General features: G+C 34.1%; 5 protein-coding genes and 1 pseudogene across 5 annotated transcripts; 3 read left to right on the forward strand and 3 right to left on the reverse strand.

Annotated features, from left to right (window-relative positions):
* The first annotated feature begins 4,547 nt into the window (after positions 1 to 4,547).
* LOC110723924 (65-kDa microtubule-associated protein 1-like) lies at positions 4,548 to 9,431 on the forward strand. Its single transcript, XM_021903338.1, has 10 exons — positions 4,548 to 4,701; positions 5,830 to 5,924; positions 6,003 to 6,206; positions 6,340 to 6,588; positions 6,673 to 6,888; positions 7,247 to 7,402; positions 7,499 to 7,810; positions 8,097 to 8,184; positions 8,305 to 8,453; positions 8,821 to 9,431. The coding sequence occupies exons 2-10, from the start codon at positions 5,853 to 5,855 to the stop codon at positions 9,106 to 9,108; spliced, it is 1,734 nt and encodes a 577-aa protein (XP_021759030.1). The 5' UTR covers positions 4,548 to 4,701; positions 5,830 to 5,852; the 3' UTR covers positions 9,109 to 9,431.
* Positions 9,432 to 10,362: 931 nt separating this feature from the next.
* Positions 10,363 to 15,519, forward strand: LOC110723925 (annotated as a pseudogene).
* A 144-nt stretch (positions 15,520 to 15,663) lies between these two features.
* Positions 15,664 to 23,249, forward strand: LOC110723926 (protein HOMOLOG OF MAMMALIAN LYST-INTERACTING PROTEIN 5-like). Its single transcript, XM_021903339.1, has 6 exons — positions 15,664 to 15,864; positions 16,001 to 16,101; positions 17,025 to 17,134; positions 21,012 to 21,087; positions 21,185 to 21,325; positions 22,220 to 23,249. Exons 1-6 carry the CDS (start codon positions 15,771 to 15,773, stop codon positions 23,021 to 23,023), a joined length of 1,326 nt encoding a protein of 441 aa, XP_021759031.1. The 5' UTR covers positions 15,664 to 15,770; the 3' UTR covers positions 23,024 to 23,249.
* Positions 23,250 to 23,897: 648 nt separating this feature from the next.
* LOC110723927 (indole-3-acetate O-methyltransferase 1-like) lies at positions 23,898 to 34,176 on the reverse strand. Its single transcript, XM_021903340.1, has 4 exons — positions 33,721 to 34,176; positions 32,516 to 32,944; positions 31,578 to 31,853; positions 23,898 to 25,140 (listed from the first exon to the last, which is right to left on the reverse strand). Exons 1-4 carry the CDS (start codon positions 33,829 to 33,831, stop codon positions 24,751 to 24,753), a joined length of 1,206 nt encoding a protein of 401 aa, XP_021759032.1. The 5' UTR covers positions 33,832 to 34,176; the 3' UTR covers positions 23,898 to 24,750.
* Positions 34,177 to 44,335: 10,159 nt separating this feature from the next.
* Positions 44,336 to 53,002, reverse strand: LOC110723929. Its single transcript, XM_021903341.1, has 8 exons — positions 52,782 to 53,002; positions 52,137 to 52,605; positions 50,351 to 50,723; positions 47,038 to 48,533; positions 46,759 to 46,872; positions 46,393 to 46,544; positions 45,642 to 45,760; positions 44,336 to 44,541 (listed from the first exon to the last, which is right to left on the reverse strand). Exons 2-7 carry the CDS (start codon positions 52,566 to 52,568, stop codon positions 45,712 to 45,714), a joined length of 2,616 nt encoding a protein of 871 aa, XP_021759033.1. The 5' UTR covers positions 52,569 to 52,605; positions 52,782 to 53,002; the 3' UTR covers positions 44,336 to 44,541; positions 45,642 to 45,711.
* Positions 53,003 to 54,127: 1,125 nt separating this feature from the next.
* Positions 54,128 to 60,046, reverse strand: LOC110723930 (putative BPI/LBP family protein At1g04970). Its single transcript, XM_021903342.1, has 6 exons — positions 59,422 to 60,046; positions 57,240 to 57,379; positions 56,685 to 57,036; positions 55,911 to 56,159; positions 55,552 to 55,677; positions 54,128 to 54,517 (listed from the first exon to the last, which is right to left on the reverse strand). Exons 1-6 carry the CDS (start codon positions 59,833 to 59,835, stop codon positions 54,293 to 54,295), a joined length of 1,506 nt encoding a protein of 501 aa, XP_021759034.1. The 5' UTR covers positions 59,836 to 60,046; the 3' UTR covers positions 54,128 to 54,292.
* Positions 60,047 to 72,089: the final 12,043 nt, after the last annotated feature.

Consider the following 72,089-nt stretch of genomic DNA (forward strand, 5'->3'; position numbering starts at 1 on the left):
AGCATAATACACATCGATAAGTCTTTGCATTCATAGTTTGACCCAATCCTGAAATAGGAACGGCCCGAAGCCAAGCAAACGTGTGATCTCCCTGCTGAGATTTCCACAATGCTGATAGACGAGGGGATAATGAAAAGGTGGATTCTGCAAAATCGGTAACCTTCGTGGAATATATATCTGCCAGTTTCTTCATAAGTTTTGGGGCAGCGACCTCACTAGGATTACTTAAAAAATCAGACTCCACCACGCCATTAAACAAACCCAAAGCGTCTTCAAAAGCTCGAACATGACCAACAATGTCAGCATGCCGTAGAAGCTTTGTTTGCAACCCAGTAGACTGCAACCGAGAAGCAAGAAAAGCATAATGCCGAATATCACCTGCAGAATATATCTTTAATTCTTTTTTACTAAATATTCTTTTTATTGGGCATGGTCTTGCTATTTTATTATTTTATGATAATCATGTTAATTTTTAATAGATTAAATATTCATTTTTTTTAACTTGGTATTTACTTTTTACTACTAAATGTTCACTTTTTTACTTGTTCATTTTTTGCTGTAATTTATTTATTTATTTATTTTTTTTGAAGGATCATTTTTTGCTGTTATTAAATGTTCATTTAAGACTCATTGCTGCATTTGCAATTTTTTTTTTAAAAAAAAAATAATCCAACTGGCAAATAGAGAATTATTGGGCTTAAAACATTACTTCTTGAAATAAATAAGCAAAGGGCCCATCTGACCCCTTAGAAGGGTGCATGTCATGTGGCCCATGCTTAAGAATTTTATCCATTATAATAATGAACTTCTTTTTTTTTTTGGGGGGGGGGGGGTGATTTTATAGATATAATAATGAACTTCTATTATTATAATTCTATCCATTTTAATATTGATTTTCTATAATTATAACAATAATAATACATATAAATAAGCCTAGTTGTTGAAGCAGTAGAGAAGGACAAATTGCATGTGAAATATTTTGGATGGTTCAAATGGGTCATCAACGTTATGACCCCATACTCTATTACCCACATCACTTCCTAGGGACTCAAATTAGAAAAGGACCTACTAATAAAAGTCTATTATATACTCCGTATGTTGGTTTCTGCTTCCTATTTGAGCTACTCACATATCCAACACTTTAATAATAATAAGTGATTAGTGGATATGATCTCGTTTAATTGGTGAAGTTTAAGGCGCTATTCAAGATTAGAAGTCGAATAAGTTAATTTTATTATCAATCATTTATCTATATATTATAAAAAATAGAAGATTTGATAAAGAAAACTAGTAGTTACTAAATACAAAGTACTTAGGGTAAATACATGTGTGATGTGTGACATGTGTCATGTCATAGGTTTTTTTAAAAAATATTTGGGTTTTTTTAAAAAAAAAAAATATTTTATTTATTTTTTAGGGTAAAAAGAACTCCGATACTATGAGGAGGGATTATAGGAAATTCCCTCATAAAATGAAGTTGGTGAGCTGAGATTAGATCCATGACCTCACACGAAGAATTAACTTATTCCAATCTCATATCTTGAATACATAGTAAGGGTCTGTTCTCATTGACTAAACTCAGCTTTACTGAATTGAACTGAGCTGAGCTGAACTGAATTGAATATTTTATAAGAGAAGGAAATTAGGAGCTGAACTGAATTGAACTGAACTGAACAGAACTAAAAATAAACGTATTAGAACAGGTCCTAAGTTAGTAGCAATAAGCAACACTCTTGCATGTATTATATGCACATATAATAAAAACATTGGCCTTGTTTGGGAGAAAGCTGAAAGCTGAAGCTGATTAAGTTAGCTGATTTTGACTAGCTGATTTTATTAACTGATTTGACTAACTTATTGTGTTAGCTGATTGTATAAAAGTGTTTGGTAAATAGCTGATTACTTAAAGCTGTTTGAGTTTGCAAAATGGCCAATAAGGACATTAGCATATTTAACTTTGAAGAAGTAGTTATTTCATAAATGATATATGTATTTATTGTTAACAAATTTACATGGTAGATATAATTGGGCATATAATTTTATCAATGATATTATGAGATAATTTTTGTACATAATTCATTTTATGAAGTTGTGAGATCATTTTTTATATTTTTTTTTTTGAAAGAAGATCATTTTTTATATTAACATTGCAAGAATAATTTTATATTAACAATAGTGAATGCACAACATCAATGAAATCGAAAAAAAATATTACAAGCTGAACTTTGTAATGTTACAATGCAAACAACCTTTTGATATTGGAAAATGAGAATGTCTATTAAATTAAAAAAAATCTATGTCTAAGAAATACGCCGTCGTCTTCTGGATTGCCTATTTGCCATCAAACTAGCAGTAATTTCATTTCGAATTTTTATCATCTCGTTGGTACTCAAATCAGCTAAAGTTGGTCAAATAAGCTAATATAGGCCCAATAAGCTAATATAGCCCCAATAAGCTAACTACCAGTGTTTGATAATTAGCTTATTGAATAAGCTTATTTACCTCAATAAGCTGTTTTCCAAAACGTTGGGGCTATATTAGCTTATTTGACCAACTTTAGCTTATTTATATAATAATCCTTATATGAACCGCGGCCGAGTCAATGCATTGGTCATGTTTTCATGGGAGTCTCGAGACAATGCTCCATTGCTCCACGCATTACCATGAAAAAGGCTAAAGTAACACTTACTTATACTGTATTATTAAGTAATATCAATCAATCACAGTGATTAATCATGGAATTTTAAGCACTTTACCAAAATCACTAATGCAAGAAAGGAACAAAAAGTTCGTACAATATAGAACTCGGTAAATGTATATTTTATGATATAGACTACCAGCATTATTAAATTACTATTTTAATAGTAAAAACAAAAAAAAAAATTAATTGTTTGTATGTGTTAATGTGGCCTATTAATTAACTTTTTAAGGTTGTCTACTCGTGAAGATTGGTTAAGAAGTATGGGCATGCCATCCCTGTGTCTATTTTTATTTTTATTTTTATTTTTAATTTATTTATTTATTTATCTTAGCTGTATAAAATAAAATAAAATAATTGAAGTATTTTTAATTTTTAAATATATTTGAAGTATTTTTAATTTTTAAATATATTTTCTTTTTTGCAGTTGCGCCAAAAGTGAATAGATTGCCAGTCAAAGAAGCAGCTATTAGCTCAAGCTGGTCAAAAACAGCAAAACTAGTCAAATGTCTTCGTCTCTAACTACCAACTACATCCTTGTTCGCCAAATTACTCCGTAATTATGTACGGAGTAGGAATTAAGTGTTGCTTGGACAGCTTGGAACTGGACTTAATTGATGGAGTTAATTGAGGTGACTTACATAGTTACATTCTATGGCGATATTAAGAACCACGGAGTACAATAATTTGTTTCTAGATAGAGGTGATTAACATTTATCCGGTCCGAAAATAGAGCAGGTTTGGGTAAGCCTAAAAACACATTTTTAGTTAAAGCCTGAACCGATCCGAAAAAGCTCGAAAAATCAGCTTTGGCCTGACAAGCTCGCTTCTTTTTAGCGGGTTTGAACACGACATATCATGTTAAGACCTGACCCAGCTCGAATATTTTACCAACTCTAGTTCTAGTATGTATACTAATGCTGTTCTACTCGCATTTTCTAATAACGTCCGTTTCTGTAAGTTATTTATGTGAAGGAAAATCTACGTTAGTTTATTGCCACGTTGAGTGTTTCATATAATATACTCGTAGAGATTAACATGAAACCGATAAATTTCACAAAAATTCAAATAGATCGAGTATTATGTATGTGCAAGATGATCATTTGGATCATACTATTTTTGTGCAATCAATGAACAAGATTTTAAGAAGGGAAAATCCTTAGATATGGTTTGGACATAAGATTGATTGTATGGAATCATCAATGTCTAACACATGCATGACACAATAACTCAAACCCAAAAAAGATTTTAAAAAGTGTTGCACATGGTAGCCAAACACAACATGATATGCCAATGGTCATGTCGAAGGTATGAGATGAGCATGAATACCATTTTTGTTGGAAAAACATGAAAAGGTAAAATCCAACACAACTTACTAGTACTCAACTTTGTATAAGTTAATACATTAACGAATAGAAACGTGATTTAATTATACCTAGTCATAAACTCATAATATAGCCACCATCAAACAAGTATGACAGAACACTACACGAGGTCGCGACCTAGCTACATTGTGGCTCAAGCCTAAACAACCACCCATGACTCCACGAGACCACTAGTTCATGACCCAATGCTCTCAAGTAAGATCTTAAAGGGCAAAAACTGTCATTTGAGAAGGGAACAATGTCACAACTCACAAATCACAATCAGTAAACACCACAAGAAATCATAGGTGCCAGATTTGTCAAACAAGAAAAAGAAATTATTTTTAATTACAAGAAATCAAAATTATAAACCTACCCAAAAAAAAAAAAAATACTTTTCAGACAATCATATGGAAAGGAGAGAGAAAGAAGAGGGTCGCTCACAAAGTAGGCCCCACCTCAATTAACAATCACAAATCGCAATTTTCTCTCTCTTATTCTTCTTACAATCTTCTTCTTCCTTCACTCAAGAGTCCTCACTTCACTCTCTCTTTCTCACTCTTCTCACTTTCTCTCTCCTCGAGACGACCAAAATACTTCAGATCTAACTACCCAGAAAACCCCAAGCATTTCATAATTGTAAGCTTTTTCTTCCTTTACTTCTCACTTCATTTACTTCTACATTGCCTTTTTCTTGCTATTTTTGGTAATGGGTATGGCTTAATTTTTGTTATTACTGCTTAATTTGTCTTATTATTATCTAATTTGGAGTGGGTTTTTGTTTTATTGCTTTGAGGATCTGAATGATTTACTGATTTCTTGATTTAATAACTGATTTCTTGAGTTAATTCATTTGGTGGGTTTTGATTTGATTTTTACTGGGAATTTTTCTTTTCTTGATTTTTCTGGGGTTTTTTTGTTGGTTAATGAGGTGGTTTTAGTTAAAGATCTTGTTTTAGGATTCTTTTTAATTTAATGATGTAAATGGGATTTGATCTTGGGTTATTGGTTCAAGCAATCCCAAGAGGTTTCTAAATGGGTGTTGGATAATATATCAAAATGACTTGGGGTTTAAGATCGTCAATCTTCTATTTGTTGCTTGTTTGTCTGGTGAAATGGATGAGTTGGTCGATTGCTGATTCTTGAGGGGTTTTTTTTTTTGGTTTAATTTATTTTATATTAATTTATTTTTTAATTATGTGGATTTAGCATGTTATGTTTTTGTTACTTTTTTTAAAGAATCATTATCAGTATAATATAAATAAGAGTTGGATGTTGTTATCATTATGTGGGTTATTGGTGAGTGATGCCAAAGATGTTAATTTTGTGGATAATGTTGCTATTTGCTAAGTTGCAACTTTATAGTACTAGATTGACCTATTAATTTTATGGTAGTACCAATTGTAAATGACAGTTGATCTGTCACATATTATTGCCTTGTCATCTATATTCTTATCACAGTTGGTAGGTGATTGAAACAATTGCTTTCTATTCTGTATATATGATGGAGTGAATGGGAGCCTTAGTGTGATTATCACTTGTATTCTTTCTCGGAATATTCAAGTCGTTTGTTGTTTCGTGGTTTTGTGTGATTATTTGTTGGTTTACTGCTGAGAGAGAGATTGATGGAGGAATGAGGGTTTATTTGTGTGTTTTGATCATTATTAGCTAAAAGATAGTTTCTGCGTTTTTTGTTTTGTTTTTATCATTTTGGAAGTCGGGTTTTTTCTTTTAAATGAAGAAGCTGAAATTTTGGATTCAATGCAGGTCTGTAATAGGCTTTTTCTTCAATGGCAGTGGCAGATGCAGAAAATCCTCTTACAGGAGAAACCACTTGTGGGTCTCTACTACAGCAGTTACAGGTAATTAAAGAGGAATGAGATAATTGTGATTTGAACATCTTAGCATTGTGCTGATTATCATTGTTTGATTGGATGTAGCGAATATGGGATGAAGTTGGTGAAAGTGATGAGGATAGGGACAAGATGCTTCTTCAGATAGAACAGGAATGCCTGGATGTTTACAAAAGAAAAGTTGATTTGGCTGTTAAATCAAGAGCTCAGCTTCTCCAGACCTTGGCCGATGCTAATGTTGAACTTTCTACCCTCTTTTCTGCTCTTGGAGACAAAACTGCTGTCGGAATGGTTTGATTCTGCTATAATTCAATTTATTTATTTAATTTTTTAAGGAGATACAAGCCAATATCTTGTTTGTATCTGATCTACATGTGAATTTGAAGTGTTGATTATAATCAGTCTACACATTACTTTTGGGCAGCCTGAAAAAACATCTGGAACAATTAAGGAACAACTTGCAGCAGTTGCACCAACATTGGAGAAGCTGTGTAAACAAAAAGAGTATAGGTTGAGAGAGTTCTCTGATGTACTGAGACAGATTCAGGAAATTAGTGGAGAAATTGCTGGGAAGTTGAATGTGAATGATGCACCAGTAGTTGATGAATCGGATTTATCCCTACCGAAGTTAGAGGAATATTATGCTCAACTTCAAGATCTTCAAAAAGAAAAGGTATAATTTAACCTTTAATATTACATGGTGATACTATGTCCTATTTGATAGGAGTTACACTCATAAATTTTGTTGACGTGACAGAGTGAAAGGCTGCACAAGGTCTTGGAATTTGTGAGCACTGTACATGATCTTTGTTCTGTCCTTGGTATGGACTTCTACAGCACCGTGACTGAAGTGCACCCAAGCTTGAATGACTCTAATGGTGTGCAGTCAAAAAGCATTAGTGATGAAACACTGTCTAAGCTTGCTGAGACAGTTGTTGCTCTAGAAGAGGACAAAAAACAGAGGCTTCATAAGGTAAACCATTGATCAAACTACTCAACATCATTTAGACTTGCTTAAAGTTGGTGTGATCTCTTAAAGTTCCGACCCCACTCAATATGTAAAAAATTTTGAGCTCAAGTTCCAATGGTTACCCTGAAAGGCTGAAACAACCCGGAAAAAGAAGGAAAAATAGAGTTTATCCGAAGTGACTTGACCTGAACCAAACCAAACTGACTAAAGAGTGCCACACCTGTGATTCTCAAGTTGTCCTTGTAAATTTTGTGTTCATGTTTCATTATAAGCTGCTGCTATGAGGGGATGTGAGGTTAGAATTTGATGTTGCCATACATGTAAAACTAACATGAGGCTAACAGAGTGTCTCTAAGTGCAGCTTCAAGAGTTAGCTAATCAATTAACTGATCTTTGGAATCTAATGGACACTCCTGAAGAAGAGCGACAATTGTTTGACCATGTTACATGTAACATATCAGCCTCAGTGGATGAAGTGACCATTCCAGGTGCTCTTGCTCTGGACCTGATTGAGCAGGTACTGTAGTTGTAATTTATGTATGCTGCTCTTACAAAAAATGATGCTTGGTACTGACAATAGTTTTTTCATTATGCTTGGACTTTTGGTGGTTAGGCTGAGGTTGAGGTAGAGAGGCTTGATCATCTAAAGTTTAGTCGGATGAAGGAAATTGCCTTCAAGAAGCAGGGTGAACTTGAGGAGATATATGCCCGTGCACATATAGAAATTGACACAGAAGCTGCTCGGGAAAAGATTTTGGCAATTATTGATGCTGGGAATGTTGAGCCCTCAGATTTGATTGCTGACATGGATAGTCAGATCTTGAAGGCCAAAGAAGAGGCTCTTAGTAGAAAAGAGATACTGGACAGGGTTGAAAAATGGATGTCAGCTTGTGAAGAAGAGAGTTGGCTTGAAGACTACAACCGGGTATGGCTCTATTCTATTTTGTTTTGTATTTCAGGGATTTAATTTCTTTTTCTGTGTCTTGTTGTTTCTTTCTTTTCTATTCTCTTCCAGAGGTTAGAAATGTTTGGTATTGATTTTGCTTTACAATGGGCATTGCTAGTTTATGCGATACAACCATTAGTAACCTTAATGAAGGTTTTATATTTCTTCTTTTGTCATCATTTTCACCCGTCTTTCTAGCGAAGTGATGTGTTGAGCGCAAGCACATGCGTTGGCCTCTGACTTAGAACTTCTTTCATTTTTACAGGATGACAACAGATATAATGCTAGCAGGGGTGCTCACTTAAATCTTAAGCGGGCAGAGAAAGCCAGAATTTTGGTGAACAAAATCCCAGGTTTGTATGATATTTGATGAAATATGAAGCTGCATTTAGTTGCTGCCAACTGATTCTTCACACAATGCAGGCTGCTTATAACTTTAATATGTGAATTAAACTACTTTTGTGACCTTGCAGTGATGGTTGAGACTCTTGTTGCCAAAACTCGCACGTGGGAAGATGACAGGGGTCTGACATTCACTTATGATGGGGTTCCCCTGCTTGCTATGCTGGATGAATATGCCATGCTCAGGCACGAAAGAGAGGAGGAGAAACGGAGGTTGAGGGTAAGTAACTTACTGTAACAGCTCAAAGCAAAACTCCTGGCTGCATAGCCTGGTCACGTATTATTCCATTTCACCCCTTGTTTACATAGGCTGGATTTTAAGCATAGTGGTGGGAAATTCTACTTTCTTAAATCAAACAACTTAAAGAGAGAGTACTACATGCCTGGATTCTCGGATACAACATACAAACATTATAAAAAGTCTGAGGCTTTGAGCCAATACCATCCCCTTCTCTTCCATTTTTGTTCTCCCTAGATTATGTATGGAGTTGGTTTGAAATGGCTAGGCTAGTACCTGTCCTCGATGGTAAATGGACTGTATATTGCATTGTTTAGTTGTGATGGTAACTTCTGTGTTGACCCTGCAGGATCAAAAGAAATATGTTGAGCAGGTAAGCACAGATCAGGAAACTGCTTTCAGTTCAAGACCTAGCCCTGCTAGACCTGGTAGTGCCAATAAGAAAGGACCACGTGCAAATGGAGGCCCCAACGGGACTCCTAATCGTCGACTCTCTCTAAACAGCCACCAAAATGGAACTCGATCATCGAAAGAGGGTAAGATCAGGCCAGCAGCTCCAGTGAATTATGTTTCCGTATCGAAAGATGATGCTTCCTCCCACATCTCTGCCTCAGACTCTATTCCTGTTACGCCTTAATAGTTGAAATTAGAAGAGATAATCTGTAGGTTTGTTGTCATAGCGTAGTTTTAGTTCACTGTCGTAGGATGATAAATGTGAACAGTAAGGTGTAATGAGAGTATTTAGTATATACTGGGAACTATGTGTGTTATATTGACATTAAGAAGCTTACTAATTCATGCTGTACTATTTCCCATTTTCCCATGTTAGTTGGTTGCGAAACCTCTGGGATAACCAAGTCCCATGCCTTCGAAGATTTTTGTTCACAGAGCATCAGTAACAGAGAAATTCTTCTCACATGTTGTATAACTGTATAAGCTATAACTTTTTACTTCTACTCAGAATTTACGCTTGCAAACAATGGTCATTAGCAAGGCAAGTTAAGTGCCAAAATTTTGCCTGTTGCCTGTTTTCGCCTAAGTTTGTGTCAACTTAAACGAACAAATTCATGTTCAAGATCCTCTCAGCTTGATAACTTGCGATCTTCAAATGAAATCAATTGTTTGTGGGCGAATTGCTCATCTCGACTATTTTCTATGTTGAGTCTTGATCGTATGAATATGAATAGCTCGTGAGTTGTCTCGTCTCATGAGCATCTTGAGCACCAATGAACCTGCAAAGTTCTTGCTAGTCGTTGCTACCGTATCATTTCTTCTCGTCGCATAGAACTGTAATTCATTTCTTCTCTCTCTTCCTTTAGAAGTTTAGATGAACCTAATTTAATCACAAATCATCAATTATTTTTTATTTATATTTTGTTCCTGGTAAATCTGGTTGTAGGTCGATTTCATGCAATGGAACAAAGGTTAAAAATTCTTCATTTCTTTCTTGAAGCAGCTTGTAAAGGTTCTGATTTATCTCAATCTCAGTTATAAATTAAATTTTTTATGAGCATTTATTTGCATTTTGAGTGTTTTTGTAAAATAATTTCCAAAAAAATAAAAAATTATATTGAGAATTTTACATTTCAATATGTTAGCTCTTGTTGCTGGAGTTTACCAGAGTTAGGTCGACTGTATGAATGCCAGTGAGAACATAAGATTTATGAAACCGAATCGATTAGAAAAAAATGTCATAATTTCAATTTTGGTTAGTTATAAGTCCTTTTCACACTATAATCTAACTTTAGTAATTCTATGGATATTATTGAATTACACCACAATTGACTTGATCAATTCATTCAATTGATAGAGACAGATGCAAATTCGTAGGAACTTGACATTTGCTGTTCAATACATACATTATTTACTTGAGGTCAATATCTTACGAGACTAATCGATTCGAGCCGAGCTTGTTGTTAGCCTTTTGTTCAGCCAATCTAACCCAACCTAAAACTAGATCAATCACTTCTGTACTTAGCGTTAGATTTAAGAGATTCAGGTAATTTTTTGACATAGAAATGGACATTGGAACAGTGCTATCTGTTGCTCAGACTGTAATTGCGGCACTGCAATGTCCAGAGCTCAAAAAGATGTGCTCAATTCTTGGCTACAAAACCCAACTTGGTGACCTTCAAGTCACTGTATCAGCCATCAACACTGTGCTCCGCAAGGCAGAAGCCAAGCGCGAGCTTAATGATGAAGAACAGCTTTATGTTGAGGACCTCAAGGATGCAATCTATGAAGCAGATGATCTGTTGGATGAGTTTGTTACACTGGTTGAGCAGAAGAAACTCACAGAGAGTGACAAGCTGGCGCGTTTCTTTTATCTTTTTAACGAGTTAGGTGTTGCTTACAAGATGTCTAGAGGGGTTGAGAAGATTAAGAGGAAGTTGGATGCTATTGCTTACAACAATCAGTTTAGATTTAAGCTTGATCCTGAGCCTAACAGGAAGAGGAGGCCCGAGAGCGATTCTTGTGTGAATGCAGTGGATATTATTGGAAGAGAGGATGACTTGGAGAAAATCATTGGTATGCTGCTTGATTCTAATGTTCAGCAAGATGTGTCTTTTATTACTATTGTGGGTATTGGAGGGTTAGGCAAAACTGCCCTTGCTCAACTTGTGTACAACGATCCAAGGGTCAAGAGCACATTTTCGTTGAGGTTGTGGACTTGTGTCTGTGATCAAGATAGAAAAGAATTGGACTTAGAAGATATTCTTGGTAAGATTCTGGCTTCAGTTACTGGCCGGAAGCATGAGGGGGTCAACCATGGATTGGGTGCAAGGACAGCTTCGAAAAATACTAGCAGATCATAAATATTTGCTTGTTTTAGATGATGTATGGACTGAGAATCGCAATCAATGGTGTGCTTTGGTTAAATACTTCATTGGAGGTCAAACGGGAAGTCAAATAGTGGTGACCACACGTTCGCAAAAAACTGCAACAATTATAGGAGATAGTTCAATGTATGAGCTACAAGGTTTGTCAAAGGAGGATTCATGGTGTTTGTTTGAAAGGACAGCATTTGGATCAAGACAATCAAACCTCCCAGATCATGACTTAGTCGAGATGGGCCGAGAAATTGTTGATTTATGTGCTCGTGTCCCTCTTTCTATAAGAGTGATAGGTAGTCTGTTGTATGGTCAAGACAAGAGTACTTGGAGGTCATATCAGAAGACGGGGTTAGCCAACATCAGGGAGGGTGAAAACGATATTATGCCCATATTGAAGTTGAGTTACCATAATCTTGAATCTCCACTAAAGAGTTGCTTCAGTTATTGCTCATTGTTTCCCAAGGATTTTGAGATAGAGAAGGATATGTTGATAAGCCTTTGGATGGCACAAGGCTACATTGTTCCATTAGATAAAAATCAGAGCATTGAAGATGCTGGCGAGGAATATTTTTCGACCTTGCTGAGAAGATGTTTCTTCCAAGACATCAGAATAGACGCATTTAATGACATAATTACATGTAAGATACACGATCTCATGCATGACATGGCTCAAAGTGTCACTGAAAAGGAGATATATGCAACAAATACCATTAGTGGCAACCTGGATAAAAAAATTCGCCATCTATCAGTTGCCAGTAGGAGGGAATATGGCAGATATTTCTTCAGTAAGAACCATATTCGTTCCTACCTTCATGTTGACCGAGGTGGCTTATTATTGAGCACGGTGGACCTGTTTTTCCTAGAGCCATTAGTAGCAAATTGTATGTGCCTAAGGGTATTAGACCTAAGTTGGTTAAAGATCAAGAAATTGCCAGGCTCCATCGGTAAATTGTTGCATTTAAGGTATTTTGATCTCTCATATAATGTTGATTTGGAAATGCTTCCTAAGTCAATTACAAAACTATATAATCTCCAAACTTTTTTATTAACCGGGTGTGAGAAATTGGAAGAGTTACCAAAAGATTTGTGTAAATTGGTTAAGCTCAGGGTTTTGGATATAGATGATTGCTACCATCTGACTTATATGCCTCGGGGCTTGGGTAAGTTGGGTTGCCTTCATAGGCTAAGTAACTTTATAGTGGGAGAAAAAGGGAGCAATTCAAGTTGGAATCAATGGTTTAGCGCGCTGGAAGATCTAAAGGCTCTAGAGAAGCTGAAGGGTGATCTTGAAATCCAAATCAGATGGCCAAAGGATGCTAATAATGCTGTTAAGGAAGATTATACGAGGGATAGATTATACCTGAGGAATAAGGAACATCTCAAGGCCATTTGTTTTAAGTTCACTCATGAGGAGGGTGGTGGAAGAGTTAATGATGAGATGGCAGGAAGTTTGATGGAAGAGCTGCAGCCGCATTCTAATCTGAAACGGTTAGAGGTGCAGGAGTACCATGGTGCGAGAATGCCTGATTGGGCAACCCTTCTTCCAAATCTTGTTCAACTTTGTCTTTTTCATTGTGGGGAGTTGGAATACCTGCCATTCCTGGGAAGCTTGTGTCATTTGAAAGTCCTCAAACTTTTAGGGTTGGATAAGTTGGAGTACACAGAAGTAAATACTTCATTGGATAATTCCAGTTTCATGCCTGCATCCCAATTGGTGTGTACAGAGGAACTATCATTCTTTCCCTCTCTTAAGTTACTTTGGTTAAACAATCTGCCGGAGTTCAAAGGTTGGAGGAGAACGGTAGTAGGTCTGGGAAATCATCATCTTACTCAAGTTACTCTTGATAGCAGCAACAGCAACAAGGCACAGTGGCAGTTAGTACCGTGCCTTTCTCAAGTGAGGTCATTGGAGATTAGAAGGTGCCCAAATCTGACATGTATGCCACTGTGTCCTAAGGTGGATAACCTATATATATACAAGTCCAATGATATACTAAATGAGAAATATATACGGAATGGGATGATAAATTAGAAGATGCTGCTCCATAAATTTTGAGTTTCGGTAGTGTTCCTGTGCGCAATTGAGTATGATTAGCTTAAACAATGATTAGCTTAAACAGTGTGGCATGGCTAAAATTGTTGCTCATGGAGGTGCTTTTCATGGCTGCTCATTTGGATGTTTGCAGCACATATTCTATGCAACTTTTGTAAGTCTTCACAGTTATCTGTTGGGAAGTAACTCTGAGCTAGTCCAGAACAAATGTTTGTACATTGTTTGTCATAACATTAGATTTATAGAATTACAGGTCTGTAGATATTAGCTACATTAAAAATTAGTAACTGGATAGATTGTAGATGAACTTTATTGATTATATGTAAGACAATTACAAACTGTTAACTTATTTAGTTTTTCATTTTTTTTGGGGTGGGGGGGATTCTATCTTTTGCTAATATTTTCGCTTTCATTGATTAATGTGATTTTAATGCACACTTTTTGTTTCTGAATTATAATTATGAATTATCTTCGTATTTTCTTGTTGACTATTTCTCTAGTGGTAGTATATTGTAAAATTGCAACCTAAATTTAATAATCAGGGCCAGGCCAAAGGGGGTGAAAGCCATGCAATTGAAACTACATCTTATACATTATTAGGATCTGCTGTATCCTGTATGTGCTTCTCCGTATCTGCCTCTCTTATATGTCCCCTATACAGAGCTAGGTGTACCCAAAAACACCTAAGACTATGTATAGTATCTATGTTTCGTTGTATATTGGTTACTATATATAATCTATAGATTACTCTATGCAGTGCTTGTGTTTTGCATTTTCTCGTCTTTCTGGTTCTTTGCAGCAACAATTTCTCTTCATTTCTTCTTTTTAGCTGTTTCTGCCCGTATTTTTTATTTATTTATTTTTTTTATAAAATAGTTAAGCCTTCATTTAGTGATGTCTCCATTACTATCTGAATTCAGATGAGGCACTTAAACTTACATTTTGTGTACTTCTTATTATTATGCAGCGTTGCATAGTTTGGTGTAATATGTTGGACTTGTATCTTGATATGATGGCATTGCTTCTACGCTTCTACCTTTTCAATTGCATGTCATGCAATGTGTCTGTTTGAGATCAATGGGCTTTGGAAAGCTGGTAAGGGGTGGATATTATATATTTACCAAACTAAATACTTATCTTTTGCTTTTATACGATGGCACATTGGCATTGCTGATATGATTTGGCTAAATTTTGGTAATCTTTCTTGGCATTGCTTATCTTTGTGTGTGTGTGTGTGAAGGTTTCGGAGATTAACTGGGGCTCCCTCTTAAAATAGCTACAATGCTGTACACAATTTTTTCCCAAGACTAACTGAATGGTTTATTTTGGTCAGGAAATGAGAGACCAACAAACTGAAACTCATTCCAAGCTTATGAATTGAAGATGCACGACGAGTACATGAAGTCTATTTAAACTTCAGATTCCTGAATGGGACACTTACAATCAACAATGAGCTCAATTACCCTTTACAAAGCAAATATGCGTTGTGATCACAACGCTTTGTGAGGGATCGAGCTCAAGAATTGAAGATGCATGACAGAGTATTTCATGGAGTGATGGGGTAAATCAACACTATGGACAGGTCACTGAATTGTGAGCAGAATTGGTATTGGGAGCTTTAATTCATCAATGAGCTCAATTACCTTTCACAGAGAAAATACGTGTCTAACACATGTTTTAATGAAAAGCTATGTACTTTTGTTGGCTGGTTAATGGTCACATTCTATACATACAATTGATATCTTATACCATTGTCCATTGCAGAACCTTAAAACATGTACTCCTAGAAGCCAGTGGTAGGTTATACCATTATATATGCATATTCCGATCTTCCGGTCAAACACATATTTCACATATGTTTGACGTATTTGCTAACACATGATTTTTCACAAATTATACTTTACCTCTAATCACTACCTACACAGCTACACTACTATGCTCTTCAACATTTATCTCTTTCTAATTAGTTTTTTTTTACGAAGTCAAAACTTTAACAACTTTTTAAAAGCTAATGCTAAGCAAGACTTATACCTCAAATACATACAAAATACAAAAAAAATAAAATAATAATAATAAATATCTAAAGCCTACTTTGCAACTAGTAAACGTAAACCACTCAATCAAACCCGATCAACCCATAGCCCTAGCCAACCCGTAAGCTAATCGAGCCAATCTCGTGTCAATATTCTCTGATCCCAGCCTTTAACGGGCTAACGGCCCCGGTGACCCCTTCTATATGCTATCACAGTCGTTACAACTTACAAGTTACAACTAACAATTCCAAAATTGGTTCTCCTTTGCCAAGAGGAAACTTCCTAGATTGGAAAAATAAAAAAAAGCTCGACGTTTTCAAATTTACAAATTTATTCTCTCTCCTTTCGTCTTCTTCCCTGAAACTAATCAAGCTCAGCAATGGCGAGCGACAATGAACCCGCGAAGCTGCTACTACCCTATCTTCAACGCGCCGATGAACTCCAAAAGCACGAACCTCTCGTCGCTTATTACTGTAATTTTCAATTTCCTTTCTTTCCTTTTTAATCACTTTAATTAATTTCATTGTTACTTGAAAACCCTACTTTTTTCGCTAAATTGTATGAAATTTCATCATTTTTGGTGTTGATTTTGGGGAATTTGATTGATAGGTCGATTGTATGCGATGGAACGAGGGTTGAAGATTCCTCAAAGCGAGCGTACTAAGACTACTAGTTCCCTCCTTATTTCTCTCATGAAACAGCTTGAAAAGGTGCTGAATTTTCTCGATCTTGATGTTTTTGTTTATCTTTTTGATCAATTTTGCGATTTTTGAGCGTTAGTGTTGAGTAATTATTGTTGATCATGTTGCTGGAATTGATGAGAACTAGGTTATGAATGTAAGAATTCTAGGGGGATAAATATATTTCTGTTAGATGATTTTCACTTATTTTTGTAATATTTATGGCTGGATTGTTGCCTTGTTGGCCTTTTACCAAGTTGAAAGTATAGTTGAGAGATATGAGACGGCTTATTTGAAATTTTGGGGCTTTGCTGCAAGCGAGAGCTTAAATTGAGGCATTTAATTAGCAGTGTTGTTTGACAGTATATTGTATGATTGTGAATTTGGATGTGATTATAGATTATAAGCAATAGCACGAGGCCCTTACAATAATACTGTTCAGCTATGTAGCAAGGAACTGGCTTGGGTTTCAGAAATGGGCAATCTTTAGGCTTATCTATTTCCGGCTTCGTTAGCATGTGGTTTTAGAAACAATTATGGGTTTTGGAAGTGGAGAAAGCTCATGTTCAGGGAGTTTCTGTGGTTTCTTGCTGCTCGGTTTGGGTTGCGTTATAGTTGTATCATGTTAGTGGTGTGCCCACAACCTCTAAAACATGCCTAGATTTGTCAATATATAGTTGCATTTTAGAATAAACTTCATTCTAATATAAGTCAAAATATGCCTAGATACGTTCTTTTATCATTTTGATTTTTTTTTAAAATCAAAATATAACTAAATGAAATTACAAATAAGCTTAGATGTTTGATTAGGAAAGAAAAAATGTTTCCATAGTCATTGATTGTGTTTTTTTTTTTTTTTTTTTTTTTTTTTTTTTTTGCAAGAATCTCATCTTACCATTACTCAGTTTGGTGCTGGCTTGTGCTGATATGCATGATAATTGCATATTTTACAGGATAAAAAGTCGTTGAAGTTGGCACCTGATGACCACTTGCACTTAGAAGGTTTTGCTCTAAACGTATTCTCGAAGGCTGACAAGCAAGATAGAGCTGGGCGAGCTGACATGTATGATTATATGTATTATAATTTTAATTTGATGGTTTTGTGATGTCTTCTTGTTAACCATTTAAAGAGTTTGTTTTCATTTTTTTATAATTATTTATTTATATTCACGAGCTTGAGGTTTCACCCTGGAAAGTCTTATCTGCTCCCATGCTTTAGGTCCTTGCTGTTGTGGTTTCTGTATTCTTGTGCATTTTTGTTATTCTATAACTTAGTGTCAAATTACGCTTATCCCAACTTTTAAAACTATTAACTATAATCTAAGCTACTTACACTTAAATTATAGTGCAAGTAATATCGATTTATGATGCATGCTTACAGTTTGGTCTAACTGAGCAATATTTATATGTGCTTATTGGTATTATAAACATTTAATCTATTGAAATATGAGTCAGTTTATGATGCCAGTTGATGCCTTGTAATATGCTCAAAGATGCTCATGTTGCATCAATTGAATTTAGGGTTTTAAATCTTGGTTATGATCATGACCCCAATAATGCAGTAATGGTCATAGATCATGGAAAGATACTTTTATGCAGTGTCATTTAAAGGGTTTGTGGTTGACATAGCATAGCTTTCATTGCTAGTTGATTGGTTGTTTATCAACCTGTATGTGTCAGCCATATTGGTTCTGTGTAAGCTGCATCTGCATCTGCATCTGCTGATGTTTTGTTTCTTGGGCTATATTAGTCAGTTAATTGAGAAATAATTTGTATTGCCAAGATATTGCATATCAGTTTAGATTCAAAAGCATGAGCTATACATGATAGCTTATGAGTTATGACTATTCACTTAAAAACTTTTGGAAAAGAGAGCAGAGGAGAGCGCATCAATACTGAAGGAGACTTCATCTATTTTGAGTAGCTTGGAAGAATGAAAGACGCTAATTTGTAATAGAAAAGTTGGAAGTGTGGAACATGGATGATTTAGGCGGTGTTAGAATAAGAAGAGTGATCTCTTTGGAAAAGACAAGGCATAACGTTATGGCTGGTTGACAAAGTAGAGTACCATGGGACAGCTTGTTTGGAGTGAAATTGGAGGAATCGATCCTTAGGAAAGAAGAGCATAGCCGAATTTTGAAATCGATTTGGGCTAGATAGGGATAGGGGTAGAAATCATAGTAGTTCTCTAAGTATGAATGCGAAAAGGAGGATCCTTCAGAGTTTCGTTAAAGAAATTAAATTGAGTATGGTGCACTGTTTAGAGCTCAAGAGGCTTCTAGAGCAGATCCGTTATACGGAAGGGAATGGATATTTGATATTGTGGACTTAAAAGAGTTGGAGCACTGTTTATGGTCTGTTAGTGCTTGGCTCGAAAGACATGTACAGACTACAAGACGATGTGTTGTATTTAGAATACAAGGCTCTTAGTTTGCAAAGGCATTATTGTTGATGGTTGTACATCGATTCATGCCCCTTCGATCTGCATCCTTTGCCTCTAAAATCTCCTTTTACTGTCTTCCGCACATTCCACACTCAGCTTATAACTAGGAGGCTTAACAGAACTCAGAGATCTTCAAGGAGGTTTCGCATTTTTGCCGTTATCTGCATGCCTAACATATGTATAGAAGATCCATGGCTGCTTGGGTTAATGCATTACAAGGTTCAGATTGTCTTTTGACTTTGTGCTGTGGATGTTTGTTACTGGTCTTTTAAGTTGCATCAGGTCCTCAGGATGCATGACTTGATCCCTACACCTGTGCATTTACTGTCTCCTCTTGAAGGCTTGAATTCATCCTGGGACAAACTTTCTTGAGACGTGATGTAAAATGTTGATGATGAGCTTTCAAAATTGTAGTTTACATTCAACCCAAGTCAGAGGCCTAAGTCATAACTAAAATACCAAGTCTGAAGGCTGGTGAAAACCTGTAAAATAAAATCATAAAGAATTTGTATAGCTTCAAGTAACTCCCAAGGTTTCTTGTGTTCCATCTTGACCTGTTGGCCATCATCAGAATCATCCCCATCCATGAAGTGGATGGGGTTTTTTGTTTTAATAGGGGATACATGGGAGGTAAATTTTTGTTGACATCCTACTTTTTGCTTTTGGTGCTGGTGAACTGCCATCTTTGGTGGTGGCATGAGATTTGAGGAGTATAATTCATTATGGTGCTTTTGGTGAGAATTTTGTGGCATGGGAAACCTCTCAGGGCATCTGTTTTGATTGTTTTTTAGAAGTGACAAACTGACTGATTTTACTAATGATTAGCCCCATGATGAATAAATAAGTTCAAGACCCCTTTTAAGTTGTAAAACAAGGAAGAAAACACACTATTATAGAAAGGAATGTTAAATGCAGATGCCATATGATGAACAAGAGAGTATAATTTAAATTCAACTGTAGATTAAATGAATTGGATGATTTCAGAAGGAGAAAAGACTGGTATTGCTTGTGGTTTTTGGGTGGGAACAGAATTAATTGATGTGGCACTTTGGTTTCATGGATGATACTATTCTATATCAGTTATGTTTTGGAAAATTTGATGAGCGCTTAACTTTCTTGGATTTGTTTTGGGACCTAAATGTGGTTTAAATGAATGTCTTTGGGAGATAAAGTAAGGATGGATTTCTTTGGGGAATAAAGTAATCTAAAGAACAGGGCTCAGTTTTTGTTGGGAGGTCATTTCATGGATTTTTGAAGTCTTGAGCTTCTGTCGGTTGTGGTTGAGAGGTATGAAGAATTGCGAAGGTTTCATTATGTTTGGAGTGTAAGGAGAAAAGAGCTTACCTAGTGGACTTGGACCTTGTCTCGAAATCCTATGAGGCCCAAAGAAGAGGGAAGATAAATTTGGCTTTTTGGAATAATCTTGTGTTGGTAGTAGCAATTCCTTATACATGTACACATGTCTTTCGCTTTTATTTTTCTTTCTTCTTTTTAAGAATTTTCTTGTTTCTTCATGCACTTCTACATGTATGGTGGAAAAGTTGTAGCAGTATTTCGATTTTTCATTCTGGAAAAACGCTTATGATAAAGAACTGGTTGAGCTTTCTAGTCTTTCTTGTCTATTCTTGAGTTCACTTCTTATAAATCTTCATAGAGATGACATATTTCCTTTTCTGCTTTATTTCTTCTACGAGAACTAACTAAAGCCATTGTTTGCCTCTCTTATTTGCTTGTCTGTGGTGTCAAATTCATTTGATTGTCTAAGGTCCCAAAGTGATTGAGACCTTTTCTTTGCTCTGTTTCCTTGTAGACAGTCAATAGCAATATAGCATTTTTAAGATGCAGGTTTCTAGAACCAATAATGTACTGCCTTTTCATGTATGCAACATGCATCCTGCTTGCAATGAGACATTAAGCCGTTTGTTTTCATACTCCAAGCTGGCTATCTTCTTATTGCAGCTGACCTGTACAATTACTTGGGAAATGTGGGGGTCGTCCTGCTGTTGTCTAAAAGCACTTGCATGTTTCTTATCTGAATTTCAGAAAGTAAAGGGTGGACAATCTTGTGATGGTCTGTTTTCTGGCTATCTTATGGATATATGATTGGTGAAGAATGATAGAATCTTCAGTAACTGGATACCTATTCAAACTGTGTGGGAAAGTCTAGTTAACTTATGCAATCCTTGTTCACTTTACTGAGCTTGCCCTGGAATGTCTGCTTTTAGTCGGGAATTTCTCAAATCCTAATCTGAATTCTGAAATAATTTTGGTGTTTAAAATGGTAAAATGACTACATCAAAGGAAGTTATAGAGTCGTTGAAGCTAAGTAAAACTGTTGTGGTCAAGATTGTAGTCAAATTAGTGCTTTAAATGTATGACTTATCCAATAACAATACTCTTCCTGTCCAATTAGAACTGGAAAATAAGTCTTAACAAATCATTGATAAAGGTCTTGTTGGAAAGTATGTCAAATGCTAATATACTGAATCTGATGCAGAAATACTGCAAAAACTTTTTATGCTGCGAGCATCTTCTTTGAGATTTTGAATCAGTTTGGCACAATTCAACCTGATGTAAGTTTCTTACTTTGTGGCAACTTCTGTTCCTTCATTTTAATAATCCTTTCTTTTGTTTTAATATTTAATTTAAATTTCCTTTCATGCTAAACAGCTTGAGCAAAAGCAGAAGTATGCAGTGTGGAAAGCCGCTGATATAAGGAAGGCACTAAAAGAAGGAAGAAAGCCTGTTCCAGGTCCTCCTGGCGGTGAACAGGATTTATCTGCTCCATCTAGTGCTTCAAGCGGTGAATTTGTAAGATCCCAACTTGTCACACATTGTTATTTCAGTCCACCCGCGTTTTTTGGTTAGATATGTATTCTTAGTAAGGTTCTTGACAGCAAGTTGTGTTGTTAAAACTTGTTTTATTTAAAGCATTCGAGTCCTTGCTGATGTAGTGTATGGTGATAAGCCGAGTATTGTCATGAAGGTCATCCTTCCATACAACTAATGTTCACTTTCCTTTTCTTTAGTTTTACTTTTATTACTGTAATAATATATTATCTTAATCCAAGCATGCCCGAGGGGTTAATAATCTCTAATAAGATAGTTATAGGAAAAATAAGCTTATATAGTTAATAAGGGTTATCCAAGTTCAGTTTACAACTACAATGAGTATTAAATTTGTTCAATTAAGTTCAGACAAGTGAAAAGAAAATAAGATGAATAGAATGCACCCAATATGGCGATAAGTCAAGTATTATGGTGAAATAGGGTTTTTTTGCTTTCCTTGTCTTGGGATAAAAGTATTGTTGATTTTGTCTTTTCCTTGGAATATAAATAGATTTACAAACCTTATTGGAGGTTTAACCCAAACCAATAACACTCAACTTTTGCTGGACCAATTTCTGATGGGAATTATTGCTTATTGATAGCTGAATTGTAGTTAGGTAATCTGTAAAGTGGACATTTTGTGTGGCAAATATGCTTTATAATGTATGGAGCATATCAGTGCTCAATGAAGAATATTATATCTGATGCTTTTTGATAAAAAGTTAAGCATTCATCAAACATGATATTTGCTGTTTAATTATACTAGGGATAAATCTAATGAGGCATCAAATTTATGTATTAAGTGACAAAGAATTTCTATTGATATTATTTTTACTTAGATTCTGAGGTTATAAACTTGTAATTTGTCTTTCACAGGATGTTGACCCAAGGCAAACTGGACATGATATCAGTCCGGGTCCAGAACTGGACCGAATGCCCTCTGCTCATTTTCCAGATGGTATGAGGAGGCAGCCTTCCACTGATGGCTTGCCATCACCTCCATCTTTTCCGAGTGGTGATTATCCTTCCCAAAGAGCTGATTATCCTTCTCATGATTTCCAATCTGGTCCTGGTTTTGGAAGGCCAGAGAACCCTACTTCCCACAGTGCTGATTATCCTTCCCATACAGCTGATTATCCTTCTCATGATTACCAATCCGGTCCTGGTTTTGGAAGGCCAGAGAACCCCACTTACCCTCAGCCATATCAGAGTCAATCTTATCCGCAAGAACCTCCACATCTACCACAGGTTCCACAAAATTATCATACTCAGGACGTTCCAGCACCCTTAAACTATCCTAACTTTCAGTCATACCCAAGTTTTTCAGAAAGCACTCTCCCAGCTGCCCCATCACATCAGCCATCTTTTTATCAAGGTTCTGATGCTTCATATTCACATCAGTCTAGCCCATCAGTGACGAACTATGCATCAGCTCCTCAGTACAGTTCAAGCGGAAGAAATGGAGTTGTACAAGATGTCCCAACCAGTGCTCAGACTCCAACCAGTGCTCAGACATACCATTATGATAGTAACTACCAGCCCTCAGCTGACAAAATTGCTGAAGCACATAAAGCAGCAAGATTTGCTGTAGGGGCATTGGCATTTGATGAGGTGCCTGTTGCAGTTGAACATCTCAGAAAAGCACTCGAGTATCTAACAAATCCTTCTGCAGGTCAGTAGGTTTGCCGTTTGACTACCAAGATGATTTGGCTGTGATGATGTTTCTTGTTGCATCCTTGTTTTTTCCCTAATGGATTGAGTTGTAAATGTTACTGGATATGTGAATGAGCAATTGCCTTTACCCCAGATACATGATATGAATGAAAATCATGTTTGCTTTCGAAGTGTGTACTCTTGTCTTAAAATTTAATGGCTGGGTTGAGATTGAAGGGGTACAATCATGAAATCTGAAAATGCTCTACTTATTGGGTTGCATACTTGCATGATTCTCTGATCTGTTTCCTGTCTAATAAGACAGAGAGACGCATAATTAAATTGTGTCCTTGCTGCTGCTTCTTTACCCTTTAAAGCCATTTCTGAATGTCGAATCAGACAGTGTGCTAATTATTTGCCAAAAGTACATTAGAAGGGACAGTCCAATTTTAAATATTACATGATTACATGCAATTCTATTACTATTCACTTTTTTTCCTTCAATGATTTACCATTTTGTTTTATCCATGCATGACACAACTTTCCAGCACTTGCACAACCTTTTTGCTTCAGGAAACCCATTTATTTAGCCCTAGTTTTATTCACAAACACAAGCACTTATGCTGCGCCCTTTTGTGTTTCAGAATAATTTGTATAAACATGATACATAGTAGTGATTTCACCCTAGAAATGGAAACCTTGTTCTGTTTCATTCGCCAGATAAAGTAATTCATTGCTATGTGTAGAAGGATAATATCGTCTTTACCTAAACTGAATGACGCTGGAAACCTCATTTTCAGAGATTTTATATTATGATGCAGAAACATTATTAATGCTAAAATGCATTGCTTATGATAAATTTTTTTTTCCCAAACCCTATTCTGTTCCTGATACTTTGGAATTTAGTTGTTTCTTGCTGTGTGAAAAACCCACTTTGAGCAAGTACCAGAAATTATGGACATCTTGGTCCTTTTTTTTTCCTTTTTTTTTATTTTTATTTATTTATTTATTATTTTTATTTTTTTTTTATGGATGAAGGCCAAATTAATCAATTGAAGGAGTATAGAGGAGAGTAGGTACTAGGTACTACACAGACAGTTGTGGTGATTGGTTAGAGTGACCCAACCGCGCTTAGACCCACCTGCCAACCGGGCTGGAATTGTTTTGCAAATTCAGCTCAATTGTTGTGGTGATTGGTTGCATTGCCCCAACTGAAGTTAAACCCGCCTGCCAAATTCAGCTCAGTCGACTCAATTATGTTAAACCTGATTGCTTGAAACAATATAATTTTCGTGACGTTAGCCAAACCCTTTTCGTACTAAACATACCATAAAGTTTAGACCGTTAAACATATATACATCCAAGTGCACTTAGCTATCTCTACTTAAGGTAGTTTTGCTGCTCATATGAGATTAAATTAGCTCCAAATGACTAGGATAACAATCTTGTAAGTGCACTGAAATGCATAATACGAAGTAGATTTTGCACATAAAGTTAATATGAACATGGTTTCCAAAAAAAAAGTTACATGAACATATGTAATTTATTTTTTTTTCTTACTTGGTTAATAATCTTAAAATACTCTACGTAGATTGAAAAGGCTAAAAATAAAGGCAAAAGAAATGAAAAAGTAAACAAACAAAGAATACACAAGATTAGATCAACTCAACTAAAACCTACAGTTTTTGACTTGGATCATCAGTCAGCAAAGACCCACCTAAAACCTCACTTTTCTACTGCCTTTTTTGAACTAATTAGATATTCTTCAAAGTAGTCATTGATGTTTGGTTTGAGCATAAAGAAAGGGAGGCAACAATGTGGAAAAACTGAAGTTGTTCTAGCAGCTCATTTGCATGGTTTGTAGCTCGGTTTTCCACCCTTAGAAAGAGCTCATCGCCTAGCTTGTCGCCTATGTGAGCGTCGACAAGGACCCCACAAACACTCCGGCAGCTGTTGGCAAAGGCTTGACCTACCTCGGTTGGGTCATCGGGGTGGCTCACCACCAAGGGGCTTCCACCCCTAAACACTTCTAGCTTGTTTATGGCAAATGAGCCATTGGCTTCTACTACTTCCCTGAAGTCTTGTAAGCTTGGTGCATAGACTGGAATATTGAAGCTGTCACGTTTTTCACTTGTTATGAGACCCTATAAAATTAAAAGAAATGTGTTTAGGAAATTAAAATACAAATAATATATCTGAAGATTTTAAATTATTCTCTCTTCCTTAAAATATTTGAGAACTATTGCACATAGATTAACTAATTTCACTATGCTTATTTTTAAAACAAATTTTTTAGTGCACTTGAAAGTTGCATCCTCGTAGTATATATGACAATAATACAAAGATTGTAAGTTTGAAGTTTAAAATATCTAATCTATACATATTTTTAGTTGAATTGTTATCACATAAATTGAGTAACAAATCTTCGATTGAGTTGCCAAAAAGTTTGTACAAAACAATGCCATCATGTAATCATGGGTAACAATTAACATTCGACAATATGATTAAAAGATAAACTAACGGATGAATTAATGCATATATTAGGTAAAAGTACAATAAAGTTATCTGAGAACATTTAACAGCTGTTGATGCGTTAAAATTAGCACTGTCAAAAACCGAACCGAACCGGTGAAACCGAACCGATTCAAACCGATCCGAATGAGAACCGAACCGATTAAAAACCGATTTTTTGAAACCGAAAACCGACCCGAACCGCATTTTAGTAAACCCGAAACCGAACCGATCCGAGTAATGTTAAACCGTTTTAGAACCGAACCAAATCTAAACCGAACTGGAAAGGAAACCGAACCGAAAATAAACCGAACCGTTTCTAACCCGAAACCGTTTAAACTGGCATAAAAACCGTTATAAACCGAACCGTTATAAACCGAACCGTTTACAAACCGAACCGTTTACAAACCGAACCGTTTACAAACCGAACCGTTTATAAACCGGACCGTTTATAAACCGAACTGTTTATGAACCGAATCCTTATAAATCGAACCGTTTACAAACTACTTACTACTAGGAGTGGTTATTGGGTGGGTCAGTGTGGGTCGATGCAGATCATTTACGAAGTGAGTCGGTTGCAAGTCAAGATGAATATTTAGCGGGACATAAATAATAACCAATAACTCGAGATAAAAAAAGGAACAACATATCAATATGTAATGTGACTAAAACTATTAATACTTGTTCTATGAGATTAAAACATTTTAGCAATGAAGCAACACAATATATATTAAGCATCACTAGTTCACTACAATACAACATCCATGTCTTCTTAATTAGATGCAAAACTTTCATCTATCACTTCTTTACCAATTTCAAGGACGTTTTCTTCAATATCACAATCATAACCACGTAACCAATTTTGTGTGGTCACCAACGCCTCAACATTCTTAGGCAAAAGCGCACTCCTATACTTGTTTAAAATACGACCACCCATGCTAAAAGAAGACTCTGAGGCTACCGATGTAATAGGAATGGCCAAAACATCCCTAGCCATAACAGCTAATATGGGGTACACACTACTTTGAGATTCCCAATACTTAAGAACATCGTACTTCTGCCCTTCATAAATTGGTTGTCGAGGAGTACACAAATAAGAATCAATCTCCATCGATGGCCGATTTGATGTGTCATCCTCCTCATCATCATCATTATCAACATACTAGAAAAGTTCAAACAAAATGCTTTTATTAAATAATAAAATTAAAACATAAAATTATTAATTTTGTAAACCACAATAATCAGAAATTGATTACCTTGAATATATCATCATCCAAGTGACTATTTGAATTTTCGATAACAGCTGGGATGGAGGGTGGAGCATTTGTACTTGATGTAAAACCGGAAGACAAAGAAGAATAAAAGTTATACAACTCCAAAAGAGCATCTTTAATCACCTTCGCCTTTTCAACACATGCCTCATCAACATAAAGCACTTTTAACATCTTCATCACTCGAACAAGCTTATAACGAGGATCAAGAACAATAGCAATTGATAGGATCAAACTATATTCATCCCAATAGCCCTCAAACTTTTCAAGCATAACTTTTGCCATGGGTGCAAGTTTAGGATCTATATGGGCTTTACTTATTGTGTGCTCAATTTTTAAAACACTAGAAAAATACAAATTTGCAGTAGGATATTCTGAACCAGAAAATAACACAGTGATTTCATGAAATGGCTTTAGGAAATTACATATTTTAGTAAGGGTATCCCATTCATCATTCGAAAGTTTGAATTCATAACCTATAAACCTATCAATAACCAATTTCAAGGCTTCCTTTGCTTCCAAAGCTTTTCGAATCATCGTATATGTGGCATTCCAACGAGTCACAACATCAAGACGTAACTTTCCATTAAACACACAGTTAACCTCATGAAGAGCATGCTCAAATTGAGTGAGTCTAGAATCTGAAGAATCAATATATTTACAAACCTCACGCAATTTTTGAACACTACTATCAACTTCTTTTAAACCTCTTTGAACAATAATGTTCAAGACATGAGCTGAACATCGAATATGAAAAAATTTACCATTACAAGGAAGAGGAGAAGTCAACATTAAATCTTTCTTCAAAAGGTTAACCATAACATCCATGGATCGAGCATTATCAACAGTCATTGCAAAAGCTTTACCCTGAAGGTTCCACTCCCCAATAAGTTTTAACACAAATTTTTCTACCTCAACACCAGTATGAGGAGGACCACAATATCTAAAATTCAGAATTTTAGACCTAAGACACCAATTTTTATCAACATAATGTGCCGTTAAAGTAAGATAACCTCGATTAGTACATGCTGTCCACAAGTCACAAGTGAAGCTAACTCTACCTTCAATTCCCGAAAAAGATTGCAACAACAAAGACTTAAACTTATCATGATCATCAATACAATGTTTCAAAATAGTGTTTCTACACACATGATTCACGTTGGGGTTCAAATTCGTAAAAACTTCCCTAAGGCCATGATGCTCCACAATACTTAAAGGATAGGAATGCAAAATTATAGCTCTAGCAAGCAATTGTAAATGACGTGTTTGATTAAACAGGAGCTCAACACCACTTTCATGATTTCCAGGATGGTGTGGATTTTTATTCATGCATGTCTTAGTATGAGCTTTACAAGTTGAAGTACCAGCATTACCTGGAGTTTTATATTCATTACCGCAAACATTGCATCGAGCATATTTTATCGGAGCAAGACCAACCATCTTATCAAAAAAGGTGTAATACCTCCAAACATCTGATGTTCGTCCACGCTTACTACCACTAGTGGTACGTTGAGTAGAATCTTGATTCTGAACAGTAGAATCTTGATTCTTTACAGTAGAATCCTCATCAAAACCAATAAACTCTTGCTCCATTGCTGAAAAAACAAAAACACAACAGTATAAATCAAGTGAAAAAAAAGGCAAATTAAGGGCAAATAAAAAAAATAGGCAAATTAACACAGCAGCTCCGGACCTGCTTGCTTCAAGCAAAGCACACCAGCAACCTAGCCCAGCAACAGACAGACAAATTAAAAAATCAGAAATTAAATGAACAACAAGAACAATAAAATTAAAAATTACATGAACAACATCAAAAAATCAGAAATTATATGAACAAATCAGAAATTATATGAAATTATATGAACAAATCAGAAGTAAAAATCAAAAAATAAAGACATGCAAATCCTGCAAACAACGAATCAGCAACATAAAACCGAAATGAAAACAAAAAAATTAACATAAAATTACCTTTGAGCAGTGACGGCTTGAAGGAGAGGAAGATTTGAAGATGGAGAACTGGAGAATGAAAAAAAAAACGAGAATGGAGAGATCGAAAAAAAAATCGAAAAAAACGAAACGAAAACAAAAACAATTAACTAAAATTTACCTTTGAGCTATTGAAGGCTAAGAGTTCAGAGCTTGAGAGTTGAGAACTTGAGAGTGAGTGAGGATTCAACGCTTCGATTTGAGGATGAAGAAGAAGAACGGTGAATGCTGTGGAATGAAGAGGATGAATGAAGAGGATGAATGAAGAACCTAATTGCCTTTCAGTCTTTCACAGTTTCACGTTTCACTTTTTTTTTTTTTTTTTTTTTTTCTCTCTTTTGCATAATATATGAACCACATGTTTATTTAATCATTAAAGAATCAAAATATCTAAATTCTAAATCTAAAATGTGTTTTTCCTTTTGGTTTTTGGAGGGAAATTTCCCACCATATTTTGTTGAAATTGTCAACCAAAAAAATGAAATTAATTTTCCACTTTGTAAAAATCAAAATTTTTAATTTTATTTTAATAACATTAAACAAACTTTTATACAATTAATTAATTACATGACTTAAAAAAAAACTAATTACATTTCTCGGATCCCGATAAAACGATATTCACCTTCATAATATCAGCTTTTATAATTTTTTTTAACACACACATTAAAATATTAAGTTCTTTAAATTATAAAATGTGAATCGGTTAGCGTGTAATTTCTAGGCGTTGCGATTAATAAAAAATCGAAAATTGTTCAATAAATAATGATGTCATATCTTAGAGAGTTAGAAGTACTACGGATTTGTTATATGGTTATATTTATATCAGTTTAGCTGTACCTATAAGCAATACACTTGTAATCGTGTAAACTTATAAATGATATAGTTGACTAGTAGATTAGTACATAAATACAAATTACTTAATTAGATATGAGTTATGTCTACATGAGTGATTGACTAATATGACTATATGAGCAATTGTCAATTTAGCATAGCTGCATAACAGATTAGCAGCGTACTAGACTATCATACTCGGTAATATACTAATACCATTTCAGTATTTGATCTACTAGACTCAAGTTAAAAGTTACTCTTTCTGATTAACTTGTTAGTCTAATTAAGTAATTACTAATTACTAATTAGTGACTTAAGCCTTAAGGGTAAACCAGTAAAGGATATACAAAAATATAATAATCTTATGTTTCTCATCCCTTTATACTAATAATATCTAACTATGAGAATATGAGATGGTTATATGTTATGTATCTGTATAATCGATTGAAGGAATCAACATTACCTTCTTCTTCATTAATGTTTTCTTTCATTATACAAATCAAACTACTCTGTAATATCTTCATGTATAACTTTATGCAAATATATAATGATAAACGAGTCTTAATTATCAGTCTTGTTGACTAATTAAGTATCGAATACCAAATTGCAAATTTCGATGTCACAACAACTCATCAAATCATGATTATGACACTATTAACTAAATGATCAAATCAGAAGCAGATAATAATCTGATAGTAAAACAATAATACATTAATGCACTAAACTTTTATAATCTACTTCATAATAAACTAGTAAGATCAGTATAGCTAAACTTAAATCATAACATGATATGTATTTATAAAATTAATGAGAATTTGCATATAATATGATGCCTCAATATGAAGTGATGAAGTCTCGGCTTGATATAAAACTTGTTAACTAGCAAAAAGTTAGAAAGTAGTACAAAATTTTTTGAAATCAAAAACAGACTCGAACCGTAATTTAGTAAATCTGAAATAAAACCGATCTAAATAATGTTAAATCGTAGAAGAACCAAACCCGTGAACGAACCGAACCAGTTATAACCGAACTAAAATAAAACTAAACCAAAAAACAACCGAACCGTTTCCAACCTGAAACTGTTTGAACCGGGATAATAACCATTTACACCGAACCGTTAACAAACCGCAACCCGTCTGCACCGAACCGTTTACTACCTGGAATTTTTACAACCCGCACCGTTTACAAACCGAACCGAATTTAAACCGGGTTAAAAACCATTTACACCAAACCGTTAACAAACCGCAACCCGTCTGCACCGAACCGTTTACAACCCGAACCAAATTTAAACCGGGTTAAAAACCGTTTACACCGAACCGTTAACAAACCGCAACCCGTTTGCACCGAACCGTTTACTACCCGGACCGTTTACAACCCGGACCGTTTACAACCCGAACCGAATTTAAACCGGGTTAAAAACCGTTTACACCGAACCGTTAACAAACCGCAACCCGTTTGCACCGAATCGTTTACTAACCGAACCGTTTATAACCCGAACCGAATTTAAACCGTTCAAGAATAAACCGAAACCGAACCGAACCGATAATTATTTAAACCGAACCGAAACCGACCCGTAAGACATTTGAACCGATTTCAAACCGACCCGATTTCAAACCGAACCGATTTCAAACCGAACCGAAACCGAACTGTCAAACCGTTTTGACAGTGCTAGTTAAAATAGAACATATTTATGATTGTCAAATGCTTGATGCTTCTAACAACCTTAGTTATCATTCTTATCCAACATACAATGAACCTTTCAATTTCCCAAACAAAAGCTAGAAATTTGCCATTTTGATCAAATAGTACTTTTAAGGGATGTTAGGGTAGGCATGATTCCAAAGAAAAAGAGATAATATGCATGGTTCTTTGATAATAATAAGGAAAAATAAATGCATATAATAATCATGATTTTTTGTATAGCATGCAAATAATGGTTATGAAAATCTAGTAACTAGTTTAGTTAAAACTTTGTAATTTACCTCTTGGACAAGTTCATTCCATGCATCTTGAAAGTGGGTCCCAAAGAGAAGGCCAGCCCCACCTTGGTCAGTGGGGTCCATTGAGGTCCTTCCTAAGCAAACAAGGAACATGGACCCACCTCTCTTCATTTCAACTGCTCTTGCCCTTAAGAATCCAGCCAAATCTGTTTGGAATTGCTTTTTATAAGCATTTGATATTATCTCATTTGATCCATGAATAAATATTCTTCCTTTGTTGTATCCCTTTGACCTCTTGTCTAATATACTCTCTGGAATCTGCAATATTTCATGCAAAAACTAATTAGTAACTCCGGTACAATAAAACACTAATAACTTGACAATTAAATCCGAACATATATGTTAAATTTTAAATCCACACTGAAACAATAAATATACTTTTACAATAGCAAATGTAATTTTGACTAATCTCTTGTTTCTAATGATGATTGGATAAAAGCAAAAAAAAAAAAAAAAGTTATTATTACCTTTTTTAACCTAAATTATATTCGATAAATGGTTAAAGTCTCCCTTTTATTTTATTGCTGTTGATTTCAACTATGCTAATTACTGTATTACAGTATCTTAACTAGATTTGTAAGATTGTCATTAGCTTATACCAAAGTTATGGCTCACTTTAGCTTAGTGTATAAGCTACAGTTACATTAACATAAAGTAATTATTTCTGGTGGCATCTATCTCATTTTCCCCTCTTCTATAGATTAAACTAAGCACATAATTAATCTTTATGATCAAATTCATTTCACACTTATAACTTAAACCCTTTGTGTATTACCTACTCCCCACACCTGCGGATGTTATTCTACTTTGACTTTTTTTGTGAGACAAACACCGTTAAAATAACACAAACATTATAAGAACATAATAAAATTAAAAATAACATGAAACTTTCTCTAGGAAACTTTAAGTTATATATATACCTGAGATAGCCAGTGCAAGGAAAATGCCGAGTGAAAAACATCAATAGATCTCGCCGGGAAAAGGCGACGGTAGAAGCTACCGGGAACACCGGCAGCGAAGTAGGATCGATGCTTATCAGCAGCCAAGCACTCCTCCATGCTACCACCTCCCTCCCCATCATAGGGGTAGTAGTTAGGAAGTAGTTGAAAGAGGGTGTTAAAGTCATTGGATGGAAGGTCAGAAAAGAAGGCCGAGAACTCGGGTGGCTCGTAACCCGAGGCCTCGTATCGCTTTGCCATGTGGTTAACCATCACATCGACGATGTAGATGGTGTTGGAACCACATGAACATCCTAGGTCAACCACCACAAAGGGCGTGCTTGGTGGTCCTAGTTCCACCCTGTCTAGGGCCTCTCTTAGGAGGTGTAACATTGATTTTGCATGTTGTGCCTAAAAAAATAAAATCATGTGTTAGCATAATGTTTGTGACTAATTAATCAAGATGACTAAAATTAAAATTTATCTCCGCTGTTTTTTATTATTTACAGCAAATAGATTTTTTTATGTTACACAAATAATACTGAATCTTTTTAATGCAAATGATAAGGAATGAAGGTAATACGGATGTTTTTATTGCAAATTATTTAAAGAAGCGCAAATTTAAGTACAACAGATATAATGTAACGTATAAAAGAAAGATTTGATACGTGAATATACGGCAAGTTCAAAACTTGAAAAGGTAAAGAGGGACAAAGGAATGCTCCTTAAATCTCTCTAACTATATATAAAAGAATATCAATTTCGTTACTATTGGATGTATTTTAGGAGAAATATACGGCAAGTTCAAAACTTGAAAAGGTAAAGAGGGACAAAGGAATGCTCCTTAAATCTCTCTAACTATATATAAAAGAATATCAATTTCGTTACTATTGGATGTATATTAGGAGAACATGAATGAATCAGTTATGGTATAACAAAATCTAAGAATACAACGTAAAAATAACGTTATAATTTTTCATCTTCTTTTAAATCTTTTCAAATAACTCAAAAATTACTGATAATTAAACAGAATAAGCATCATTATAATTAGAAATATGAATTGATATCTAAATGATCTAATAATCATGCATAATCTACTAATGATATAGCAATCAATAACAAACGTTATTTATTTACTTAAATATGTGTGATTTAATTAATTATATGAAAACTGAAATAATATAAACCTGGGCTTGAGAATTATTGGCATAGCTAGTTTGATCCTTGCCACCTTTCATGCACAACATCTTCTCAAGCTTCATATTAGAAACCATGACATTCTCTCCTTTATGAGACATAGCTAATCGATCGATCGAGTTTACAACCAAATATATTGTTAAATTTCTCAAAAGTATACAATTGAAGATCAATGAATGAAAGAAGGTGAAATATATATGAAAGAAGGTGAAAGAAGGTGGAATAGGAGTGTGGGAATGATAGAAGGTAAGAATGAGAACTTGTGCTGTAGTTTGGGCCTATTTATAGGAGTCAAAAAGTTGATATGTGGGAGAAAATTTAAAAGTAAAGATAAGCTTGCCATTTGGGTTACTACTTTTAGGGTATTTATGTTGCGCATGGGGTACTAATGTGTGTGCATATTAGAATAGTATGGGGGTTTGTAGTTTGTTTGTTGAGCAATTATCGTCTGATGCTGGTGAAACTGTCTCGCACTAACTTATTCATTTGGTGTAAAGAGAGTCACATGGTACATGTATACGGATAAAACTGTAAGAATTTGATTTAGGTTATGTGTATTATCCTCAGCAATATAATCATTAAAACAAGTTGACATTTGCATGCCATTTTTGTTACATTATAATAAAAACAAAAGATAATTTATTTCAACCTCCAAATCTTAACTATAAATTAAATATTACACTAAAATATTACTTAATAGATAGGGTAATCACCTAATTCAAATAATAATAGACTAAAATATTGATTTATAATTACATATCTTAACTTCCATGGGGTTACTAAATAATTCATAATTATTATTCTGATCAACAAATGATATGAGTAAAGTGTTATCTAATAATATGGGGCATATTCACATGGTAGAAGTCAAGGAGAAAGATAGAAGGCCAAGATTGACGGCGGATTTTGGTGTTATTATTTTAACATGTTATGTTATTAATTATAATCCTAATTAAGCTTAAATTATATTAGTAACTACTTTAAAAAAAAAACAAAGCTGATACTAGTAACTCCATTCAAAAAATTAAATCAAAAGTAAGTCCCTTGCTACTCGGTCTTCTCTAATTACCTTCCCTCACTTTAATGATGTTACTGCGTGAGATCCGCGTTTTGTTTCATAGATGTTGTTTTGATTGTTTGAGGGTCAATGTTTGATCCGAAACACTCTTAGCCTTTTGGGTTATAATTTCTAGCAACATGGCCAACATCTGTGATATTATCAGCGAAACCATAATAGGTCTTAATGTTTGATCAGAAACACTCTTAGCTTTTTGGGTTACAATTTCTAGCAACATGGCCAACATCTGTGATATTATCAGCGAAACCATAATAGGTCTTGTATACAGCAGTATCGACAAATAAACTTATACAATTAACTTATGGACACATGTTTAGTGTATTGTATACAACTAAATTTATCAACTTCAATCTTGTCATTTAATTTTGACATTTATGATTTTTGATGGAATGAATATATATGTTGTATACAATACACAAGTTCCAACATTTATTTAATTGACCTTCCATAATACATATGTTCATTACATGATCTGAAATTATATGGAACAAATTAAATCTATTGAGTCGTCGGGGTTACTATTCTTATGTTTAGGTGGCATAGTAGACTTAACACATGATCAAATGTGTTTTGGGCATGTATGTGTCGCATACGCAGTCGTCAACACCTAACTTTAAGTGAATAATCTACATTGTACAATGGATTTTGTACAAATGAATAATGTGAAAGTAAGAAGATGGTGATTTTGTCTGGTACAAGTATCTTAAACTAGCAAAAGTATGATGTATATCTTCCTAAAATCCCATCTGTCATGCCTCAAAGAGTTAGACAAGCACTAATTACATAGTGTTCTACCCTCTTGGGAGACCATGCTACTGTATAACTTTCACTTAATAAGACACAATCATTTACCCTATTTTACCTCCTAATCCTAGCCATTTCATTGGACATGTCAGATATTTATAATAACCTATGATTATATGCTTTTCACTACTATTTTTTTTTTTTAACTAACAATTGTGGTAAATTATTACCATAATTTACCCTCTTTTGTAATTATTTCTATAGACTATAGTATTCATAAACAAGATTAATTATAAATCCTAGTAAATAGAACTACTTAGTTTGATCATTAGAGATATCATTTGCACAATAATTTAGCTAATAAAGTGATAATTAATTAATTTAGGTTAATTAATATTGGGTTAACCATGCAATACTGTCGGCAATGTATTTGTATTGTTATATGATTTTATCTTTACAAAATTAAATGAGAAATAATCATTCACTTAAAACTTTAAAAGGGAAGATACACACGTTAAAGATAAGCCATTGCTACTGCATGCACTTGAGCAATAATCAACTAAGAATACCCTTTTCTTACAAAAATAAAAATCAATTATTAGCTACATCTATTAATTATGAATGAACTTAATTTGAGTATATATATACTTATTATGCACTAATTCACACTTATAAATTTTAAAAGGAAGCAAGCGCATGCAAATTTTTTTATTTTTTTTTTTTGGGTTGAGAGAGTCATAAAAGACAATAATATAGATGAGATTTGATTTCCTTCAAAAGTGTTTCAAAAAAAGATTTCTCTCAAAAAAAAAAAAAAAAAACAAATATTTTATATAATGTTTTGACTACACCCATAACAATTTTTTTTGGGTACAAACCACCTATAAAATTTAAATCAAGTGAATTAGTATTTAGTTGACATCCACGTACAATGCAATTATATGCAAGTACTCATTATTTTGCATTAAAATTAAAAGTACTAATTAAGATCAGCCTATAATAACATTTTGATTGTATGATGATTCATAGAGAGAAACGTGTATTGGAGAATTTAAAATTGAAGTTTAAATAGCAAATAATAAAAAAGAATAGAGAGAGTAATACGTGATGTTCAATAACTCAATATATTAATGTGCAAATCAAATCATGAGTTCCCCCTTAGTTTTCAACAATTTCTCACCATAACCAACGAAACTTTCGTGACTTTTGTGTTCTCCTAATCTCCTTATTGCTTCTTCCTTTTCACCAATCCTTAGAAACGCAGTAGACTCGCTCGTAGGTTTAGCTTGATTTCATTTGCTAAAAAAAAGAAAAGGACGATTCTTGGTTAATTAATTAAATTTAATTTTTGTCTTCATTATGAAAGCATCAATACTATGCTTTATTAAATATATTAAGGGCCAAATTCTAGTGGAAGTATCAAATTATTGGTCAATTATCAAGATTTTTCATTGATATTAGACTTAGTTAAGTAGGTAGCTAGAGTCACATCCCAAGGATATTATATTATTACAATATATTGCATTAATTTTGAAACTTAAATCTAAAACGAGTTAAATCCCAACGTGACTATGAAATAAAGTTAACTTAATTTTTGGAATAATGTCTAGTTTTGGTTAAGTTGATTATATAAGCACACAACATGCAAAATTGCAAATAGCTACAATATATTACTGTCTAATAGCTACATACCTAGCTTTAATTAAAAAATTAAACTAAAGAGTTAAAGCAATTAATTACTTGATTTTAAATTAAGTAAACTAGCTAGACAAAATATCCCAATTTAGGTGTTTGAGATAAATGTCATATTGGTAGACATGGTAGTAAATTAGTATAGTTTGAATCATTATATAATACAGTTCGTGATTTGAATGTGTGATATAAATTCATGGGGTGGCAATAATAATTAATAATTTGTCTTATATGAGTACATCTTAATACTTGCATAATAGTTACCAAACATTCATTTCTCATTATTTTATAACTTTGTATATCACTTCCTTTCCTTTTAGTTTTACATATCATTATGATTTTTGACAAATTTTATATAATCCAATCACCTTATATCATTATTAGTAATTTATGCGTACAAAGTAATTAAAAACATAAAAAATAGGTGATCTTGTTATGTTCATCTCAATATAAACGTAAGATACATGCCCTACCCAACCCAAGTATTTTGACCCACTCCTTAGTAAAAATATACTTTGTAACTCGCAACATACGGGTGCATGCAGGATGAAAAAGTTCACCACCTTTGCAAATTCTGATTCTCATCGATATAATCACGTATTACAGATAGGCTCCATTAGTTAACTAAAAGTGAAGTTTGAACCATTCCCACTACCACTAATCTGAAAGTCTCTTACACAATATGGATACAACTAGTAGTCTTTTATAAGAACTTTACAAACCCCAAATGTTTTGTTGGATTTCAAATTGAACAATCTATACCTAGCTAGCCTCCATGTGGCCTCTAAGGTTCTGCGAATTTATCTTATTTTGACTTAATTTATGTAAAATATATTCAGATCGATAATTTAGAATACACCGCATTTTGTGTGTGGCTGACAACACTATATAGCAACTTGTAAGAAAACAAAGTAATCTCTATAACACACACTAATTGAGTAACCCCTACAACACTGATGAAGAAACCCTATAACACTGACCAAGTAACCCAATAATTGACCACATAGTGTGACCACCCACTTATAAAGATTTGCATGTGTTTTACATAAGCTTATATCAATTATTACCACTTTTGGTTACTTATTCATAGCCCTTAGTAAAGGACTAAAGGGCTATGTTTATCATTTTTCATAATACTACGTATATACTCTTTGTGTAGACAATTTTAAACAAAATCAAACAAATACTAATGGTCTGTTCTTTTCAGATTATTTTCAGTTCAGTTCAATTCTTAATTTTCTTCTCTCATAAAATATTCAGTTCAGTTTAGTTAAGCTCAATTTAGCTTAGTTCAGTCAATTAGAACAGGCCCTTAGATGATTTAATTTAAACAAATAAGTTTTTATTTCTAGACAATATAAGTTAAATATAATAGATTAAAATTATTTCAAATATGTTTGAATTTTCAATTTCAGACAAGATAAATTGAGTCAAACACTATTAAACGAATTCAAATAAAATTCCAAATCCATGACTGAATTCCATCATACTTCGACCAATAAGCAAGGCAAGCATTGCAGCCCTTGGAAGGTTTATTATTGTATTGCATGTCTTCTAATCTTTGTACCTTGGCTTAAAAGGAAGAAATAATATGTTTTCTTTTTTGCTTTAACAGAAAAGTTAAAGTCTTGTTTCTGACCATGCAAATATATATATTAATTATAATAAGAAGTTCTCTTTGTCAAAAAAAAAAAAAAAGAAAAAAAAGAAAAAAGAAATTATAATAAGAAAACTTTTTAGATTTTATGGCCATGAGAATGTGCCTTTTTAATTCTTCATCCTTTATTGTTTGGCCTTTTTCTTTAGGGTTTCTAATTTCTATTTTGCCTTGTTAATTATTTCTGATGCTGCCGGTTGATGCTTTTTAATTTCTAGGTCCCTCCCCTTAACTTTTGGGTGCCCACCATTCAATTTTATGAAAAATGGTATCTTTGAAAATTAATTCAATTTGTACATGACAATTAAAAGAATAACTTATCATGCATGCATGTATCATATTGATAGACTATATTCAAAGAGCTAATGGTCGGTTCCTCTTAGGAATCGCAACCCTAATTTCAAAAGGAGGTATAATATACATTTCAACCATTATATTGACCGACTAATTTATCTAGTTGATATTCATCATATTAATTTCGTTGTATGCTACGGAGTAAAATAAGTTAATTTAAACAACTATCAAGTGATCAATAAATATATATATATATATATATATATATATATATATATATATATATATATATATATATATATATATATATATATATATAAAGATATCCCTATAAATGCATCTAATTAGCCACCTAATTTATCTAGTTGATATCCATCATATTAATTTCGTTGTATGCTACGGAGTAAAATAAGTTAATTTAAACAACTATCAAGCGATCAAAATATATATATATATATATATATATATAAAGATATCCCTATAAATGCATCTAATTAGCCACCTTCAAAATTAAAGTCATTATTGTATAATGGTCGATCAACGTCCTATTAGAGACATGCATGACATACACAATCTATCATGAGAAAGCAAGTTATATTACAAGCACAATATGTTATTGTGCACACGTCGTCACACCGGGTACTAGGTTGTGTCTCTAGGAGATGTCTGAGGCACAATTTTGGTGGTCATAGTTGAAAAACCTGAAATAATACAACACGATAAAATTAATAAAATTTGTGAAAGTTGACAACCCATAAACATGACAATGCAATATTGACATTAGTTGAGAAGTGTCTAGCCACTCAATTTCAAAACATTATTAACACGGTCCATAACCATCTTTAGAGCAAAGTAAATCATGGTAATAAGAGTAATAAGTAATATTGAGCCAATTAATCATTCTTCCCCACTTTCGGTAGTCCTTAATTCCTTAGAAGGAATCCGTGAAAATCGGCTGATCACGTGACTCTAGGCCGTGATAGCGTTTTGCTTTCTAACTACTTTAACTACCAACTAACCCCAATTTTTAACACTAAACACTTTTTGAGCTGATATTATTATACATTAATTACATAGCTTAAACAGTTAGAGCAAGATTCAACCGTCAGCCAATTACTTTAATCTTTTTTTTTTCTTGTTTATTGTTTTAATTTTGCTAATGCCTCAATACTTTGATTAGTCATTGCAAATACTAAAGTAAACAAATCATAGAAGACTAATCAATGTGATTAGTACCTTCTTATATTGCTTAATGATTTTATATGGTCCCATTTTCAAATCATGACATTCATCACTCAATTGACTCGTTTCGTTTCAAATCAAACACTCCATTAAATTACTTGTAAATAAATCATAAATAATTCTTGTTTTATGAGAAGCAAAAACTATAAAAAATTATTTTTTTTATCTAAGATTAGATTATAATATAATTAATTAATTTCAGTTGTTAATTACTAGCTTTGGGCAGTCAAAAGCTAACCAAGCTTTAAAACAACAATTATTCGACCAGAGTAAGATACAATACTATCTCCTCAAAAAAAAAAAAAAAAAAAAAAGCAATACTATCTCCGTTTTTAAGTACTCCATATTTCGGTATTTCCCTATAAAAACACAAATTTAAATTACACAAAATAGTAATTACTATCACAAAAGGTACGTGTTTCAATGTTTTCATGAAGTACAAATTCTAGAAGAGAAGAAAAATGATACAATTCTCAATTTGATCTAGTAAATTAAGCAAACAATAATTTATGTAAGAGTAGATGAGGATGGAACGTTAGCTACTGTATGAGATAGAAAAGGTGGTTAATTAGCTAGTATAATAATTAATTGGAAAAGGAGTTTTTGATTTCATGGTTGTTGAATAATTAAAAGTTTTTGTCTTCCTTTCAAAAAAAAAAAAAAAAAAAATGTTTGTCTTCAAATTTATAGTCAAAAAGAGTGATTTTTATTTATTTTCTAGTCAAACTAATACTCAAAAGTTGGTACAAAGGAATCTTTTATGACAAAATCTGCAAGTACTTGTATAATGGATGAAATTTGGATAGTAATTGATGGGAGTATTTGATTTGTTATTAGATATTATTTAAATTTAATTTTGGCATAGTTGAGCCCTTGGTTTGAAATAGTTGGTTGTTAACTTGTCACTAGAAGTATAAAATATGTCATTTTTTCCCTTGTGATATTGAATTTTTTTCATGTAATTAAGTATGTATATATACTAAGTTTCTAATGTCTTTCATAACCTTTTATTAATTTTTAAAAGCACATAAACGAATGAAAATAACATTATTAGTCCCACTAAAAAAAGTGTAGTTAAATCATCAAACCTAGCTAATGACATCAAAATTGAAGCTTAGAATCGATAATAACTTGATGATGACCCTTTTAACCTAGTAAGAATAAAGTCGTGAAAGCATTAAGACTTTAATGAAGAATTAGGGCCTTTAGGAAATAATTAGGGGTTAAGGTTTTGATTGGAGCAAAATGCGAGTGAAGAACGTGTAGAAGAGAATAAATTTTCATACTCGTTTGACGATTGTTTAAAGCAATTATTAAAGATGTAGTTAGGTAAAAATAGTCAAAAAGATGGTTAATTTAATAATTATGTTAACATCACAAAAGTCTTTACATATTATTCCACCAAAAATCAAAGATGATTTTGTGATTCTTTGGGCCCTCTCATTTGTTTAAGATTTCTAACTAAGGTTTGGTGGTTTATTTGATGATTTTTCAATTTGTAGATAATTTTATTTATTTATATATATTTTTTTTGGATTAAGAGCAGGGACAAAGTGAGCTTTATGGATTTCATCATGGATGGTTTTATTCAAAGTTTACTCCGTATCCAAAGGGAATGCAATAATTAGAAGATGTCGGGTGAAGGAGAAAGAATAAAAGAAGGTGAGGTAAAATAACATAATTATATATATATATATATATATATATATATATATATATATATATATATATATATATATAAAAGTTACTATTATGTATATTTTTTTTCCATAATCAACTCGTATTTGGTAAGTAATTGTAATTGAGTGATTATAGTGATTTTATGTATAAATTTATTAGTAAAAATCTCATATGAGTATAGGTTTTTTGCGGATTATCATAGTAATAAAATCCATCACAAAAAGTGCCTACTTTTTATTACAACTCAATAGTATCTCTCAAGCGGTAATGAAAAGATGATGATAATTATGAAGATAATTTGCTAGGAAAGGAATTACATAGCTATGGACAGACATAAATAAAATTTAATCTTTATTATCATTCTTGAGATTTATGACCATTTACCAAATTAATTATAGGGTATTAAAACATTACTTTGTATTTGCCTATAATAGTCCTCACACTAATCAACTCTACTTTTCTATCATAACTTCACCCATAAAAGTAGGGAAACCATTTAAAGTAGCTTTTACGCTAAATTTGAAGATGATACACAACCATAAGCTCCAACACTTACCTCATAAACTACTCGTCTTCTCCCACCACTCTCAAAGTGCTTAGTTCTATATACCTCGGACTGGATTAACTTGTGAGAATTTTTAACTCGCTAAGAGCCTAAGACCCTTGGTCTCACGTACCAAAAAGGTAGGGGAAAAGATCACGGACTTTTCAAACACCTTCAAGAGCTAGGACAACCATCTTTGGCCATTATTTAGAAGTAAACTCTTGGTTTTGGATTCAATCATAGATTAAGAATGACCTATTGTTGTCAACTGAGACATAGGAAACAAATTTTACATCAACCAAGAAAAATTCTGTAGCAAAGGACAAATAATTCATTAAAGTTTGATGCTTTTGCAAAACATAAATCAGTTGAAATATGACTTATCCTAAGGCATAGCTTTGTCTAGGAAACCAATAATTTTCTAATATCTTGACATCAATTCATGAAATGTTTCGAACATGCACAACCATTCTGCCCTAATTTAGGGTCCTTGCCTATGATGGGGGTGAAGCTTTTTTAATTTGCTTCTTAATATAATTACAAGCAATTATAAATGCTACGGAGTATCATATTTTCCAAGATTGAAGCTATTAGAATTTGATTCTTTTATCATACTCATTCGTTTTTCAAGTATGAATTAAGTTAAAACTCAGTAATATAGAATTTCCTTTGCTCTTTAATTGCATTTACTTTATAGTTATATGCTTATCAATGTAGAAATCTAACAACAATCAATATTTTCAATTATATTGTAGTAAATTATGAAACTTCATATTTTAAAAATATAAATCTAAAGTCATTAGTGTTAAGTTGACACTTGAAGTTTTTGTTAACTTTCAACTTCACATATATTAGCTTTCTAATTTGTTTGTAGTAAATCATTTTCCTCAATATGTTTTTTTTTAGTTGATAAGATGAAGGACCTTACTAAGTCGGAACCCCTCACGAGTTAATCCCACCCGAGTTAGCGGGCTAGACAATTTAAAAGAGCGGAGGAAAGCTGAAAAGGAAAGGAAATCCCACTCCTTAAATTGTCACTTAAATATATAATCTCACTTTAATACCAAGTATACAACTACAAATTTAACCAAATAACTGCATGCAAGTCTACAAATTAAATCAACGTACATGTGTGAAGTTTACAAATTCCGCCTATGTTTCGGATCAGAGTACAATCTAAAAGAGTAAATACAATATACATACTAAAGTGAGGGAACCATGTTATATCACTTACAAATTACAGAAACAAATATTCTAGATAACTAACGTACAAATGCATCAGAGAAAGGGAAGAGACAAAAAGAACCTGTAATTGATGCAATACATTGATTATAGCCATGGCTATGTAGTATATAACTCATCTCAGATTTCTTGGGACTAGATGTGCATGAAAGTCATGCTGATAGATTAAAAAAAAAAAAAAATTGTTCGCGTTTATAATTATTTTTTGAATTTGGATCTTAAATGCAGTCAGAAAATTGACTAATACTTTGAATGAATAACGTACGTTTCCAGTATTCACCCATACTATCCACAAAACAAAATCAGCTTCAATGACAATCAAAGGATCAAAACACAATAACAGCAACAAAACCAAAAACGACCGAGTCAAACTTATATGGCCAGAAGATGATCATGGACTTACTGGAAGCTCCAAACTTAACTCAGCAAAAATTTAAAGAAAATAAAGGCTTTGGATATCATTATTCATCAAATGCTTGGGCACCCGAAATTTAAGGGCAAACCCTGTACAAATTTAATCTAGAGGGCTGTGAAAGAAATGTTATACAGCGCAAATTACCGCAGGAATGCTACATATTGTACAAAAGAGGAGAAAAAGACTACCCTATAGGCTGAGAACTTCATCCGCAATAATTTACCTGGAGATGAGAGGAAAGTATTATGAGAAAGACTTACATAACTCGATAAAATAAATACCGAGTATTTGAAACAAGAACAGATAGATTTTGCTAACCTCATTTGCTAATTTCTATACTACGTCATGTGTAAAAAAACCCTAATTTCATACAGGAATTTCCAGGATTTTTTTTTTAGTATTCTCAGACAATGTCTGACTGATGAACAGATTTGCAGTATTCCCATGACATAACCAGCAATTAACATTAATACAATCAAATCAGCTCTAAATTTATGGATCACCAACTTTTTAAGGCTTCTCATGTTGGTTAAAGCAACTAGTCCATGCCTCATGCTGATTGTCTTCTTATAACCAATTGACAAAAGCAATAACATCAGACACTCAGAAACTACCTAAACCACATCACCCAGAGTTCCAGACTAATATTTTGCAAATGTACAACAATGCTTAGATGCTACATCCAAACGCACCATGCACTCTCAGTTATGTTCCTTTTTCCATGTTCATTATAGGTCCCGTTTGGTTTAATGTAAAACATTTTCAATGGAAAATTAGTTTTCATGGAAAACATATTTTCAAGGAAAAACACAATTGCAAATTAGTTTTCCTTTGTTTGGTTGCATACAAGAAAAGTCCAAGAAAAATAAAAAATAAGAGTGGAAATGTAAGGATAAATGAGAGAGAAGTAAAAAAAAAAAGGTAAGGAGGAAAGATGAAAATGTGGTTTCCCTTGTTTTGGAAGGAAAATGTTTTTCATCATTAAGGATGGAATTTTCCACCCTTGAAAAATTGTTTTCCACTCCTTAACAAACCTTTTGCATCAAACCAAACAGGGCCATAGTGAAACTTACAATGTTACTGAATTTAAATAATTCTTAAGGAAATGAAAAGTATACAAGTTCATTCAAAAGAAAACCATTACAAGGTATAATACCATGTATTCTTTTATTTTTATATATATTACTGTAATTAATAAAATTCAGTGTCTCCACTACCCCCCACCCAAAAAAATTAAAAAAAAAAAAAGACAAAGCCTATCCAATCTCTAAAAACAATCCAATACAACTTCATTCAAAAGAAAACCATTACAAGGTATAATACCTGAAGACATATGAGCTGTATGCCATGAAAGGTCCTGAAAGCATCAAGTACAACATTAATCAACATCCAATCAGCTAGCGTTGGGGCAAAAAGCTCGTCTCGTCTCATCATAGAACCAACTGCAAGGCATTGGCACATAATTACAAATGGTAGCATAACACTTCAAAGATACAAGGAAAAAAAAATTCCAATCAACATTCCTTTTTTTTTTTTTTTGGGGGGGGGGGGGGGGGGTACTTTTATCCACTTGTTTATCAGCTCCCCAAAATCTTTGTATCTTTCTTGTCCTTCTGCATAGCATTTCTTTCTTACTAATTTCATTCCTAATTCGTTTTGGGATATGTACGACCCAGGATAAAACTATTATGGCACAGATAAATGTATACATTACGTAATCCATGTACTTCATTGGTAGATGTCTCATATGATGAAAACACACATATCTATGCTCATAACTATTAGAAAAACCTGAATGCCTACAACCAGGAAACACTACCTAACATTTTTTATTTAAATTCAATACAAGTAACAGCATCAGTTAACTGATACATGTTTGCACCAGAAAAAAGTTAGGTTGTACATAGTCAGTTACGACGAACCTTGGTTGACATCCAGAAGAAGAAAAAAAGGTACCCCGTTACGACAACCTAGTACGAAATCTCTCTTTCTCAACAGACAAATCACACACATCCAATAATTTCAATATTGCCACAAATTTAACATTGACAGCCATAAATAACTACACACATACTTGCGTATAAAAACTGGCTGCTTCTGGTCATTCATTGGAGAGCCTTGATCACTTTTTTCAGCGTCTTCTCCAAACTTCCTGAATGGAAGGACTTCACATGGGCCTTGAACTAAACCCGCCAGCACCTTGCTATCATGAGTAGACTCATAGACCTACCAGAAACAAACATGTCAAATCCACCGTCATAACCCAAATTTCATACTTGCAAAGTTGCAATGGCCAACATCATTCTAGATGTTGTATAATTATATATCAGACTTTACTATGACCTTTATGAAGTCAAAAGGAGAAAATGATAACAAATTTTCTATATATATATATATATATATATATATATATATATATATATTTTATAATAAAAAGTACCTCATTGTTTTGAGGAGCACCTGGGCGGCCAACCTCCTCTGGCAAGTCATCAGGAAAGTAACACCTATGGACAACAAGCCATTTCGAACCAGTTTGAATATCCTCCCACATGTCCTGATGCATAATAGAAACATCATTATACGGCCAAAACATGATTTAGCTAAATAGGTGTATGAAAATTACGGATCAAATATAACTTGTATTTTAAAAGTTGAGTAAAAATAGCATTCTACACAAGAAGCTAAATGGCATCAAGATGTTGATGTGGATAACATTTACCTGGAGCTTTACAGGTATCAATTTGCCATTTTTAGAACGGAGGAGGACATAAGTCTGCAATTGATATACCATTCCATTGATGCGACAAGACCGAAAAAACTTCTTTTCATCTACGACTCTATCTGCGTCACCAACCCAGTCAGCTTTATGCAAGCAACTCTCTGAAGTGTCAGTAAACTCCTTAGCAAGGTCACTAATCCTCTCCATCTCAACCAGATTTTTCTGCGCAGCATCTTTTTCATCACTATTATCAATGTCACGCTGGGGGGATTCAATTACGCCATTGCTGTCACTGTGTTGATGTAGTGAAGTTTCAACACTATCTAACACTTTTTGATCAACATTGTTTTGATTGCTTGATGTTATTAAGTCATCAAGTTTGTTATTTGCTTCAGGTATGGCTGGAAATTTGGGATGTGCCTCAGACATCAACCTATCTTCAGAAGAAGATTTTTCAGATTTCACCTGCAGGGAAGGTTTATCACTAGAAGGTTCATTTGATGTTGATAAAGAGGGATCTACTGCAGTTTCTGTCGTGTTGTTTGAGCAATTTTTTGACCTAGGTTCATCTTCCTTCAAGCCTTTCGATATGCCCTTTCCATCAATCTCACTCCCACGTCGCAGGATTGACTCAGACGATGGTTCAACAACTTTAATAGCCTTAGAGTGCGCTTTAGAATCTTGGCTTCCATTTGTCTTTGCATTTGGCTGATTCACCTGAGTGTGTGGTTTAAAATCTTGGATTCTGTCTATCATTGCATTTGGTTGGTTCATCTGAGAGTGTGTTTTAAAATCTTGAAATCTGTCAATAACTGCATTTGGCTGATTCACCTTCTCATCCAAGGATCCCGCCTTTCTCTCGGAAGGCAATTGAACTCCAGTTGTGTTCGAAAGGACTTTTGGTACATTCATATTTCTGGTAACACGGCCATATTTAGGAGGAAACGGTTTCCCATGGCTCATTGTCAAGCACCTAGGACAATGCCATTCTCCTCTAGGAATGCTTTTTGCATTGTGTGATTGAAGACATCCCATATGGAAACCCTTCTCACAAGCATCACAAACCACCATATTTTCAACCTCATTGATAGCTAGCTTGCAGAACTGACATAATAATGTCCTGTTCATATAATCCCTTGAAGGAGGAGTCCACACAGAACGTGGAGGAGGCTTTGGGTTCAGAAACTTCTGCACTATCCTAGACACCTCAAGATGGTGATTGACAGCAGGAGTATGAACAAATGGCATACCCTGAACTGGGTGATGCATAGTAGGCAGAGCTCCAGGAACCGAGTGACTGACGATGACCCCTGGCATGTGACCAACAGCTGATTGTGATGTCACTTGTGGACCACTTAAACTGACATGAATGTCAGATCTTGCAGGCAGTTGAGCTGGTACCACATTCTTTGTTCCAACATTAACCTGCATTGGAGGTTGAGGTCGCAGGTGTACAGGAGTAGTCCTCACCATATGTTGATTAGTTGCAGAGCTCACTGAGAAATAGAAAGTATATATGTATAAGTTTGCAGCTATTCAACAACCTCTACATGAATTAAGGTACTAAAATTACTACAATAGATTGAAGTTCACATAATCTGCAAAAAAAAAAAAATTAAAAAAAAATAAAAAAATTCACATAATCTATAACTGTGACATATGAACAATTATACAATTAAATGAGAAATGCTGGAAATAACAAATAAAATAAAATAAAATCACCATGAATCAAATGATATCTAGAGCATTGTGGCAAACTAACAAGGTAAGCTTAAGCAGCAAAGTAAAAGGCACAAAGTAATGTATGCATAATCATTATAGCATGAGAAATCAAAATATGAGGTTTGAAGAGAGAAAAAGTGAGGTTTGAAGAGAGAAATAAATAAACAACGTGAATTGTGAACTTCCTAATTGAAGCCTAAGGGAGCCAAAACTTCGTTTATAAAGTGGCAAAGCCATAGATAAATCAACAAAAATGTCCAATCAATATGGCATCCTAGAAATTATATCAACAATCTATATGTAACAAAAAGTTGTTGATTAATTTATAGTTTTGCCATTTGATGTGATAAACTCGTACTTTCTCAGGAAGCCTCTTTGCTAAGTCAATCCCTGTTACAGGAAGAAACCCACTTCATCGCTTTGTTTCTAGCACTATTATTGTGTCAAAAACTTACAAAACCTTTCTAAGAAATGAAGCGCCTTCTAAACTATAGCTCATCATATGTGTACATATCAGGTACCAGAACAACCAGCAGCTGCACAGGATTTCAGGTTACTTTGGCAGGTGATACTACTTAAGACCTTATTTCAACAAAGGTAAAAAAAAAAAAAGGGGACCTATATTCTCTACATGGGGATATTAATAATTAAAAAAAAAAATACTTTCTTAATGCCACAAGCACGCACACACATACACACATCCTAAGATAAAAATCTAATACATCTAGAAAATTGCGTGTACACTTAGGATGATTATAACACATTGCTGTATAGTGCACGTTCATGAAGTATCAAATAAAGCAATCCTTTGTATCTTACAAACTTGATGTCATTTATATGAATAATGCCCCTGGCCAATAATGTGACTCATAGTAAAACAAGGGTATATAATGGTGTAAGGCCCATATTATGATACAATGGGCAATCATCCTATCAATTATTTTCTTAATCAATGTCTAGTAGTACGAAAACAGGTGACTGGTGCTTAAAAAAAAAAGAACAATTTTTTAATTTATTTCTCTTGTGGTTAGTGAATTTTGATCAGTTATTAGGACTCAGTAATATCTCAGTAACCTTAAAATTCAGTAATTGTTAAGGCACTAAATGAAAACTGATAACCACTGTATGATACATTCAGTAAAACAAAAGAACCCAAAAATTCAGTAAAACAGACACATTCAAACCATTACACTGTAAGATACATCTCAATAACAATGTGCAATTGTCCTTATAACTGATCAAAACTCACTAACCACAAGAGAACCTTCAAAAAACCACAATTACTGAATATGTCATAATTATTAAGATTATACATCTGTAAAAGGCAACTAAATGAAATCTGATGCCACAATAGAAAATAATTTATTACACCTATAGTTTCAGCAACAAATGCTTAATATTATGCATTTTTATAGAAATGTAAACAGCCAATAAAAAAAATTAAAGCACTTAGAACAAGTCAATAGCAGCAGTATGACTAGGCAACTAGCTCATCATGCAATCATGACTCAACACATCTAACAAAGAAGGAAAAGAGTTATAAATAAAATCGAACTTTATCAGAATAGATGGGCAACGGCAAATAACAAACCTGGAACATGAGGCAAAGATTGCCCATTCGGTCTGACGTCAAGTCTTATGTGAGCTCTATCAAGTCTAGGAGGCATCACAGACGTCGGATCCCTTCCCATATTATTTGGAACTGAAGAAACAACTGGAGGGCGAGCTTCAGTGCCAGAAGGGTGTTTCCGCACGGGCATAGAAGCTGCAGAAGAAACACTAGCAACAGTAGTAGGAGGTTGAAAAGCTCCTGTGGACACAGGCACATGACCCACTTTATCAGAAGGGAACCCACGGACTGCGGAAGTTGGTCCACGATTCTCACCAACAGCCCCAGTAGCAGTTTGCACTCTCTGAGATGAAAATGTAGAAGGCTGTGCAGCAAACGCCTTGGATTCTTCCATCTACAATATATATCAAAGGAACAGAAAGTAGTCTGATCAGGGCTAATAGGTCTGCAACTTTGCATGCATGACAGATTTAACTATCCTCACTGGGCTATCTCAAAGAACATAGCATTAGTAATAAAAATAAACAATATAAACAGAATAGAACTATCAGGTCAAGCAATTCCAAATTTTATTTACCAGCACAGCCTACTACACAACACGAGCAAAAAGACAGTTGCATTCTTATCCTGAACTGGGAATAAAAAATCCTACTCCTTCATAATCTAATACTAAAACCAAAACCGTAGTATTTATCATAGACCACACAAAAAGCCAAACAAAACTGTCAATGATTATTTTTCCTATCAAAAACAGCACATGCTACTCAGAACTATAATGTCAAACAAACAGGCAAAGCTAATAGCAACCACAGATTGACACTCAGCAAGATTGATTTTTCATATTAAAGCTTTAATGACAAGTTCTAGATTCCAGGGACCGAGCAGACCCAAACAGACAAGTAATTACCTTTACATTTAAAGCCGAATAGCTCTCAGGCTGGCCTCAGTAGTCAGTACTCAACATAACTAATGGCTCGTTTGGTACGAGGTAATCAAAATGCAACTTAAATTAAGTAACTAAATTTAAATATGCCTGAATATATATGTTTTCACAAGTTTGGGGTAAAGAGTTAAGAGTATGGTTTCTCATATTACTGAATAAATCATCAAGTATATAGACTAGACATAACCTAGTCAATCTAGGTGATTAGGAAACAATCATAACACCTTACCTCTCCAGAAGTTAAATCCTAAATAAGTAAATATCCTAGAGATATCCTAATTAACCCAATATCAATATGAAAAAGGCAATATATCACACAAATATATTTTCCTGTATTGAGTATATTTCATATCACTAACAAGTACGAGTACAATGAATCAATATCTCTAAAACCTCATGTTTTAATGGACAATAAATGTCACGATTATGTCAAACAAAGGTCAAAGTGGTGTGTGTGAACAATGCATAGGTCAAACAAGGGCATTTAATTTGATAAGGACGGAGTAATAAACAGATGCAACAATAACAATAAGCTATGTGTGGCATTGCAAAGTAAATTAGCATAAAGAATGTAAATTTACATACAAATGCACTAATACGACACCCTATCGAGCAAACACGAAAATTATCAAATTTAAACCTAATGCTTTAATCAAAGCTTTAGTCACATAGATTCAATTATTTTTGAATGATCGACATTGTCCTCCTCCAACCTTTAAATCAAACAAGTAGCACCCTTCTTTCTCAGATTCAGCATAAATTACAACATTAATTCAATAGCAAACTTAAATAAATCACTAGCAAGTATAAAAACAAAACCAACAAAACTCAAATTAATAAAATAACGACGAACAAAAACCTCACCCTGCGCTTACTAAGAGCAATCTTATCCGAAATCGAGATCTTTGGAGGGCGAAACCCTACATTTCGATCCTTCAATCGATTAAGCCCTAAATCTTCAATCACAGCACCAAAAGCTTCGGTAGGAAGAATATCTTTAGGAGCCAATTCCTCACACATAGACACAACCTTACCCCTAGCTTCCGCCATCATCGCCTTCTCCGCAACCGTCGGATCTCTTCCAGCTCTCATCCTTCCTAAAGCAGATAACACAAGCACAATCTCCGCCACTCTCTTCATCTCCACAACATCCTTCTTCCTCCTCTTCGCCGTCACCAATTCACCACCACCACCACATCCGCCGCCGTCAATCGCAACCTCGACCTCCATCGCTCGCTTCACACCACCGCCACCGCCGCCGCCGATGTCGCCGGAAATCGGCAAACAATCATCCATAAGACAAAGAAAGCGCGAGAAACAAAGGTCGAAGTACCTGCAATGGAGAAAAAAACAAGCAAAGAGAGAGATAAGCCGCCATTGAAGGAAGAGGAGAGAGAAAGTGAGAGGAAGGAGGAGAGAGAAAGAGAGGGAAAAACTCAAAAAAGAGGAAGAAGAAAGACGTTAATAAAATTGAGAAATTAAAAATAAAGAATCGAGCAAAAATGAAACCTTATTTTGGCGGGTAAAATTGATATTATGAGAGGAATTTGTAGTACTAGTATAATTGTCTGGAAAAATTGAAGGAGAGATTGGTAGTAGTATTTGATTACTCAACCAAAAACGAAGAAGAGAGAGAAAAAAAGGCAGGTGAATTGAAAACTGATGAGAGAGAAACTTAATTTAGGGGTTTTTTTTATTTTTATATTTTTTTATTGATTTATTTCTTCGGACTTTGTTTTATTTCTCTTGGGTTTTAGTTTGAGTTGGATTGGTGTTTCTTGCAAGCCCACCTTTGAAAGGCTGGCCTCTTTTATACAGAGTCGTAATAATTTTTTTTTTTTTTTTTTTTTTTTTGTGTGTGTGTGTGGGCCTGTCTGGTAATTAGCTAATAGCTGGTTGTATTAGCTGGTTTGACTAGCTGATTGTGTGAAAATGTTTGGTAATTAGCTGTTAATTGTTAGTTGTTTTAGTGTATTTAATAGAAAAAAAGCTAATTGTACAATGAGCTAATTTTAAAAAGCTCTTATAATGAGTTTTTTCTAAAAGAGTTTTTTGAGCCCAAAAAGCTCTTTTAATAAGCTTTTTTTTTTTTTTTTTTAAGAAGCTCTTTTAATAAGCTATTTACCAAACACCCAAATTAGCTTTTTAAATTAGTCAAATATCTAATTGGACAAAATAAGCTAATAGCTCTTCACCAAACACACCCTTCTCCCACCCCGATTCACCCTTTAGTCTAATCCGGATTTGGAGTTCAGTTATGGATGATAAACCGAAAATAACTTCTCAATTATAACTAGATATCTCTTTAGTTTTCTCCCATCTTTATTTGTTTAATGATTGTTTTTTATTTGTTATTATTATTAATATTTTTTTTATGACATTCATTATAACAAACTTTTCATTTGATTTGTTATGAGAATTATTGGAAATAACTATTGAAATTTCCAAAATATCCTTTTAACTAATGTTCTTCATTTCTTTCATTAAGGGCAAACTTGCCTTTAACTAGTAGAAATATACCCTTCAATAATAATAATCCCTCCCCTTGTAAGCAGACCTTGTGGGGGTGTTTGGTAAGTTGGAATGTGGGATGGCCGGATGGAGAATGGGAGTTTTGAATCCCATTTATAACAAAATCCCATGTTTTTTTTTTTTTGTTTTTTTTCTTTTGCATGAACAATTGAATTCCAATGCCACAACTTTTCTCCAAGGAGTTAAGCCCTGTTTTTATTTCTTCAAAATGCAATTTGGCGCTTAGCCATCAAGTTTCCATGAAAGGAGCTTCATGTGGAAAACACGGAAATGTTCGGTTCTAACTTCTAACAATGTCTGTTCAACATAGCACACAAAAAATGAATTAAGGTGAAAAAAAGGGATACTTCGTATTAACAAAAGAACGAGTACAGACGACTTCTCTGATTTATTGATTTACAATACAGAAATATCCAACCAGGAGAAGGAAATTACAGATACAAAAAGTTACAATAGGGACAACGACACAATGGATACTGAAGTATATTTCACATGAACAAACGGAAAGAAAACATGTCTCTAAAGCTATGTTTTGCCAGAAGCTGATCTTCAGTAAATGCGACATTGCTACAAACAGTAACTACAGAATCAGAGTAGACAATCTCTGCATCTTGAAGAGTGAAGCCATGGATCAGTGGCAAAGGAAATCCTTTTATCAAACGCATGTTCAATTGTGGCAGTAGCACATCTTTTAGCACCTCTGCGATTACTGGCTGCAATATAGTGCCCATATAATAGTTAAACGATACATAACGTTATAAGTTATAACTGTCTTAGTCTCTTAGACATAGTTGGAGATATATTTAAGAGCAAGGTTCTCCATTATATCATCTTTGGTACCAATAATCCTATCCTCGTATGAATCTCACCAAGTCACCATACTAGAAAACCACAAATCCAAGGTAATTAAGATGTCCTATTAGTACTTAATGTCCTTAGTTAAAAATCATGGACCCGGGAGGGAAGTAAGATTACATTTGAAAGACCAGATAAAGAATAAGAAAACCTAAAATGTACTTAGCCATTAACAGGGTAATTCGACACCTACAAGAACATTTAGGTCATACTTGAATAGTTGTATAAAGGTTTCTTGTACTATGTTTGGATTCAAAACATAGTGTCTAAATTTAATGGTCACTTGTATTATCGATGGATGTCTGAAAAAGTTGTCACGTCTTTTATAGTATGGTTTATGATTGAATTTTTCCTAGTATGCCCTTGCTTAATTTATTGGGAGAGTTTAGATTAGAAATAACATCACTACTACTCTACTAGTTTTTGTGTGAATGCACAAGTTAAAAAAAATGAAACATGATCAATATAAATTATAAAAATTTATCGAAATCTAAGCAATGATCTAAAAACTTTATTGTCTTTGTAATATAATTTTTAAAGTAATCCTAGTTTTACCTCTCTAGATGTCTGGTTTATTACTTCACTCTTAATTACTAGAAAACCACAAATCCCTCGGCTTCTTAAATGTACAAACATGAGGGATCGGTGACTTCCCCTCCTCTCTTTTTTTTTTTATTTATTTATTTTTTTTTTAGAAGATCCCCTCCTCTCTTTAGTATCCTCAATTTCCCAAATACAGTACTCAGGAAAAGCTTTTTGCGGAAAACATAACATCATATTGTAATTTTTTAATATTAGCGAAAAATAACAGCAAAAGGTTTCTGTCTTTGACCAGATTGCTAACAGATTCACCATTAATCTTGCATGCAGGCAATGGGAGCAGAGGGCATACCTCAATTACATCAATCTGCAGATCACCAATTTTACTCCATTTAGCTGACAAATTAAACTTATCCAGTTCAATGTTGCCTGTCAGGTTATTCCCTGAGATTACAACGGAACCTGAAGAACTAATTACCTGCATCATAAACTTGCAAGTTTAGCCCATTAAATGTGTGCTGCAAAGATTATGTCTAAGATTTAGATTTGAGAAATAAGTATTATATGGTATGTTTCAAATCATGTCATGCTAGTTAAGAGAGGAAGGACAAGTAGTTCAGCAGAAAATTCAAAAAATTCCTTGGTTGGCACTAATACTGGCAAAGATGTATGTAATCTAAGGCACCACATTAGCTATATAAATAAACTTACCACAGATCCACAAGCAATTGGCACCGCTCCCCCATCACTCACAACATTAATTGTTATTTCTGCATTGATAGTTGCTTCCATTTCATCATCAAACACGTGCACATATGGAGGAGAAGCCACTGATAAGTCCAAAGCCATTTTGGCATTGGGATATTGCTCATAAAGTTGGGGTACAACTTCTTTCCACTCGCTAGTATTCAGAAGAGACTGATCTGGTATTTTGTCAACTCTCCACTCCATAAGACCTGCCTAACTACAGAAAAATGTAGTTAATTTCGGCCCTACATCACATGCTGCAAGGGAGTTGAGCAAGATTGTTTGACACAGTGAACTAGTAAAGTTTGTAGTATTCAGCTTGTTACAAGTGTGCAAGCCAAATATATTAGAAAAAGGAAACTAGAAGAGCTTAATCTTATATCTGCAATGCTAAGAGATGATTTCTTGAGTTTATCATAGATTGTAGCTTTGCCTTCCAAATGTGTTTTTTGCAAAGATGAGAGATACGTAATTTTTTATAGTTTCTAAATAGAAAAACTACATCCTCAAGGCACAATTCAATATACATTTCATTAATGCTTTTGTGTCATTTATTGTTTAATAATTCACAAAAAAAAAAAAAAAAAAAAAAAAAAACATAACTAACCAATATTGACAAGAGGTTAGTAATGAAGTTTATTATAAACAGCATGCCTTGGCAACAGAAAGGTATCAAGATTAACTCATAATGGGACCCAGAGGAACAAGAGACGAAAATATCAAGCCAAAAAGACTTACATTGAAATACACTAAAGCTGCAGAGTTGAAAACATCTTCATGCAATGACATTGCTATCATCTTAGCAGGAGTAAAGCATGGAACTGAAGTTTGTAATATGCGGTGCTGATGTGGGGTGGCCAGAGCTCCATTCCTTGGAATAAATAACCCATTTATCACAAAACCAATGGAAGAATCACTTAAGGTGGGATCTCCAACAAAGGTAACATTTAACGCAGAAGATTCATCCACTTTTATTTCTGTAGGAAGAGACTGCAACAAGGAACCAATCTTTGAGATCCCTTCATTAAGTTTCTTTACAATAGCATTCTCAACTGCTGATTCGATATGGTTACTAAAGGCATCCACCACCCTGCGAGTTAAGCATCACATGCAGTCATGCACTCTGTTAAAACCATTCTATGAACAGTTCAGGGACTTCAAGGCCACAATATTTGGAGTCTTATTTGAGAAGTAATAGCTCATGAATTATAAATAAATAAATAAATAAATAAATAAATTAATTAAAGTGAGATACCGAGTTAAGATCTTAAGTACAAGATCTTAAAACCATACCCTTGATATAGCCATGACGCTCCACCATCTAACTGAATATCGATGTCATCTACGTCACATCTACTATCCAGGAGGGACAACTTAAGACCACCACCTTGGTTCTCCAAGCTTAACTTTAAGCCCGCCTCCATATCTTGAACCTTTGGAAAAGTAACATTCATCAATTACTTTTCACGAAAACTGATAATAGAGAATAATTTTTTTTAAAAATAAATAAATAAATCCTTCAAAGGACTCTGTAAAAATACAATTCCATATATCCTAGTATCAACTTATAGAGGTAGGTAATGATTGATCAGCATTATATTCCTTTTTCCGCAAAGATCATAATTTGTACATTCAGTCATTGACTAGGAATCTACAAAGATATATTTTCATTTGCTTTGATTCGATTGGACTAATAACACAAGTCAGATATCATCTACTATGTTTAAACCATTCAACATCAAGATCAATCTGGAAATCTAGTTAAGAAGAAATTGATTCATTTGCAACATATGCTTCCGCTTATCTGACAGTATCTAGAGTTCTAGACCAAAAAAAAAAATGAACAAGTAGATAAAGCAAACAATATGACGGCTCCTCAAAATCTCGTGGAAAAAGAATGACCGAGTTCACCTTAAAACCTTCGACAAATTTACTGTACCTTGTAAAAGAAACTATGTCCACACACACCACGCAGCACAGCAGCAGCAACATAAGCAGGGTTTTCATGGAATCATGTGTATAAATTTTTTATACTACGTATTATATCATCTCCAAACAGTCTAAAGCAGCTAGAAAGACTGCTCTCTAGAGACTCCCAGGGAGCAGAGAACAGTCAATTTCATCTTCCCAATTAAACAAACTTGACAATGGCTACTAGTAAAGTCAAAACCAAACTTTCGTCTAATCGTCTTCTTTGCAGTCCAGCTAATCCAATTGAGTTTTTGATAATACAACAGTCCCTAGCATTCCATAAATACAACTACATTCCAACAAAGATTAATCTTTGCTTTTGTCTATATCATACCTGATCCCTCCAACACACTGATCCCTCCAACACAGGAAGCTACAGATAGGCCTACATTTTCTAATCAATGTCTTTCCCCAATAACTGATAAAAGAGCATATTAATAAATATTTTCTGAAGTTTAATAAATCCTTCAACGGAGTCTGTATATAAAAATTTCAATATATCCTAGTAACAACTGATAGAGGTAGATAATGAATGATAAATGTTATATTTCCTCTTCCTTCCCAAAGATCACGACTTTTACATTTAGCTACTGACTAGGAATATGCACAAAGACATTTATTTATTTTTTTAACTTGCATCAATCCCGTTGGACCAATAACACAAAAATCAATATCATCTACTATGCTTTAACCATTCAAAATCTTGATCAAACAGGAAAGATAGTTAAGAAATACTCAATCCATTTGCAAATTTCGCTCATCTGACAGTAATCTAGACAAAAAATATGAACAAGAAGAAAATAACAAACAATGTTACACGTTCTCCTTAAACCTACTAATCAGGCTCTCCAAAAAATAGCAAGAAGAATGCCCTAGTTTTCTCTTTAAACCTGCTGCAACATACTCTGTAAGACGCATCATCACTACAAGTCAAGTGAATCATCACTCATTCCCTCTTAGCTAACATATGCTCCGAATGCTTACTCTTGTAACTTGTGAAGGAAACCATATCCACACACAAACCACCACAGCACCAACAACATAAGCAGGATTTTCGCCGAATCATAAAACAGTCAATTGCAAATCAACAGTCTAAACAGCTGGAAAAACTGCTCTCTACAGATTCTTAATGAACATAAAACAGTCAATTGCAATCTTCTCAAATCAACAAACCTGACAATAGCTATCAGAAAAGTCTAATCCAAGCTTTTTGCCTGCTATGTAGTCCAGCTAAATCGATCCAATATTCATTAATACAACAATTTCTAGCAATCCATTAATACAACTACATTCCAACAAAGACTAATCTTTGCTTTTGTCGATAAACATTTCCCTCCCAGAAAGAGGAAATTGCAAATATGCCTAAAGTTTCATCTAACAGTTCACAGTTACAGTAAAATCATACCGGAATGATAAAATTATAACCGTTATAAACTCGACAACCCTCATTGATTAAACATCATGACATAGTGTAAAAACAAAAGAAGAGTGATAAAATTAATACCTCAACTGAAGCTTTTCCTTGATCAGAAACTTCAACAAACCAATTCTGGTAAGTATATTTCCAATCCATACTTAAATTAGCAGTTGCTTTTGAAGCTTTGATTCTAATTTCATCATCACCCACTTCAACATTTGATGAAAGAACATCAATATGATAAATTATTATGTTGGAAAGAACAATTTTGACTCTTCCCACAAGTAAAATTCTTACAGTTCTCTCAATTGGGGGAAGTTCAAGTGGGGTTAGAGAAGAAATTGCTTTATCAGTCAATAAATCTTTGAGAAAATCAAGACCCTTTTCTGAAATTGATACAGAAATAAACCCATCTTGTTTTGATTGTAATTGGGCATTTGAAATTATGCAAATTAGTGATAAAAAGATGAAGAATTTTTTGAAAAAAGTTTGAGCTGCCATTAAAGAGTGAATGATGAAATTGAAAGCTCAAAATTGAGGGTGATTTTGTTTTTTGGGGTAAGATTAATGTAGAAGGGAGATTTGGATTTATTAGCTAAGGAGGAATCTGATACTTCCTCCGTTTTTTTTTATTGCATCATAGGGGTTTTGGAGGTAAAATTTAGTAGTGGGAAAAAGTAAGAGAGAGAAACGTAAAAATACAAAATTGTCCATGTAATGTAAGATAAAATAAAAAGTAAGTGTGAAAAAGTAAGGGTATGTTGGGTATTTGCAGTATGAACATAGATATTTTTTATCCTAAAAAGGAAATGATGCAATAATAAGTAAACTTCCTAAAGTAGTAAGTGATGCGATAAAAAAAGAACGGAGGAAGTATTATTTATGATCATAATCGTAATCAGTACGTTTTATGGGTTTGGTTATTAGAACAACGAGTGACGGTGCAAATAATAGATTATAGATTTGATAACATCCAGGTAAAATGTGTAATGTCCTTAAAAAAAAAAAGGTAAAATGTGTAATGGTTTCATTTATTTAGCACACGGTGACACATTGTGGTCGGAGTTACTCGATTAGAGTTACTTGGTCAGTTAGGAGTTACTCGGTCAGAATTTATTTACTCAGGGGTTAATAAGTCGGTTTGCAATTACTCGATTAGGGGTTGTCGTATCGGTAAGGAGTTACCCAATCAGTGTTTTGGTATGTGTTAGCTTGCTGCACAGTGTGATTAGTCACACCAAATAAGCTTAACACTAACCGGGTAATCTTTGACCGACCGAGTAACCCATGACCAACCGATTAACACTTAATCGGTTAAGCTTAATCGGTTAAGCCATAACCATTGGCCGACCAAGTAACCCTTAATCGGTTAAACCATGACCAACTGAGTAACTCATGATCCGACACACTATGTGACCAGTCACATATAAAAATTTGTAAAGTAAATAAATACTACTATATTTAGATTTATAAACGTCTTCACAGTATTATAAAAATAAAAGAGACAATCATAAAGGAAACAGGTAAATAAATTATCCAAACAACATTTATAAAAGTCTCTCAAATGTTGTAAAAGGTAAGGAGGAAAAAAAAAGTTACAATCGCTTGAATTAATAATTGTACTCATGTATAATATTCACAACAAATAACACACACTTGACATTAATAATAGTTCTATACATACAGTACTCCGTAAATCAATCGGGGACCTTATTTCGAACTCCAGTATCAAAAACTAAGCACGAACTCTGTTAGGGGCGCATCCCTGCAATACAAACATTGATTTAAGTATTAGTTGTGTATGCATTAGCTAATTCAGCTTACCTTCTATTTTCTCTTTATTGAAAATCACAGTGAAGAACATTTTATCTTGAGAGAGAAAATTAGAGAGAGAGAAAAGAGATTTTTATTGATTGATTAAAAATGATCTTAGGACAGCTTACAGATATTTATAGAGAAGTTTGTTACAAGCAGCTAACAACCTTTTCTACAAAAACGCATCATTATGTTATTGTATTACAGAGTTCTAACAAACTATTGCTGACTCTTCATCTGACGTGTCATGATGATTATCATCATCATCATCCCCCCTCAAGCTAGGGACTGTATCTGGATACATGCCTAGCTTGGACTTCAGCTTATTATGCTGTAATGACCCCAGAGCTTTGGTCATGATGTCTGCAAGCTGTTCTACTGAAGGAGTGTATGTCAACTGAATCAATCCTTCAAGAACTTTGTCACGAGTGAAATGGCAATCGATTTCGATGTGCTTGGTACGTTCGTGAAACACATGATTTTTACCAATGTGAATAGCACTTTGATTATCACAATGCAAAGTCACTGGTTTCAGATCTGTCACACCCAATTCTGTAAGAAGCCTAACCAACCAAGTAGTCTCTGAAGATGCTGAAGCCATTGCTCGATACTCAGCTTCACTTGAGCTCTTGGAAAGAGTCGATTGCTTCTTAGATTTCCAAGATACTGGAGATTTGCCCAACAACAAGACATATCCTGTTACAGATCTTCTAGTATTAGGGCATGCTGCCCAATCTGAGTCTGAATAGGCTGTCAGAGTCAAGTGATCTGCAGCATACAAAATAATTCCTTGACCCAAGGTATGGGAAACATATCTCAACACATGATTCAAAGCCTGCACATGATGCACTCTAGGCTGATGCATGAATTGACTAAGAGTTTGTACTGAAAAAGACAAGTCTGGTCTTGTGTGACTCAAGAAGTTCAACTTCCCTACTATCTTCCTGTAATGTTCAGGATCTGCATACAATTCTCCATCATCAATCATAAGCTTCACATTTGCAGGTAAGGGAGTCTTGGCAGCCTTTGAAACATCCATATTACAGTCAAGAAGCAACTCCTTTGTGAATTTCTTTTGTGTCATCACAATACCATTCTGCAATCTACAGATTTCTATCCCCAAAAAATAACTCAATGTTCCCAAATCCTTGATACTGAACACTGAGTGTAAATGTTCCTTGAACCAAAGTATTTCTGCTTCATTTGAACCTGTCACTATGATATCATCAACATATACCACTGCTACTGTGATATCATCTGCAACCTCCTTAAGGAACAAAGAATAGTCATTTTTAGACTGTTTATAACCCATATTCTGCAACTCGGAATTCAGCTTTGTATGCCATTGCCTGGAAGCTTCACTAGTAGAAAAAAGGCATTAGGCAGCGGTTCAAACCCGGTCTAAGGCACCGGTTTGAACCGCTGCCTATTTGAGGGGTGCCAAAAACCTGCTATTTGGCACCGGTTCAAAACCGGTGCCATAGGGTTTAATAGGCACCGGTTAACCGATGCCATAGGGTGAAATAGGCACCGGTTAACCGGTGCCTAAAACTGCTCTCCCGCCATTTTTTTTTGGGTGGTGGATAGTTTAGGCACCGGTTCCTGCCTAACCGGTGCCTTTTGTATAATTTTTTTTTTCGTTTTTTTTGTTTTTTCAATCGTGCAATAATATTTTTTAAAAACAACCTGCAATAATAATAACCTGTAATTCCAGCAATTATATTAAATATAATAATTAATAATTTTATTATTATAATAACTAATAATAATATTATTAATTATTATATACAAAAATAATATTAGATACAAGAATTCAATTATATATATATATATATATATATATATATATATATATATATATATATATATATATATATTCCCAAACGCAATACAAAAAAAAAACAGTTGCTTACATATACAAATAATAGTAAGTACACATATATAATGAATAATAAGTTATATATAGTTCAAAAGTTAACATAAATAATTTACAATTACAATGCATGCCATTTACATGTTGAAGGTGATGAAAGACGCCAACATGTCACGAAATTCATTAAGCTCCTTGATTGTCAACGGACCATTCTTTTGGACCTTGCAAAACTTGAAATACAAAAACATTATTTTAAAAATAATTAATTAGGCAAAAAATATGTATTTTTATCAAATATTACCTATACGACTTCTATATAGCCCATTTACTACATTACTTATCAAATGAACTATTTCTTTCTCATAACATGTCAATATTGGATAGTCGTATGTGTGTAAGCCCTAAAATTGTATAGGAGAGCATTTTGTTAAGGTTTATGACGGTTTTTACCCAAAATGGCCCGAATATGGCCTATATGACCTTACTTTGCCCATTTCCTACATTTCTTATTAAATGAACTTTATTTATCTCATAACATGTCAATATTATCTAGTTATAGGTGTATAAGGAAAGAAATCACATCAAAAGAGCATATTAACACAAAATGGCTCTAATATGGCCCATATGACTTCTATTCAGCCCATTTTCTACCTTTCTTGTGAAATAGCCTTTTTGTTTCTCATAACATGTCATTGTTGGATAATATTAGGTGTCTAAGGCTAGAAATCACATCAATATAGCATTTCAAGAAGCTTAACAACGCATTTTACTCAACATGGCCCAAATAGGGCTTATATGACTTCTATGTAGCCCATTTTCTACATTACTTATCAAATGAACTATTTCTTTCTCATAACATGTCAATATTGGGTAGTTGTATGTGTGTAAGCCCTAAAATTGTATAGGAGAGCATTTTATTAAGGTTTACGACGCTTTTTACTCAAAATGGCTCGAATACGGCCTATATGACCTTACTTTGCCCATTTCCTACATTTCTTATTAAATGAACTTTATTTATCTCATAACATGTCAATATTATCTAGTTATAGGTGTATAAGGAAAGAAATCACATCAAAAGAGCATATTAACACAAAATGGCAACTCAACTATAATGTAATCACAATTCTCTAATTTATTCACAATTCTCTAAATTATTCAGAAATCTATAATGTAATCACAATTCTCTAATTTATTCACAATTTTCTAATTTATTCACAACTAATTAGAAGCAAGGTCACTAATTCTTTAATATATTCACAATTACCCATTAAAACAACCTAAAATTACACATTAAAACATACAAAAACTCAACTAATTAAGTAACATTTTTACTAATCTCTATTATATTCATAATTAATCATTAAATCAACCTCAAAATAACCCATTAAAACATACAAATTTTTCAACTAAGGTACAAGGTAATGCAAAATTACTCTAATCTATAATATGTATTCAAAATTACTCTAAACATACAAAATTATTCTAATGTATAATATGTATTCAAAATTTCTAAATAAACAACCAATGCAAAAAAATTAGGTAAAATTATATACATTCCTTGACTTTAATTTTCTTAATAATAATTGTTCAAAATGCTATTGAAAATAATAGAATTACATATTTCAAAATAATTGTTCAATTTTTAACAAAAAAAAAAACTTACCCTAAATTAGTTGGAAGACTGTGCGCGCTGGTGGAGGTGGAGGCGTGCTGCTGTACGTGTTGATGGAGGTGGAGGCGGTGCAGCAAAAGAAGGTGAATTTGATGAGAAGAGCAAAAGAAGGCGGTGCTGTACGCAGGAAAAGAAGAGCAGGGCTGCGGCGCGGCGGTTGAAGGTGGTGCAGCAAAAGAAGGGTCGAAGGTGGCGCGGCGGCAGAGAAGAGGAGAACAGCGCTGCGGCGCGGCGGCAGACCGAGGCTTCTTCAATTCGAACAGCAGGGCTGCGGCGCGGCTTCTTCTATTCGAACAGCAGAGATGGAGGGAAAAGGAGGGGACGAAGACTAGGTTATGGGTTTTCTGGTGGTGTTCAAGGTGGCAGCAGTGGTGGAGGGAAAAGGAGGGGACGGAGGCAGCAGTGGTGGTTTTCTGGTTTGGGTTTTTCGAATGAAACAGTGAAGGCCAGGTGAATGGTTAAGGAAAGGAGGAAGAAAGAAGGGGGAAGAAAGGAGGGAATGAATGAAATAAAGGGCTGGTTTTTTTTTGTTTAAAAAAAACCACCGGTTCACTAAGGCACCGGTTCAAACCGGTGCTTTTTAGTTTTTTGGCACCGGTTTGAGTTGAACCGGTGCCTTTTACTAACTTTTTTAATCCCGCCCATTTTAGGGCCGGGTTTTGGCACCGGTTTGGCTTGAACCGGTGCCAAAAGGGGGTTGCCTTTTTGAATTTTTCTACTAGTGCTTGTTTTAGTCCATACAAAGACTTATTAAGCTTGCAAACATAATTGCTTGGATTATCAACACCTTGAGGAACTCTCATATAAACTTCTTCTGTAAGTTCTCCATGCAGAAATGCATTATTAATGTCCAACTGATACAAGTTCCATTTCTTGCTTGCTGCCAAAGCCAATAAACACCTTACAGTTGCCATTTTAACAACTGGTGAAAAAGTTTCAAGATAATCAATTCCATATCTTTGTGTAAACCCTTGAGCAACCAGCCTTGCTTTTAACCTCTCAATGCTTCCATCTGCTTTAAGCTTCACTTTGTAAACCCACTTACAGCCAATTGGTTTTTTTCTTTTGGCAAAGGCACCAATTCCCATGTATCATTAGCAACCAATGCATCTAACTCTTTCTTCATTGCTGCCATCCACCCTGCATCTTGAGAAGCTTCTAAGTAGCTAGATGGTTATGAAATTACTGAGACTTTGTTTATCAACACTTTCATTGGAAAAGGAAGTACATCAAACTGTACAATATTACACCAATGACTGCTCAAAAAATCTGCTTCACACACATATTTATCCAAATATGCAGGTCTTTTCTTTGGCCTGTCTGATTGTCTCAGTTGTGAAACAGGGTTGGGTAAATTTTGTGGAGCTGAGGTTACTGGTTTGGGAATATTTTGTGGAGCTAAAGTGTTTGAGGTACTAGACTAACCAATTTCTGCAGAAATGACAGTATTATCATGTTTTGCAGTCAGAATATCAGAACAGTCTTGAAATGGTTCTGGTATTGGGTAATTTATGTCTAGGTCTAAAGGTGTGTTTATGGGAAGAAAAATGGGATATTTTGTGGTGTTGTCTTGTGTTTCATAGTGAAAAGGTAAATGTTTTTCATAGAAAACTATATCTCTGGAAACAATCATTCTTTTTGTCTCTAGATCAAACACCTTAAAAGCTTTTTGATCTGGTGGATAAACCAATAGAACACAAGGAGAAGACCTCTCATAAAACTTTGTTCTACCAGTTTTCAAAGTTGATACATAACACAAACAACCAAAAACCTTCAAGTGACTCAGATCTGGCTTCTTTCCATTCAACAACTCATATGGGGAAGCAAAATTCACTGAACTCAATGGCATTCTGTTGATTACATGAGTAGTAGTCAACAAACACTCACCCCAAAACCTTATAGGTACTCTAGACTGAAAATACAATGCCCTTGCAGTCTCTAATAAATGTCTGTGCTTCCTTTCCACAACTCCATTTTGCTGTGGAGTATCAGGACAAGATTTCTGATGTTTAATCCCATATTTTCTGTAAACTAGTAAAATATCTCCCTCACATAGCTCTTTGGCATTGTCACTCCTTACACATAACACTGAACTGCTGTATTGTGTCTTAATGAAAACAAGCAAGTCAGAAAGAATTTTCACAGCATCAGTTTTATTTTTCATAAGAAATGTCCATGTATTTCTTGAGAAATCATCTACAATGGTAAGAAAGTAACTAAAACCATCATGTTTCTTATTCTTATAAGGACCCCATGTATCTACATGAAGTAAGTCAAAACATTTCTCAGCTCTAGACAAACTCACAGGAAATGGTTTCCTAGTCTGCTTAGCCTTATGACAAACTTGACAAATCACTTCACTTCCTACTTTATTGTCAAAATCAGAATTAACTAGATGCAACTTATTGAAAGGCATATGCCCCATTCTAAGGTGCCAAAGTTTTGCATCTTCAGCAACTTTACCAACTATAACTGCATCTGCAACTGCAACTTCCTGAGTGTGTATCTTCTCTGACTTTGTCATAGTTCTGTCATCAACAGCATATAACCCAGACACCAATTTACCAAGAACCACTGACTGACTCAAAGTTGGTCCCTGAATTAAGCATTTATCATGAGTAAATACTATTTCACAATTTAAATCTCTACATAATCTATGAGTAGAGATTAAATTGAATTTCAACCCAGGCACATGCAACACATTCTGCAATTCTATACCATTATCAAAAAGCACAGTTCCAATATGTTCAACTGTCACATGCTTACCATCAGCAATAGTAATTGTGTTTGGACTTTTATCAAACACTTTATAAGTCTCAAACAAGTCTAAACTTGAACAAATATGGTCTGTGGCACCACTGTTAACAATCCAATTTTGATTTGAACAAGTTAAGAGACATGTACCTGCCACATGTGCTTGAGATTCATCTGATTCCTGAGCCTCTAGAGCCTTAAGAATACTGCTGAACTGATCTGAAGAGATATGAGTAACATGTTCTGCTATCTCCTCATTTCCTTCTTCCATTTGAGCAACTGCTGCAACCTTCTTGACTTTTCCTTTAGCAAAAGTTGAAGGATATCCATGGATCTTAAAACACTTTTCAATTGTATGTCCAGGAATTCTACAATGCTCACAGTAGGGTCTCTTTCCTGCTACCACCAATCTATTTCCATTAGACGACTGAAAAGTCATTCTAGAACCCTGATAATGGTTCTTGTAGTTCCTTTTATAGTCTGCAGCAAACACCATAGCTCTATTACTTGATTCTTCATCAATTAAGCTTGCTTGCCTCTGTTTTTCTTCTTGTATGAGCAGCTTATATGCCATAGAAATGGTTGGCAAGGGCTGCATCATCAAGATGTTAGTTCTCACAGCAGTAAACTTATTATCCAGCTTCATAAGCAACTGAACCAGCTTTTCTTCTTGTTGTTGCTTTAAGAAAGTTTGAGTGCAAATACAACCAGCACTTGTACAAGAAGGTAATGGATTCATCTGATTGATTTGATCCCAAATAGCCTTGATCTGAGTGAAAAACTCAGTAATAGAAGTTTCTGGACCTTGTTTTAAATCTGTCAAGGATTGCTGCAAGGTGTACAACTGAGGTCCTGAGGTCTGAGAAAATCTCTCCTCAAGATCCTTCCATATTTCCTGAGAAGAAGTCAGAAACAAAACACTCCTAGCAATCAAATTCTCCAAAGATCTCAGAATGTAAGAAATGATTATAGCATCACATCTTTTCCAGGCACCGCAATTTGGATCATCTTCAGCTGGTTTCGGCAAACTTCCATCAATGAAACCTAACTTATTCTTTGTTGCAAGCGCAATGATCATACTCCTCTTCCATTCACCATAAGCCTCACCAGAAAACTTTTCAGAAACAATAGGCAAAGCAGTATTCTCAGATGGATTGATGTAATAAGGTGAGGTTGGATCAGAAGTTACTGGAACTGAAGAATTTACCGCCATTTTCAATCAAGAAATTGTGTATAAATGGAAGAAACAAAAGATTGATTGATTCAATCTATGATATTATCAAAAGAAATTGCTCAAACTCTCACGATTTCTTATAGAAATCTGCAGAAATTCGAAGCTACTATAATCTGATTGTTTGATTACAATCAACAAAAAAAAAAACATAAATCTGACTTGATGCGGAAGAAAAATCAGATCAAAACTGAGAGATTATAACAAGAATCTTACTGATTTCACTGTAATAATCGAAGAATTCGAAGATCTTTGATCTCCTGCTCTGATACCATATTGAAAATCACAGTGAAGAACATTTGATCTTGAGAGAGAAAATTAGAGAGAGAGAGAAGAGATTTTTATTGATTGATTAAAAATGATCTTAGGACAGCTTACAGATATTTATAGAGAAGTTTGTTACAAGCAGCTAACAACCTATTCTACAAAAATGCATCATTCTGTTATTGTATTACAGAGTTCTAACAAACTATTGCTGACTCTTCATCTGACGTGTCATGATGATTATCATCATCATCACTCTTTCTCCTATAATTTTATTATTTTTTAAGTAGCTAATTTTTCTATTAATTAAGTGTACAAACACAAGAGTTTCAGAGCTGAAATTACACTTACACATTTACTCTTTTATGCATTTATGTAATTATGTGTCATAGTTTTCGATCATGTCATTAAGTCATTTCAAACTCAAATATTTATGATAGAATCCACACATTAGCCTTAATCATAGATTATTAATTTTAAAGATAGAAGAAATCAAACGAAGTATAAGTTATATAACAAAAAGCTTACCAATTCCATCTCACGAAGTCGATCTATGCACTTCTCACTCGGAGAAGGAGATAACTTGTCAAGAGCATTGTACAAGCGATCCTTGTTGATGATAGATATTCCAATGAGAGAGCTCACGATGACAATAATGAGAATAGCTGCCCATGATGACTTTGGGGCTATGACAACATAGACTCCCGTCATAAACGTCAATAATGTGAAATTTAGTGCTAAACGAAGTAGCGTCATACTTCGATCAATCATTGTCAATGATTTACTAGAACTATCAAAGACCATGGACCATATGAGACAAATCAGCACCATTATTGAAAAAAATAGGGCTATTGTATTGGATACCAAAAACACCAAAAATGTTGCCTTCTTTGCCAAAATTGCTTCCCCTGTATCTTGAGTAAATCCACCAGGAAGAGTGAATCCAGCAGTGAATGTAATGGTGGCTAATAAGGCAGCTACCACAAACAAAGAATTTCGCACAAAGTATGTCGTTTTGATCATTGGATCAAATCCAATTCCCTGGCACATTTGGTCCTGCAATGATTCATAATTGAAGTTCATTTATAGCCTCCAAACTATGTGACATAACCACAAAAAAAAAAAAAAAGCATATATATAATCAATCCAATTAAATTTGTGTACATGAAATTGATATTTAATCTTGATTAAATCGATCTTATCTTTCTGCGTTGCAATGAAATGATAAAAAAGAGCATAATGTAATTTTATTTTTTGAATCAAATAAAATCATATATATAACATGTGATAGAAATGAATATTAAGTTATCACAAATTTTATTGGAAAGAAATCATACCCATTTTTGTTTTTTTGTCAATGCATTTCTGAGCTAACAGATCCATGGCAGATTTATCTTTATTATCCTTGATGTCATAGTTGATCTTATCAATGCTGAGTAACGTTTCAGTCAAGAATAAGTCATCATCTTGTATTGCTTTGTGTAATGGTGTTACACCTTGAGAATCTTGAAGATTAATTAGATCCTTCATGTATGGAATCTTGAGAAAATCTTCATAGTCTATTACATTTTTAAGTTTTATATGATGTAAAGGAGAATCCTTTTTTTCAATACAAAGATATCGAAACACTCTCGGATTATGGTCGATGAAGGCACAAATAGCTGCGACATGACCATTTTCACAAGCTTTTGTCCAAGCTAGGGTCTCGCTTCTGAACATGGATGAATCTTTTTTCAATGCCGCTGTTATAAACCACACACAACCAATTTCATGCGATTTATCCCAAGGTGATTGTCCATTGTTGTCTTTTTGGGTGATGAATTCTGGTGCTTCATTTACTAGCCATGTCCCAAACTTTTCATCTGCTTTCATTTTGTTTTTGATTGTTTTTTATAACCAAGAGTTAGTATAAAGGGTAACAATGTTGAACTGATCTAGGGAGCTATGAGAACAAAAAATAAAAAAAAATTGAGATATTATAATGAATAGAGTGTATATATATAACATCAATCATAGACTTCAATTCAACCTACCATTAATCTAAACTTTTAGTTGATCGAATTGTTCCTTTTAACATGGTATCATAACTTGTTAGGTTTGTTTGGCCTTTTATATATCTAGGCATTTATTCGTTATTTTCCAATGAGGATTAAAATTATGTACACTCATGGTGATCTAATTTCATGTTAAATATGGGTTTGGATGTACTACTTTTTTTCCCCTTATCACAATCATTACTTTTCAATAAATTATTCACCCCATTATTTAATATCCTAACTATCTCATTTACCTCTTATTTTATTTAAAGTCAATGAAATTGCTTAAAACTATATGCCGATCAAAATGTAATACTTATTGAAATACGGAGGGAGTAATAAACTAATAAATAACAGTAAAAGCTAACAAATCTGGGCATTAGGTTATTTGATGAGACTATAAAATTGCAATGCACGAGATGTTTTTTTTAGTGAGTAAATAATAAAATAAGGATTAAACATAACAATGAGAGATCAAATCTTATTACCTGTCAAAGCTGTAGCGGCAACATGGAATATATTATGGCCATGAGAAGAATCCTTCAGATATTTGGTCCAACTTTCCTAATCCAATCTTGACATTATAGTTTTTGTTGTGCGACAGCGGAAGCAAAGGTCGTAAACAAACAAGAAAACAATAAAGAAATTCAATGCAAACAATAAGAACAACACCAAGAATTTACGTGGTTCACTATCGATGTGATAGCTACGTCCACGGGCACCGAGATCGAATGATTTCACTATAAAATGCAAAGATTACAAAGATGATTCTTGTATTTCTCAAGAACGGCTCTCACTCTGTCTCTCTTCACCCTAATACTGATATTAGGGAGGTTTTATATTAATCCCTAATTAAAAGATACTTGGGCAAAAAGATAATAAAATAAGATAACCTAAAACCGCAAAATCCGCGTTCCGTATTTTTCCTTCTCCGCCCGGTCAGACCGGGCAAGGTCTGCCCGATCGGGCGCGAGAAGAAAACTCCATACGAATGCTTCAACGTATCCAACCCCCACCGCCCGGTCAGACCGGGCAAGGTCTGCCCGATCGGGCGAAGGCTCGCCCGGTCGGGCGCGAGAGCAGCTTCTTCAACGAATTTGCCAGGCACCT

The sequence above is a fragment of the Chenopodium quinoa genome, unplaced genomic scaffold, assembly GCF_001683475.1.
Source record: "Chenopodium quinoa cultivar QQ74 unplaced genomic scaffold, ASM168347v1, whole genome shotgun sequence".
Classification (NCBI taxonomy): Eukaryota; Viridiplantae; Streptophyta; class Magnoliopsida; order Caryophyllales; family Amaranthaceae; genus Chenopodium; species Chenopodium quinoa.

Excerpts from the sequence above, each read along its gene's own strand:
- LOC110723924 (XM_021903338.1), top strand. The coding sequence starts at position 5,853 with ATGGCAGTGGCAGATGCAGAAAATCCTCTTACAGGAGAAACCACTTGT. Across the intron at positions 6,207-6,339 it reads ACAAAACTGCTGTCGGAATG|CCTGAAAAAACATCTGGAAC; the intron begins GTTTGATTCTGC and ends ACTTTTGGGCAG. Across the intron at positions 6,889-7,246 it reads AAAAACAGAGGCTTCATAAG|CTTCAAGAGTTAGCTAATCA; the intron begins GTAAACCATTGA and ends CTCTAAGTGCAG.
- LOC110723926 (XM_021903339.1), top strand. The coding sequence starts at position 15,771 with ATGGCGAGCGACAATGAACCCGCGAAGCTGCTACTACCCTATCTTCAA. Across the intron at positions 17,135-21,011 it reads AGAGCTGGGCGAGCTGACAT|AAATACTGCAAAAACTTTTT; the intron begins GTATGATTATAT and ends AATCTGATGCAG. Across the intron at positions 21,088-21,184 it reads TTGGCACAATTCAACCTGAT|CTTGAGCAAAAGCAGAAGTA; the intron begins GTAAGTTTCTTA and ends CATGCTAAACAG.
- LOC110723927 (XM_021903340.1), bottom strand. The coding sequence starts at position 33,831 with ATGTCTCATAAAGGAGAGAATGTCATGGTTTCTAATATGAAGCTTGAG. Across the intron at positions 31,854-32,515 it reads CCTTGCACTGGCTATCTCAG|ATTCCAGAGAGTATATTAGA; the intron begins GTATATATATAA and ends GAAATATTGCAG. Across the intron at positions 25,141-31,577 it reads GGAATGAACTTGTCCAAGAG|GGTCTCATAACAAGTGAAAA; the intron begins GTAAATTACAAA and ends TTAATTTTATAG.
- LOC110723929 (XM_021903341.1), bottom strand. The coding sequence starts at position 52,568 with ATGGATGATTGTTTGCCGATTTCCGGCGACATCGGCGGCGGCGGTGGC. Across the intron at positions 48,534-50,350 it reads ATCTTTGCCTCATGTTCCAG|TGAGCTCTGCAACTAATCAA; the intron begins GTTTGTTATTTG and ends TCTATTTCTCAG. Across the intron at positions 46,873-47,037 it reads TGATACCTGTAAAGCTCCAG|GACATGTGGGAGGATATTCA; the intron begins GTAAATGTTATC and ends ATTATGCATCAG.
- LOC110723930 (XM_021903342.1), bottom strand. The coding sequence starts at position 59,835 with ATGGCAGCTCAAACTTTTTTCAAAAAATTCTTCATCTTTTTATCACTA. Across the intron at positions 56,160-56,684 it reads CAGCTTTAGTGTATTTCAAT|GCAGGTCTTATGGAGTGGAG; the intron begins GTAAGTCTTTTT and ends TTCTGTAGTTAG. Across the intron at positions 55,678-55,910 it reads CAATTGCTTGTGGATCTGTG|GTAATTAGTTCTTCAGGTTC; the intron begins GTAAGTTTATTT and ends TTTATGATGCAG.